The 72089-nt window shown below is 40.4% G+C and overlaps 1 long non-coding RNA gene across 1 annotated transcript; it reads left to right on the top strand.

Moving 5' to 3' along the window:
* Positions 1-33364: 33364 nt before the first annotated feature.
* Positions 33365-42169, top strand: LOC141275837 (uncharacterized). The gene is made up of 3 exons (XR_012324267.1): positions 33365-33464; positions 35862-36082; positions 41814-42169. It is a non-coding gene; the product is annotated as an uncharacterized lncRNA (long non-coding RNA).
* The last annotated feature ends 29920 nt before the right edge of the window (positions 42170-72089 follow it).

The following is a 72089-nucleotide window of genomic DNA, read 5'->3' as shown; positions in this document are numbered from 1 at the left end:
ATCAAAGATCACTGATCAGAGATCACCATAACAAATATAATAACGACGAAAAAGCTTGAAATATTGTGAGAATTACCAAAATGTGACCCAGAGACACAAAGTGAGCAAATCCTGTTGAAAAAACGGCGCCGATAGACTGCTTGATTCAGGGTTGCCACAAACCTTCCATTTGTGAAAAAAATGCAGTATCTTTGAAGTGCAATAAAGCAAAGCACAATAAAATGAGGAATGTCTGTATGTGTTCAGCCCGGCTCATCGGCTTTAAAAGATCCAGCTGCTCAAACCTCAACTAAAAATCCAGGTTTTGTCTCCCACTCTCCATTCTGAACCTGTTGGCTCTGGTCTGAGCACTTGGTCTAGTCCACGGCTTTTCACTTAGATTTCCTTCCCTCCCTACAACAAGCACCTAGATGTTTGACTTAGGTTAAACTTAGGTCTCTGACTTCACTTGGCTTCTGCTGACCCCTCTGCCCAACGTCGCCTGTGGCAGTGACCAGATTTGATTATGGATGTGGCATGTTTCGGTAGGCTCTGAACTTTCACTTCTGTTCCCGGTCATACTGAGCCCTTCAAACCCACAGCTATGTTTGACAGCTTACTTTAAACTAGATCAGCAAATGTCAGGGCCAAAGCAGTGATCTGCTCACCTCTCTAAAACCATAGCTCTTAAAATAATTCCTTACTATTCCATGTTAGAGTTTCAACACTTTTATGAAAGAGTTTTGTATCTTATCTAGTAATTTTAGTTGTTCTTGGCCTCCTCTTACTAGAAATGGACTTGTTCTGCATTATAATTTAACTTTTCAATTAAATGCATGTGTGTTGATTTCCTATCTAAATTATATGTCTCCTCAGTGCCAAATTATTCTTTGTACCTAATGCAGTGCTTAACCCATGGTAAACACTCAAATAATATTTGACAATAATTATGAAGACAGTACTGACTTCATAATTCAGCCAGAAGCTTCAGATTGAGAAATGCCCAAATAATTATAAAATATCTGAAACACTGACTCTTAAAAATGATATTTCTTACCATAGAATACTTTGAAGTAATTAGGATTGTAACATGATTGGAAAAAAAGATAAAATCTAGAGTCTGTCTATAACATGTCTCTGTTTAGTCAATTAAAAATATTTATGAGGCAAATGCAAAAGAAGTACAAACATGAAGGTCAGGGAGTGAGAAGAGGCACCATCATAAATATGTTTTTTCTATTCTCCAGCAAGAGTTTAGGAATAAATCGCTTTACACCTTTGATTTCATTAATAGTATGGAGGACTTAAAAAAAAATAGTATTGAGGACTTGTTGTTCCAAATGTTTGTGAAACCCACATAATTATGTTTTATTTACTACAGGTCCTTCTCCACTTACAATGAGGTTATGTCCTGATAAGGCCACCCTACGTTGAAAATATCATAAGTCAAAATTACATTTAATACATCTCACCTACTGAACTTCAGGGCTTAGCCTAGCCTACCTTAAATGTGCTCAGAACACTTACATGAGCCTTCAGTTGGGCAAAATCATCTAAAACAAAGTCTATTTTAGAATAAGGTATTGACTATCTCATGTAATTTATTGGATATTGTATGGTTAAGTGAAACACAGATTGGTGTCTGGGCCCAGGATGGTTGTCAGTGTATCAGTTGTTCACCCTTGTGATCGTGGGGCTGACTGGGAGCTGTGGACTGTTCCTGCCCATCTCTCATCATATGTGAGAGCCTCATACCACATATTGCTAGGCAGGGGAAAGATAAAATTCAAAGTACCATTTCTACTGAATGCATATTGCTTTCACATCATCTTAAAGTAAAAAAAAAAATCTTATGTTGAACCATCGTAAATCAGGGGAGCATAAGTCCACAGGGAAAAGTAAGGTTGTTTTGTTCATGACTATTCACAGTACTGAACTCATTGCTTAGCACAAAGCAGGTGCTAAATAAACTTTTATTAAATGAATGAGTGGATGCAGTACATCCAGAGGCACAAGACCTGGTTCTGCCTCAGGGAATTTAAATCTTACACAGGGGGAAAGGGTGAGGGGCTCCCATTTGTTTAGTATTTTCCACATGCCGGTTTCCATGCATTAAATCATTTACTGCTTGCAAGGACCTCACGAGATGGCTACTATTACCATAATTTGTATGCACTTCTATCTGCTTTTCAAGATGAGGAAATTCAGTCTTACAGAAGATATGGAGGTTGCCCAGAGTCACATCGTTTTTAAATGGAAAAGCCAGTATTTGTCTGAATTCAGTGTTCATACTCTTTCTTGTATTCTACAAAGTCTCTCTACGATTGAAACAAAAGTGATAAAATACAACACGTAATTAAATTTTAAAATGTCCAGGGGTGAGTATAAATGATTTATAAATTCAAAAAATGAGAAGAGTGAAAATAAAATAGTCAGAACAGACTCATGGGGCAGTGGGGATTTGAGGTAACTCCTAATGTCTCTAGACATAGAGTAGAGCAGAGATCACTTCAGGAAAAGCAATTTCAGAAGTCCCATCAGGACTCTTTAAAGTCAATAAATGTGTTTTTTTTAATGGTATTGTTTGATTAGCACTATAAATAATGTGGAGGCCGGAAATGGTTTACTCACAAACCACATAACATAGCTTAGGCATTATATGGGCATGCGAAGAATGAGACTGATACAGTCTTGGCTTTTGCCCTACATATACTGAAAAATAATTGAGTGGGAAATGCTTAGGATATTCACACAATACTTTACTAATCTAAATGATAATACTCAATATCTGAGTCCGTGTTATGCCTAGTGATGACTGCATAGAAAATCATGAAGAGCCAATAATACATTCTGATTTCTGCAAAGAGCTAACGTGGTAATTTCACCACTTGATGAGGAGGATGCTAACTGTCCAGTGCAAAATTGGCAATGACCTCTATGAAATGACTGGCTCTCCAGATTCAGACAAAATGTAGACAGGGTATCTTACTAGTTAAGCATTTCATTTTTCAAAGCAATGCTTACTGGCATTATGCTGATTTGAGAAACCCCATTTGACTGTTAATGAAAACTTAATGGAGCTGACATAAGTAAGATGATCTTAAGCCTGCCTCACTCTAAATTGCTTTTTTTTGTTGCCTTCTGGAAAATTGCTGGATCATTGAACACTGATGTCATGCCAGGGTATGGAAGAAGAACTGGTAAACAACATTGAGAAGGTGAAGGAGGTCCAGAATTCAGCCAGGCAGGTCTTAGGGTCGCGTAAGAGATGAAGAAGTAGCAAGCAGCAAATCAGAGCAAAGGCTACGAAATTAGTGATGTAGAAGGTGATCAAGACAGACCTAATTTTGCTTCCCAGTTGTGCTATTTAATAACTGTTAATTTGGGGAAGTTACATCACAAAGATAGATTATAAAAATAGTGTCTCCTGCAAATACTTATTGTGAGGGTCAGGCGGAAAAATTCAGGTAAAACACTTAGCATTGTGCTTGACACACATAATTTCTCAAAAAAGAATGACAGCTTTCTCTAATCATTATTATCATCATCATCAACACTAACAGGAACAAACAAGACAAATGTATAGAGATTAAGATATGTGAAAGAAGGGAATTCCCTGGCAGTCCACTGGTTAGGACTCAGTGTTTTCACTGCTGAGCATGTGGGTTCAGTACCTGGTGGGGGAACTAAGATCTCACAAGCTGGGCAGTACAGCCAAAAACCAACCAAATAAACAAAAAGGTATGTGAAAGAAAAAGAAGGAATAACAAATTCTAGTACCACAAGACAGGCAAAGGTCAAAATTCTAGCACAGCTGTTCCTAGAATCACAAAATGTTGGAAGGGCATTTAGAGATCGTCGAGTTTTACAAATGAGCAGCCCAACACTAAGAAACGTCTCAGCGGTACAACTACTTTTGAAAACATTCTGGCAGTTTTTTATAACATTCAACACGGACTTACCATGTTTACACGGACAACCTAGTAAGTCCATTCGTAAGTATCTACCCAAGAGAAATAAAAGCTTATGTTTACACAAAGACTTGCACGTAAATATTCACAGCAGCTTTATTCATAACAACCTAAATTGGAAACAATTAAATGTCCATCAGCAGGAGAATAAATAAATAAATTTCATACAATAGAACACATTCAGCAATAAAAAATGAACTACTGGTACACACAACAGCATGGATGAATCTAAAATCATCATGCTGAGTAGAAGCAGTACAAAGGCGTACATACTGCCTGATTCTATTTATCTGAAGTTCTAGAGAACACATACTAATCTCTAGAGATCCAAAGAATAGCATTAGTTGTCTGATGCCTTGCGGGGAGAGAGGTAGGAAGTGAGAATTTGACTGTGAAGGGGCACAAGGGAACTTTTTGGAGTGATGGAAAAATTTTATATCTTTCATAAAATGTTTTATATCTTGATTGTGCTGGTGGTTACAAAGTGCATAAATTTGTCAACACTCATTAAAACTGTGCGCTTAAAATGGGTATATTTTATTGTACGTTAATTATACCTGAATAAAGTTGATTTTAAAACCAGAGCGAGAGACAAAGAAAGATGGCTTGATGCCTTACTCTTTCCAGGGGCAGAGCCAGGATTCCAAGCCAGGTCCTTGCTGGCTAGTGAGCTAGACTAGCACTTAGCTATGCTCATGAGGCTGAGCTTTGCTCAGTAATCAGTGCATCTTTGCTCTGCTTGCTCTTCTTCTGAGAGCTAGTCTGGTGAAATGGCATCAGTCTTGGCTTTGGCACAAAGATATGGGTTGGTGTCATGGCTTCCCAAAGCCATGGTCTTGGCCAGGTTGTTAGACCTCTCTGAGCTACCTTTTACTCATTTGTCAATTGGGGATAAAATTACTATCATAGAATTCCTATAAAGACAAAATAATATAGGTACTACCTGATGCATGACTGACTAAAGTTTTAAAATGAAAGCTATGAAATCTCTGGTCATGTCTATCTGTAAGTATGTACGTATGTATGAGACAGACCTACAGTCATTTTGGAAAAGGACCGGGGAATGGCCCTGGGCAAAACAGGCCTTGCAAGCTAAAGAACAAAGGTCCTGGGGGCCTGAGTCCCAGAGACCAAAAAAAAAGACAAAATAATATAACACAAAAAGTGACCAGAAAATGACAGGCAATCAATAAATTGCAGCCAGCCATGACTACTATTAATTTCTTAAAAAGAACATCCCAGACCTGAAGCTGTGCCACAAATAAATCTTGTCTCGTGAGGTTGAGAGAGAAAGCCTCCAGACTGCCTGTATTCACTCATTCAACAAATAACACTCAGTGCCTATGATGTGCAAGGCTCTGTTCTAGACTCTTAGGATTCAACAAAGAACAAAAGAGGTACAAATCAATAAACCAATGTATGTACATGTCAGGTGGCAATCTGTGCCAGGAAGAAAAATAAGCCAAGTAAGAGGGAAAGAGAATGAATAGGGGTGATAGGAAGATGCCATTTTATATGGGGTGCTTAGAAGCAGCAGATCTATTGACATAATAGTTGAACAGAAACTTGAAAAAAAAGGAGAGAAGGAGTTATGCAGAAAAGTAGTTGGATGGAAAGTATTGCAGACAGAGGAAAGAGCAGGGAAGAAACTGACACAGAAGTCTGCTTGGCCCGTTCTGGGATCAGCAAGAAGACCTGTGGGCCTATGTGTGTTGTTTACACAATTTAGAGCAATGCCAGCTATTTGGGCAGCATGTGATGACAAGTAATTTACCAACTGTTCAGAACATTGAACTCTACCTCTGCACTATTTGTACTGGGATTTGCTCCATACACACAAATCTTCATATCAAATTCCTATTGTTATCATCATGCTTAGCTTTGGTGCCAGGAGGAAGTAGTTACTTATCTATGTACACTTTGTAAATGGTAACCATTTATTAAAATAAAATAAAAATTAGTAGATACTGGTCCAAATGAGTTGCCTCTTTGTCTAAGAGAGATGTGAATTCACACACTCAGCGTGAGTAGGAACAGCTGAACTCAAGGGTGCCATCTGTCATCATGGGAAATGATGTTCTCCATTCCCATCATCCACCTGGAAGCAGGGGAGACCATGAAGACGGGCATGGCAGATGGAAGTGCACAGTTCCACCACTTCTCATTCTGATTTTCTCCTGTGTCTTAAGAATGAAAAGTGCAAAATCCAGAACCATGCTCTAAAATAACGCTTCCTTTATTTGCGGCATTCTCTGTTCATGAAGCTCCACAGAGTGGGGTGCAGTGAAACAAGCCCAGCACCAGCACTGAAGCAGCAGGTGAACATCAGGGCTGGAGTCAGCCAGGACACTGGGTTCCTTTAAAAGTGACACTAAGACCCTGAACACAGACCTGATGGCAACCAGTGACTTCTTTCCTGGCTATTCCTAGTCATCCAAGGTTTCCTTCCAGGAGGAATCAACAGAGGAGGACAAAAGCCAGGGGTGCTTCCTTATCTTCTGCTATGAGCACGATCCACCTGAACGCTGAAATGCTCTCTGGCCACGTACTGGGACACAGTGGAATCCAACCCCTGGAATGAAGCCTCAGGGGTCATTCTGGGGAGCACCAAGCTAAAGCCAGGCAGATCATGGCCCAGGGTGGTTAAGAAGCGCAGGCAGGGTGCGAGCAGGCAAACCACAAGAGTCGCTAGAAACAAATGTCGGCATCAGTGATAAATGTAAGTAGAGTCAGGATCCATCAGGGGCAAAATGAAGACCCAGGTGGAGATCCAAGGGAGCAGTCCTCTTTAGTTCTCAGGGAAAGAATATTTTGGCGAGGACCCTTTTAAAAGGCTGAGAAAACTCTTTCTCAATTCTGTTGTTTTACATCTTAAAGTAACTACTCACAGCCGATCTCATTCACCTTGGTAATCTGCACCTAAACTCTGCTTTCATTAGCAGAGACAGTGAAAGCTGGTTGTGTTAACAAATGTTCTAAAGAAAAAATAATCGCAAAAGAGCGCAGTGAGAGACTCAGTTTTTCTGTGGGAAGATCTTGAGTGTTTAGTCAATTCAGCCCACTCGCATAGACTAAACATTAAATAAACTGATTGCAGTTTATTTGGCTATTGCTAAACCACAAAAGCACTGAGCTGAAATCCAAATTTAACTTTAGACAAGCATGAAGACAGGACACTGCTTAGTTTCCTGAATTCACTGAATGTTGCATAGAACTGTCCCACACGTAGGCCAACCAATGGTGCTTCACACACATGTGGATAAAGTTCTAACAAAAGCTGCTGTTGAATCTATGTTGATTTGTATATAAAGTTATCAAAAACCAGAAAATTAAAAGGAAGCAGAAATGTTATAAAGCATTACCTAAGTTCAATGATATTGCATATAAATGATATTGGCAATACATAGAAAGCTCTATATTTTAAAACTTTAATTCAAAATTGAAAATAAATGGTTATAATAATATTGATGAATAGATACTGACTGGGTGTTTTACATTTTTATAAGTACTCCACATACCACTTTTCAAAAATAGCTTATATTTCTCAGTACATGACAGTTTCAAAGTGTTGTCAGGAAAGTTCACTCGTTTAATGCTCGTAAAAACCCTGAAAGATAAATATTATTACTATGCCAGCCATTTTCCTGAAGAAACCAAAACTTTGATATGGTAAATTATTTTCCCAACTTTCTACAGGCAAGCACCAATGGCACACCAAGATTGGTTACAAAAAGATTTTTGATTCCAAAATCCTTTACAAGTTTCCCATTCTGCCTTTTCCAGTAAAACCTGAAAACAATTTGACACAAATAAAACTGATGAGTGAAGACTCTCCGCATATGCAAGGCATATTTCATGATCATAAATACTAAATATGACTTTTTTGTTTTTTTGTGTGTGTGTATGAAAGAGAGAGAGAGAGGGAAAGAGAGGCAGCCCTCGGGGAGGGAAAGAACTGTTTCATTTAGTCACTATGCCTTTCTCTGTACTCCACCCCCTCAACACACACTCTTTTTTTTTTTAACCATTTTTGTATCTTAAGAGTTACCCATTTCCCTTACCAAACTCTCCGAAGCTGGTTAGCTAGCATTTTCCAAAATCCGTAAAATGATAGCCCTCAATATTAAAGAGGTTTCGCTGATATCTATTCTAATACATAGGTCTCTGGTGTAAATTAAATGGTGCATTTTAAGACTGGTTCACCCAAGCAATGATAACTATGCAGTCTCACTGAACTTATTAACTTAATCAATGCTTCTATTAATTTTAAATATATAATTTTTAAGGTATATCATACACACAGGACAACATGTGAGAAGATCTTGCTGTTATATATATAGTGGCAAGGTAAAACAGAATGCCATGTAGTGCAAAGATGGTAAGGAGGTTTCCATTACAATCCTATTCCAACTGATTGGTAGCTGCTGCCTGAAGCTGTGTTTTGTAAAATAACCTGAGGCCAAGACCAGAACCCAAGAAAGGGAATACAGAGATTGATTAAGAATGTCTGTCATGGCTTCAGGAGTGGGGAGTTATACTTCTCATCCTGAAGGTATTCTATCTTGCCAGACTAAGAAATAAAATATTAAATGTCTTTCATTAAAAGGCAAATTCATAATTTACATGCCAGTCTATAAAGAGAATCACATACTTATTTCTAACTCCCTGAGGTTGACTTCTGGATGGACTCCAAGTGATGGTTTTAATCAATGGTACATTGGGTAATTTTAGAGCCTGAGAATAGTCCCAGTCTGGCATCTGACTGTGGGTACATTTCAGTATGTGGGGCAGTAAAGCAGAGAAGTTGGAAAAGAGAAAAAGGAAGGGAAAAGAGTGTACTTCAAGACCGATCGGGATATTTAGAAGTGCGTTCGCTAAATACTGGCAACGTCTGACGTGAGTGCTGCCACATCAAAGTTCAACACATGCAGTCAGTCCAAGTGTTTAGCTTGTCACTCTCCTTCCTACCTTCGGCCCCTGCTTTCAGCCCCTCGACTCTCTCCAATTCACTTGTGACCCTGTTTGAACCTACAGAGGCTCAGCATGAAGTTCATACATTAACAGTGAAATGCAAAACAGCTTAATTGAATAAAAATTGCAAATCACTCTTATTTTTCTCCTAGTGTCATTTCATTAGGTCTGTCTTTTCTGAAACTGCCTACATTTGCAGAGTTAACCTTTAACTTTCCTATTGGTTTGGACAGAGAGTTGGTTCTTTGTAGTATCTTAACATCTAGAAGACAAAGAATATAAATGAAAAGCTGAATGAATATCCAAGCCCTCCCTTCCCTTCCAATTGCCAAGAAAATGCAAGCCTCTGTTTCTCCTTTGTTTGCCATTCATAAATAAAAGCAGATCCCTTTCAGGAGTTGGTGTGAGGTGATAAAATCACTGAGGTGACCCTGACTTAAGTCTCAAATGTGCTACCTTGACAAGTAAAGTACAGTTTCAGAACTCAATCCCCTTTTGATCATTTCAGCTCTCAAGATCTTTGGTGCTGGAGGTAGTTACAGGAATATTCAGTAGACAGATACAATCATTCCTGTTTATAAAGTTCCTGTAAAAGAAGAAAGCAGACCAAGTCTCCCTACTGTGGATTGTGGATTGAAATATATTTAGCCAATGAAAACGCAAGCCACAGAAGACAGTGGAGAGAGGGTATAGTGTGTATTTCTTGGCCAGGAGGTCACTGGGCCTTGAAATGCAAGGAGTTAAAGAGGAAAATTTGCTCACTGCCGTCTCCTTCAATTAACCCCCCAGGAAAATGCTCTCATTAATCACTTGCTACTTCAGACATGACTTTCTAGCCCCTTGTTTCATGTGCATAATCATATTCCTCTTTTCATCATACAGTCATCTTTTGGGTACCATAAATCTGGAAGCATGTTGGGGAGACATAAATAAACCAAGCCCTGCCTTTAAAAAAGAGATCACATTTTTTGTGGTGCAGAAAATAATGTCATTTAGTCAGGTCTCTGCTCATATATCCCCTCCTCAGAGCAGCCTTCCATCACTCTGCCACTTAAAATAGCAACTCCCTGAAGTCCTCTACTTTCTTCTTCTGTGTATTTTTTTTTCATGGCACTTACAGCTTCCTGGAATTACATTACATTTGTTTATTGTCAGTCTCCTCCAATAGAATGCAAATTCCATGAAGGTAGAGATTTTGCGATTTTTATGTTTTGTTCTCTGCTGTATTTTCAGATCCAAGAGTTTTCTGGTATACAGGAAGCTCTCAATGAATATTTGCAAGATGGTTGAATTCATGGGTGCATGAGCTGCAGACAGCTTACATGGCGGTTAAAACTTGAGTTCTGAAGTCAGACATCTGGGTTTGAATTTTCTTTACACAGATTACCTTTGGAAAATTATTCACTTACCTAAAGTCTCAGTTTTCATTTTTCTGTTATATGAAGATAACAGTAATACTTAGCTCATAAATTGCTTGTGCCTGATGTATAATTAGTATTCAGTACATATCATATTATTACAATAGAGGCATGGACACAAAACAAGAAAGTACAAAGTCAGAGAACACTCCAGCTGTGTCTTAAAGACAGGGAGGGTACAACCTGTAGAAGGGACAGCACAGACAAAAGTACACGGAAACAATTCAAAGCTTTTTAAGGGTGATGGAATGCAGAAGCTAAGGCAGCAATACAGAATGCCAGATCATCCAAAGATGCCCAAGGACAATATCATAATCCTGGCTGGGCCAGAGCCTCATAACACGCTTTCATCAATCACAGAAAGAAAATCCTATCTTCTCTCTTCAATAATAGGACTCAGCAATATTTAATAAATTGAGAAACTCTAGAAGAGTCTTTTCTCTAGCTAAACACCATACGTGCTCCTAGGACTTAAGAAGATGAAGAGATGGAGGATGGTAAAAGACAAAAAATCTGAGCCTATCCCACTGGCCACAGGCCCTTTAAACTTGCTTGGACCTCCCCACCCCATGCACTACCCATCTGAAAAACGCAAGTTACAAAGAGCAATGATAATGGAAAAGGCCCCTGGAACTCCCTTTTGCCCATTCTTGACCTGCTTGCCCTCTGAACCATCTTCAGCTAACTCTGAGTTCTTCCTGAGTAACTCAGTCTCAATCCCTACCTCTGTCTCACTGACCATGAAGTCTTATAAGCCACCACTGGGGACTGGGGTTTGGGCTTCTTCTGTTGTAAGGGGGCCTTGACTTAGTCTTTTGGCAACCAGGATTCCTTTACTACATTGGGCAGAAGCATCTTTCTGGAACCTCAAGACTTAGATGCCAGGCTCTACCTCGATCCATGAAGTCTACACCCAAATAATTAACCCCAGCCATTGTCTCTCAACCTCACCTACAATGAAGAATGTGGAATCAGGAGACATGGATTCAATTCCAGTTATACCCCTTATAATTATACTCCAAGACCGATATAGGATTTCTCTGGTTAAGGATACCCAACAGGCAATACAAGGGAGACCAAGACCTTTGACCATCCCCACCTCGGAGGGCAGCAGAGGCAGGTACTGAGGCCCAAGAGAGGGGACCCTGATTGTCTGTATTTGAAGGAAGTCTAGTTGGGCAGGTAGAATATGGTACCTTGAGGAACTGCAGCAGGGAGCAGTGAAGACTTACACAGCAGTTGCTATTGAGGGACTTTGACACAGAGTTAGAGGAGCCTTAGCAGGTTGGGTAGCCTGAGATAAGGGGGACCAAACATCCAGTATTGCTCAGATAGTGTGATGAGCAAGCTGGAGAAACAGGGGCATGGATCAGTAGATAAGTCCAGCTTCCTGGTGACCTGAAAGATCTAGGTATTTCCTTGTGAGACTGAAAGAAGCATTGTAGGGCACTATTTTGAGTTACCGTGCTAAAGAAAGAACTTTTAGCACGTGGGGCAGTGTTGAAGTTTACTTGCAAGAATTGAACATGTAGGTAATACATAGAGATAAAAATCTTGATTCCCCCAGGTCACCTGTTCCACCTCTTTTTTGTGGTTTCTAACCTCTCTATCTCCATTTCCTTAACTATAAAATAGACTCAAAATGTTTTCCATCTGACTGAATTTTGGAAAGATAACATGATATTCAAGTTAAAGCCTTATAACAGTGCATGGATTATATAAGCAATTGATAAATGTTCATTCTGTTTATTAGTTTGTAAGATATATATAATTAATGAAGATTTAATTAGCAATTTTTTTGGCCAGCCATTCTAAGTCCTTTACATTAATTACTTCATTAAATCCTTAAACAACCCTAAGAAATCTGTACTATCACCTCCACTTTGCAGATAAGGAAACTGAGGCATATCCAGTGAAAGCCACTAGTCCCAGGTCACACTGTTAGCAAAAGGCAAGCTGAGGTGTAAGCCCAGGCAACCCAGTTTCAGATCCTGAATTCTAAACACTCTGCTTACTCTGCTGCCCCTCTAAATAAGGGGTATAGTATTGCCCTCTGAGAGTCAAGCTATGAAATAAACACGGCAACATGCAAAATCCCTCCAAGGAGTCAGAATCACCATCTGGCTAGAGTCAGCCTTCCCTGTAAACTCACTAGAGTTATTAATGTGGTGATCTTAAAAGGGGAGTTGGTCAACCATGGAACACGAAAAACTGAGGCTCCCAGAGACAAAGACTAGCAGTGCATGTACAACCCTAAGCAGGGGTGAGGGAGCCTTTGGTCACCAGACAAAAATATTAAGGCCAGTACTCCTACAGAAGAGAAAAAGTGCCCCAGATATCTTAGCTGAGGTATTCTTCTTAAGATCAACCAATTCTCTTTGCTGTGATGTCATGCTCGCCAAGCAAATGTCTGATTAGTTTGCCTATAGAAAAAACGAAAAATGTGTTGCTCTGGAGATTCAAGTATTTTGGGTAACTTTAAAAAATAAAAACAAAAACAGGATTCTCGCTTAAATACCAATCGTTGCTGTATTTATTGAGTGTACTCTTCCCCTGAAAGCTCTCTCTGCCATCAGTCAACATAAAATTAAGCCTTTGAAGTGGAAGGCCAGACACGTGCAATTATACAGAGAATCCGCTAAGGTAAAGACTGCCACACAAGGGCTCTTACAGCCAGATGGTCAACCTCCACTGGTGAAATGCATTCACCCCATCGAGCACCCTTGCAATGTCATCATGGCTCAAGATAGGGCTAGGCCAGCCCCAAGATCACTAATGCTGAATCCTGGTGTTAGACTAGGGAATTGTAAACCCTTCTAACAGTCTGTCCTAAGATTAGGGTTGGTGAGACTGAGCCTACACATGGGCGCTTGTGGCTTCAAAAATTAGCCATGATTGCAAATAGGGAGGAAGAAACTAAAAACAGGGAAGGACAAGTGTCCTGCTAACAGTGGCACCAGTCAAGTCATTTAACTGCTCTGAGTCTTAGTTTCCTCATAGAAAGCATTTTAGATGACATGTCTGCTTCACTTACCTCTATAAGCACCTCTATGAGAATCAAAATCTATATGAAATCATCCTGTGAACTGTATGTAACTACATCACACTAAAAAGTGCTAAGGTGGACCTCGAGTGTATGACGGCTGTCATTCACACAGCGCTTATCACACACCAGGTACTGTTCCAAGTCGTGTTTTTGTGTTAACTTATTTCATGCTCACAATCACCCTGTTGTAAATGCTTAATGTGTCACCTAGAAACTGCCTGCAGGACAGACAGGCAGCCAAGTCACTTCATTCCCCAGCTACCACGGCAGTGCTGGTGACTGACCACTCAGAGCCAAGTTACTCTCAAGAAATTGCTTTCAGCCAAAGGGCACTACCTCACCAAAGGTTATGACCCCTGGCTGGGGGTAGCCCACTTCCAGTAACTAGTTGGCATGGGTGACAGGGGACAAAGTCCCAGCCCCCTTGCCTTAATATGAGACCACTCTGAAGGGCCATCCAGCCCCACAGATCCCCGTGGGAAGGGCTGAGGCCCCAACGGTACCTGCATCACAGGTCAACTTCTCACTAGGCCCCTTCCTGCCCCTCTCACTCCCTTACAATGCTACTCCCGGGAACCTTCCCCAGTGCATCATCTCTCACAGATAGCTGCCTCAGAGCGTGTTTGAGGGGGTACGAAATTTAAGACAGACCCGGTGGATTATTATTATTATTATTCTCATTTTAGAGAGGTGAAGTAATTTGTTCAAGTTCACACATCTAGTAAGTAGCAGAGCCAAGATGTGAAACCTCGCCACCTAGAAACATCTAGAAAATGTTCTTACTGTAATATTTGGCTCAGGAATTCCTCTATGTGAATGGACTGCTTGTGTTTGACATGTACCTTGATTAATGGTTGGGCTAGAAGCTGAGCCCTAGGAGCTAGACGTTGGTTGCTGCCATAACTTCAGAGGCAGGGAAAAGCTGCTCCGAAAAAAATAGCAAGACAGATTTGTAGCCGAGTATTTAGAGATTAACCCAGAATGGGGGAGATGGGAGGAAAGAGAGTGCAGGGAGAGATGAGGCAATTTAATTGGGGGGATGCTGTAGGCTGTGTGATGTGATCCCTCCCTGTGACATGCCTCCCTCCAAATATCTTCAGTAAAATCTACCCAACTCAGGACATGTTTGGTAGTGTATTCATTTACTAGAGCTGCCATAACAAAGTACCACAAACTGACTAGATAAAGAACAGAAATTCACTGTCACAGTTCTGGAGGCTAGATGTCCAAGATCAAGGTGTCAGTAAGGTTTCCTTCTGGCTCTGCAGAAAGGATCTGTTCCATGCCTCTTCCCCGAGCTTCTGGCAAACATTGGTGTTTCTTGGTGTACAGAAGCCTCACCATGACCTGTGCCTTCATCTTCACAAAGAGTTCTCCTTGTGTCTGTATCTGTGTCCATATTTCCTCTCCTTATAAGGACGCCAGTTATACTGGATGAAGGGCTCACCCCATTCCTGTATGACTGCATCTTAACTTAACTGCATTTGTAACAGCTCGATTTCCAAATAACGCCACACTCTGAGGTACTGTGGGTTAGGACTTTAACATATGAATTTTTGCAGTATACAATTCAACCCATAACTGGTATGGATTGACTTTCTGGTGGAAATATTTTAAGAGTTTGACTTCTACATCTGGGTTGACATGGAAGTAAAAAGAAACCACAAGATGTGGTCAGTAGATCTGTGAGAAAAAATTCCGGCATGGCCTAGTGCTTTCTCAATTTGAGGAATTGGGGTTAGAGGCAAGCCTGCCCACGTTTGAAAGACTGGCAGACCGACCTAAAATCTGATGACAGTGTCTGGAAATGAAGTCATTTCAAGGACCTCTATCCATTGCCTCCCCACTATGACCTTCAGACCTTATACAACCAACTCTATCCTCCCAACGCTCCAAAACGATCATCTTCTCCCATAAATCCTCAGGTCCATCGGAGGGAGAATTTCTTCTACCTCTTTTACATCTTCTGCATGTCTAGCACACAGGGAAATGCCCTACTGGAGGTTGATTACTGGGAGATTTCTGCAAGGGAGTTCATAGTACCTAGATTGCTTGTGAACACATACAATTTGTGGTGATGTAGCACTGCAACGGCTAGACTGATACACATCATTTTTCTTGGTGTCTGATTTAAAGAAAATCTCATAGCACAAGAAATATAGCAGTATATGGTACGGGAATTTCCTACTCAAGTGGTCGGAGCTAAAAATCCAGCTCTATCAGCTATTAGCTGTGTGACTTTGGGCAATTTACTTAATCTTCCTGTGCTTCATTTCCCTTGTCTGTAAAATGGGGATAATAACACATCTCATCTCAATGGGCTGTTGTGGGAACTAGCTGAGTTAAACTAAGTAAAACAGTGTTGGCTCTCACATAGTAAGCTCTCAATAAAATTGCAGCTATTATAGTGTCACAATAGCCACTCTCCTTCATACTATCAAAACGTGGTACTGGAAACTTATACGAGATGGTCAAAATAAGTATAACACTTAAAATTAAGTAGAACAGAGGAAATAGCTCTGCCTTGTAAGACTCATAACCATGGGTGAAACTTAAATCATTGGTCAGGGGCCAGGCAATATTCACAAGATACTTAGGCCATTACACATATTTCAGATAGAAACTTCCTGAGCCCAGAACCTACATTATCAACCAACTCAACTACATAACCAAAAATAAAAATTCATGGCTCAAGCACTGATGATAATAATTTAACTATATGTGTAGTCTATCAACATCATTAAACAGACAATCTGATGGCTTAAGAATATAAATACTAGACCAAGATGCAATTTCAGAGTAACCATTACCTTTCTCCCATTTTAAAAATGTCTTGGGGGAAAAAACCAATGGCACCTCATAGACAAGAGCTGTTATGAAAAAAACTGGCAACAAGAAGTAAGGTATCTATTTGATAATAAAAGCCAGAGATCTGATCTACTCACCAGGTTTGGTTCTTTAAAAAAAAGCTCCAAAATGGTGGGGTTCTTGTCTTGGCAAGTCTGTCATGATCTCAGACATTTCTTAGAAATACCACCATTTAGAAGACAGCAGAGGTTCCTCATCTGTAAAATAAGAAAATAAAGGTCAGTATTTCAAGGCCTCATTGGAGAATCAAAGTGAGATCATTTACATAAAGACAATTTGAAAACTATAAAATGTATATATGGTAGTTATTATTATACTTATAGAGGGAATTATGACTTCTCAATAATTACTAGATACTATTATGTGAAAATAGAATAAAATAATTTGAGTAACACATGGCCACATTTGAAGGAAGGCAGGCAGCTATAGTTAGACCTGGTTACTACAAAGGAAACAGAAGTTCAAGATAACATACATACACACATGGCAAAAGCAGGATGGGAACAGTCCTTTCTGATTTCTGATCTTGTCTCTGTCCTTTAGGCTTCCTTCAGAAAAGGAATATGCATGTATGTTACCTTGAGCTTCAGTCTCTCAACTTAGCTTTTCCTGTCATCATCATGCACATTTTTCTTTTATCGGTAAATAAAACATAATTCAAGCTAAGTTCCTCCCTCTTTGTAAATGAAAGTCAGCTCAAAAATATGAAAGAGGTAGCAAAGTTCATACCTCTCCCATAATATCTTACCTAATGTCTTCCAGGAAGAACCCAAACTAGAACCATTTATCTGAATCAAAGCTCAGTGTCTAGAAGGCCATCACACCACTTAACTATGCTGCATAACAAAACACCCCCAAACTAAGTAGCTTTAATAAGTACTTCTTATTGCTCAGAAGTTTATGGATGAACTGGGCAGTCCTCCTGGCCTCAGCTGAGTTCACTTGTGCATCTGTGGTTAGCGGTGGACTCTGTGAGAAACTCTGTTGGCCCTGGTAGAGCTCTCACATGTATCTGTGGGATGACTTGCTGTAGACTGGTCTAGATTGGGCTCAGCTGGGACAATTAGTCACTCCTTGTGATGCTTAACCTTCCAGGAGGCTATCCCAGGCTTGTTCTTTATGGCAGCGGCAGGGGTCTGAGAAACAAAAGTGGGCATGGCCTCCTGAGGTCAGGACTTAGAACTAGAACTTTGTTCCTTCCACTGCATTCTGTTAGCCAAAGCAAGTCACAAAGACCAGCCTGAAATCAGGGACTAGGGAAAGAAATGCCACCTTTTGATACGATCAGCTGGAAATTACACAGTGAAGAAAGTGGATATGGGGAGAGTTGGAGAATTAGCCATCTTTGCAAGCATTCTACTGTATCCAGTAATATGTTATATCACAGAGGATGGGGAACTAGCATATTAGACATTTGCCTTGATTAGCTGGTCTTCACTTTGCAGGATGGAAAGCTCTCAGTTAATCAGGCAGGGGATTTGATAATAAAATAAGATAATTTACTCATCTTTATATTCCCAACACTTAGCATTGCATCAGGCAAATTGTAGGCATTCCACAAAAATGATTAATAATGATAAAAGAAATGATAGTGGAAAATTACTCTATTAGAAATCAGAAACCAGCTGAATCACAATTCAACTATGCCAAATCACCTGTGCGACTTTGGAAGGAAATAATTCAGCCTCCCCGGGATTTTTAGAGACAAACTGGGCATTCTCTAAATTATTCCTTCCTTCCTTCCCTCCTTCCCACCTTCCTTTTTTCCTTCCTTCCTTCCTTTTTCTTTCTTTCCCTTCCTTCCTTCCTTCCTTCCTTTCCTTTCTTTCTTTCTTCCTTTCATTTTAAAATATTAAGTCTGGGGGACTTCCGGGAAGATGGCGGAGATCACCTTCCTCCCCACAGATACACCAGAAATACATCTACACGTGGAACAACTCCTACAGAACACCTACTGAAAGCTGGCAGAAGACCTCAGACCTCCCAAAAGGCAAGAAACCCCCCACGTACCTGGGTAGGGCAAAAGAAAAAACAGAGACAAAGAATAGGGACGGGACCCGCACCAGTGGGAGGGAGCTGTGAAGGAGGAAAGGTTTCTACACACTAGGAAGCCCCTTCGCGGGCGGAGACGGCGGGTGGCGGAGGGGGAAAGCTTCGGAGCTGCGGAGGAGAGCGCAGCAACACGGGTGCGGAGGAAAAGGGGGGAGATTCCCGCACAGAGGATCGGTGCCGACCGGCACTCACCAGCCCAAGAGGCTTGTTTGCTCACCCGCCGGGGCGGGCGGGGCTGGGAGCTGAGGCTCGGCTTCGGTCGGAGCGCCGGGAGAGGACTGGGGTTGGCGGCGTGAACACAGCCTGAAGGGGGCTACAGCTAGCCGGGAGGGAGTCCAGGGAAAAGTCTGGACCTGCCGAAGAGGGAAGAGGCTTTTTCTTACCTCTTTGTTTCCTGGTACGCGAGGAGAGGGGATTAAGGGCGCTGCTTAAAGGAGCTCCAGAGACGGGCGCGAGCCGCGGCCTAAAGCGCGGACCCCAGAAACGGGCATGAGACGCTAAGGCTGCTGCTGCCGCCACCAAGAAGCCTGTGTGCGAGCACAGGTCACTATCCACACCCCCCTTCCGGGGAGCCTGTGCAGCTCGCCACTGCCAGCTTCCCGGGATCCAGGGTCAACTCCTCCTGCAGAACTCACGGCGCGCCTCAGGCTGGTGCAACGTCACGCCGGCCTCTGCCGCAGGCCCGCCCAGCACTCTGTGCCCCTCCCTCCCCCCCCCCGCCCCCCCCCCCCCCCCCCCCCCCCCCCCCCCCCGCCCCCGGCCTGAGTGAGCCAGAGCCTCCGAAGCAGCTGCTCCTTTAACCCCGTCCTGTCTCAGCAAAGAACAGATGCCCTCCGGAGACCTACACGCAGAGGCGGGGCCAAATCCAAAGCTGAGCCCCGGGAGCTGTGAGAACAAAGAAGAGAAAGGGAAATCTCTCCCAGCAGCCTCAGAAGCAGCGGATTAAAGCTCCACAATCAACTTGATGTACCCTGCGTCTCTGGAATACATGAACATACAACGAATCATCCCAAATTGAGGAGGTGGGCTGTGAGAGCAAGATTTATGATTTTTTCCCCTTTTCCTCTTTTTGTGAGTGTGTATGTGTATGTTTCTGTGTGAGATTTTGTCTGTATAGCTTTGCTTCCACCATTTGTCCTAGGGTTCTATCCGTCCGTTTTTTGTTGTTGTTGTTTGTTTTTTTTAATATTTTTTCTTTTTTTCTTAATAATTATTTTTTCATTTTAATAATTTATTACAGTTTATCTTACTTTATTTTATGTTACTTTATCTTCTTTCTTTCTTTCTTTTTTCTTCCTTCCCTCCTTCCTTCCTTCCTTCCTCCCTCATTTCTTTCTTTCTTTCTTTCTTTCTTTCTTCCTTCCTCTCTTTCTTTCTTTCTACTTCTACTAATTCTTTCTTTCTACTTTTTCTCCCTTTTATTCTGAGCCGTGTGGATGAAAGGCTCTTGGTGCTGCAGCCAGGAGTCAGTGCTGTGCCTCTGAGGTGGGAGAGCCAACTTCAGGACACTGGTCCACAAGAGACCTCCCAGCTCCACATAATATCAAACGGCAAAAATTTCCCAGAGATCTCCATCTCAACACCAGCACCCAGCTTCACTCAACGACCAGCAAGCTACAGTGCTGGACATCCTATGCCAAACAACTAGCAAGACAGGAACACAACCCAACCCATTAGCAGAGAGGCTACCTAAAATCATAATAAGTCCACACGCACCCCAAAACACACCACCAGACGTGGACCTGCCCACCAGAGAGACAAGATCCAGCCTCATCCACCAGAACACAGGCACTAGGCCCCTCCACCAGGAAGCCTACACAACCCACTGAACCAACCTTAGCCACTGGGGAGAGACACCAAAAATAACGGGAACTACGAACCTGCAGCCTGCAAAAAGGAGACCCCAAACACAGTAAGATAAGCAAAATGAGAAGACAGAAAAACATACAGAAGATGAAGGAGCAAGATAAAAACCCACTAGACCTAACAAATGAAGAGGAAATAGACAGTCTACCTGAAAAATAATTCAGAATAATGATAGTAAAGATGATTCAAAATCTTGGAAATAGAATAGACAAAATGCAAGAAACATTAACAAGGACCTAGAAAAACTAAAGATGAAACAAGCAATGATGAACAACACAATAAATGAAATTAAAAATACTCTAGATGGGATCAATAGCAGAATAACTGAGGCAGAAGAATGGATAAGTGACCTGGAAGATAAAATAGTGGAAATAACTACTGCAGAGCAGAATAAAGAAAAAAGAACTGAGGACAGTCTCAGAGACCTCTGGGACAACATTAAACGCACCAACATTCGAATTATAGGGGTTCCAGAAGAAGAAGAGAAAAAGAAAGGGACTGAGAAAATATTTGAAGAGATTATAGTTGAAAACTTCCCTAATAAGAGAAAGGAAATAATCAAGTCCAGGAAGCACAGAGAGTCCCATACAGGATAAATCCAAGGAGAAATATGCCAAGACACATATTAATCAAACTGTCAAAAATTAAATACAAAGAAAACATTAAAAGCAGCAAGGGAAAAACAACAAATAACACACAAGGGAATCCCCGTAAGGTTAACAGCTGATCTTTCAGCAGAAACTCTGAAAGCCAGAAGGGGCTGGCAGGACATATTTAAAGTGATGAAGGAGAAAAACCTGCAACCAAGATTACTCTACCCAGCAAGGATCTCATTCAGATTTCATGGAGAAATTAAAGGCTTTACAGACAAGCAAAATCTGAGAGAGTTCAGCACCACCAAACCAGCTTTACAACAACTGCTAAAGGAATTTCTCTACGCAAGAAACACAAGAAAAGGAAAAGACCTACAATAACGAACCCAAAACAATTAAGAAAATGGGAATAGGAACATACATATTGATAATTACCTTAAATGTAAATGGACTAAATGCTCCCACCAAAAGACACAGATTGGCTGAATGGATACAAAAACAAGACTCATATATTTGCTGTCTACAAGAGACCCACTTCAGACCTAGAGACACATACAGACTGAAAGTAAGGGGATGGAAAAAGATATTTCATGCAAAGGGAAACCAAAAGAAACTGGAGTAGCAATTTTCATATCAGACAAAATAGACTTTAAAATAAAGACTATTACAAGAGACAAAGAAGGACACTACATAATGATCAAGGGATCGATCCAAGAAGAAGATATAACAATTGTAAATATTTATGCTCCCAACATAGGAGCACCTCAATACATAAGGCAAATACTAACAGCCATAAAAGGGGAAATCGACAGTAACACATTCATAGTAGGGGACTTTAACACCCCACTTTCACCAATGGACAGATCATCCAAAATGAAACTAAATAATGAAACACAAACTTTAAATGATACATTAAACAAGATGGACTTAATTGATATTTATAGGACATTCCTCCAAAAACAACAGAATACACATTTTTCTCAAGTACTCATGGAACATTTTCCAGGATAGATCATATCTTGGGTCACAAGTCAAGCCTTGGTAAATTTAAGAGAATTGATTCAAGTATCTTTTCCGACCACAACACTATGAGACTAGATATCAATTACAGGAAAAGATCTGTAAAAAATACAAACACATGGAGGCTAAACAATACACTACTTAATAACGAAGTGATCACTGAAGAAATCAAAGAGGAAATAAAAAAATACCTAGAAACAAATGACAATGGACACACGACAACCCAAAATCTATGGGATGCAGCAAAAGCAGTACTAACAGGGAAGTTTATGGCAATACAATCCTACCTTAAGAAACAGGAAACATCTCTAATAAACAACCAAACCTTGCACCTAAAGCAATTAGAGAAAGAAGAACAAAAAAACTCCAAAGTTAGCAGAAGGAAAGAAATCATAAATATCAGATCAGAAATAAATGAAAAAGAAATGAAGAAAACGACAGCAAAGAGCAATAAAACTAAAAGCTAGTTCTTTGAGAAGATAAACAAAATTGATAAACTATTAGCCAGACTCATTAAGGGAAAAAAGGGAGAAGACTCAAATCAATAGAATTAGAAATGTAAAAGGAGAAGTAACTACTGACACTGTAGAAATACAAAAGATCATGAGAGATTACTTCAAGCAACTCTATGCCAATAAAATGGACAACCTGGAAGAAATGGACAAATTCTTAGAAATGCACAACCTGCCAAGACTGAATCAGGAAGAAATAGAAAATATGAACAGACCAATCACAAGCACTGAAATAGAAACTGTGATTAAAAATTTTCCAACAAAGAAAAGCCCAGGACCAGATGGCTTCACAGGCGAATTCTATCAAACATTTAGAGAAGAGCTAACACCTATCCTTCTCAAACTCTTCCAAAATATAGCAGAGGGAGGAACACTCCCAAACTCATTCTACGAGGCCACCATCACCTTGATACCAAAACCAGACAAGGATGTCACAAAGAAAGAAAACTACAGGCCAATATCATTGATGAACATAGATGCAAACATCCTCAACAAAATACTAGCAAACAGAATCCAACAGCACATTAAAAGGATCACACACCATGATCAAGTGGGGTATATTCCAGGAATGCAAGGATTCTTCAATATATGCAAAACAATCAATGTGATAAACAATATTAACAAATTGAAGGAGAAAAACCATATGATCATCTCAATAGAGGCAGAGAAAGCTTTTGACAAAATTCAATACCCATTTATGATAAAAACCCTGCAGAAAGTAGGCATAGAGGAAACATTCCTCAACATAATAAAGGCCATATATGACAAACCCACAGCCAACATCGTCCTCAATGGTGAGAAACTGAAAGCATTTCCACTAAGATCAGGAACAAGACAAGGTTGCCCACTCTCACCACTCTTATTCAACATAGTTTTGGAAGTTTTAGCCACAGCAATCAGAGAAGAAAAGGAAATAAAAGGAATCCAAATCGGAAAAGAAGAAGTAAAGCTGTCACTGTTTGCACATGACATGATACTATACATAGAGAATCCTAAAGATGCTACCAGAAAACTGCTAGAGCTAATCAATGAAATTGGTAAAGTAGCAGGATACAAAATTAATGCACAGAAATCTCTGGCATTCCTATACACTAATGATGAAAAATCTGAAAGTGAAATCAAGAAAACACTCCCATTTACCACTGCAACAAAAAGAATAAACTATCTAGGAATAAACCTACCTAAGGAGACAAAAGACCTGTATGCAGAAAATTATAAGACACTGATGAAAGAAATTAAAGATGATACAAATAGATGGAGAGATATACCATGTTCTTGGATTGGAAGAATCAACATTGTGAAAATGACTCTACTACCCAAAGCAATCTATAGATTCAATGCAATCCCTATCAAACTACCACTGGTATTTTTCACAGAACTAGAACAAAAATTTTCACAATTTGTATGGAAACACAAAAGACCCCGAATAGCCTAAGCAATCTTGAGAACGAAAAACAGAGCTGGAGGAATCAGGCTGCCTGACTTCAGACTATACTACAAAGCTACAGTAATCAAGACAGTATGGTACTGGCACAAAAACAGAAAGATAGATCAATGGAACAGGACAGAAAGCCCAGAGATAGACCCACACACATATGGTCACCTTATCTTTGATAAAGGAGGCAGGAATGTACAGTGGGGAAAGAACAGACTCTTCAATAAGTGGTGCTGGGAAAACTGGACAGGTACATGTAAAAGTATGAGATTAGATCACTCCCTAACACCATACACAAAAATAAGCTCAAAATGGATTAAAGACCTAAATGTAAGGCCAGAAACTATCAAATTCTTAGAGGAAAACATAGGCAGAACACTCTATGACATAAATCACAGCAAGATCCTTTTTGACCCACCTCCTAGAGAAATGGAAATAAAAAATAAATAAATAAACAAATGGGACCTAATGAAACTTCAAAGCTTTTGCACAGCAAAGGAAACCATAAAGAAGACCAAAAGACAACCCTCAGAATGGGAGAAAATATTTGCAAATGAAGCAACTGACAAAGGATTAATCTCCAAAATTTAGAAGCAGCACATGCAGCTCAATAACAAAGAACAAACAACCCAATCCAAAAATGGGCAGAAGACCTAAATAGACATTTCTCCAAAGAAAATATACAGACTGCCAAGAAACACATGAAAGAATGCTCAACTTCATTAATCATTAGAGAAATGCAAATCAAAACTACAATGAGATATCATCTCACACCAGTCAGAATGGCCATCATCAAAAAATCTAGAAACAATAAATGGTGGAGAGGGTGTGGAGAAAAGGGAACCCTCTTGTACTGTTGGTGGGAATGTAAATTGATACAGCCACTGTGGAGAACAGTATGGAGGTTCCTTAAAAAGCTACAAATAGAACTACCATATGACCCAGCAATCCCACTACTGGGCATATACCCTGAGAAAACCATAATTCAAAAAGGGTCATGTACAAAAATGTTCATTGCAGCTCTATTTACAATAGCCTGGAGATGGAAACAACCTAAGTGTCCATCATCAGATGAATGGATAAAGAAGATGTGGCACATATATACAATGGAATATTACTCAGCCATAAAAAGAAATTGAGCTATTTTTAATGAGCTGGATAGACCTAGAGTCTTTTATACATAGTGAAGTAAGTCAGAAAGAGAAAGACAAATACCATATGCTAACACATATATATAGAATTTAAGAAAAAAATGTCATGAAGAACCTAGGGGTAAGACAGGAATAAAGGCACAGACCTACTAGAGAATGGACTTGAGGATATGGGGAAGGGGAGTGTAAGCTGTGACAAAGCGAGAGAGAGGCATGGATATATATACACTACCAAACGTAAGGTAGATAGCTAGTGGGAAGCAGCCACATAGCACAGGGAGATCAGCTCAGTCCTTTGTGACTGCCTGGAGGGGTGGGATAGGGAGGGTGGGGAGGGAGGGAGACGCAAGAGGGAAGAGATATGGGAACATATGTATATGTATAACTGATTCACTTTGTTATAAAGCAGAAACTAACAATGTATATAAATGTCAAACCACTATTTTGTACACCTGAAACCAATATTGTACTATACTTCAATTATAAAAAGAAAAATATAAACTCTGCTATATACTAATAAAAAAATAAAATAAAGTATTAAGTCTGTAAGAACCCTAGAAATTACATAGCTGCAACCCTCTCATTATATAGATAGGGAAACCAAGGCTAAGAAATGAATCAATTGTCTTGAAAACATAGATAGTTAATATCAGAACTAGAACTCGAATTCATGACTCCCAGGCCAGCTCCCCCATGTATTACACCAGTACATTGTCACTCAGAGTGCATCTATGGACCAGTAGCATCAGCATCCCATGGGAGCTTGATAGAAATGGAGAATCTCAGACCCTCTCCTAGGCCTACTGGATCAGAATCTGGATTTTAACAAGATCCCCAGATAATTCATATGTGTATTAAAGCGGGAGATGCTTAGGCTTCCCTGGTGGGGCAGTGGTTGAGAGTCCGCCTGCCGATGCAGGGGACGCGGGTTCGTGACCCGGTCCGGGAGAATCCCACATGCCGTGGAGTGGCTGGGCCCGTGAGCCATGGCCGCTGAGCCTGCGTGTCCGGAGCCTGTGCTCCGCAACGGGAGGGGGCCACAGCAGTGAGGGGCCTGCGTACCGCAAAAAAAAAAAAAAAGCTGGAGATGCTCTAGGCTTCCTAATAAATGCTTAATGGCTAAAAAAAAAAATAAAGGAACTTGTCTAGTTAGGAGAATGTGCCTTTGGATACATTAACACTGAAACCATATTGTTACACACCTCTCACTAAACAAATACCTCCTGAGACTTACTCTGTCCGAGGTGTTGTAAAAACATCAAGAGCAGGTCTTGCCCTCCGGGAGTTCACACGCCCCAAGGGAGTCAGACCCCTTCCCTTCCTCCCACATCCCCCTTCCTTCCTCTGTAGCCTCTCTTTGCTCTTTACCTTCCCAACCCCTCCCACCCCTCATCTTTAACGATTCCACCGCTGAAATCTAATTTCAGAAGCTGTTGGTTTAAGAGCAAAGCATTTTATTCATTTGAAATTCCAATTTCAGAATAGTGATTTAAGATGTTGGAAAAATTTTCTTTGGCTCATTTCCAAGCAGCTTACATGATAATATCAGCATGACCCTAACACTGTGTATAAAGATGACGGAGGTACGCTGAACACTTTGGGAGGAAATTCTATATGAATATAGTACAGGTTAGTCATACACTTTAGTTGTTGCTTTTGTCTTTTTCTTTTTTTTTTTTTTAAGAAATTTATTTATTTATTTTTGGCCGCTTTGGGTCTTCGTTGCTGCACGCGGGCTCTCTCTAGTTGCGGTGAGCGGGGGCTACTCTGCGTCATGGTGCGCGGGCTTCTTATTGCAATGGCTTCTCTTGTTGCGGAGCACGGGCTCTAGGTGCGCGGGCTTCAGTAGTTGTAGCATGCAGGCTCAGTAGTTGTGACACGTGGGCTTAGTTGCTCTGTGGCATATGGGATCTTCCCGGATCAGGGCTTGAACCCGTGTTCCCTGCATTGGCAGGCGGGTTCTTAACCAGTGCACCACCAGGGAAGTCCCGCTTTTGTCTTTTTCTAATGCAGTCTTTTCTCTAGGAAGATAAAAATACAGTACTAAGATTGTATTTTTCCCTCAAATATTTAAAGCCAGCACATCTACTTCTACAATCAAACATTTATTTTTTTATTGAGAAGCAAAGGGAAATTTTCCAATATCAACAGATTAATTTCATTCAAGAACTTAATAGAAAACAGACAATTAAACAGAAATCCAGTAAATTAACTATTTTCTGGTGAGTAATATGCAGGATGGAGTCTTTACATTAAATAATTGGATCACAGGTAATGGTTATATGATGATATTCAATTCCTTTGAGGCTTTATATGCCTGGCATTTTAAGTTCCGGTGATTGAAAATATTATACTTCTCTCCCTCTCTCTCTTTTTTTTTTAATACTCCTTCATAGTCCTGAAAAGCCCTGAGCTCATTTTATTCTTTTTTCCTTCCTTTGTCTTCTCCCTCTTCAAAGATATTCCATGATGATGCTGCTTTTCAAAATCAAGACTGCTTGAACTTGAGCTGCGAGTAATGAAATTTCAATCTTTCATACAATGGCAGCTACATCCTCTTTCTGCTCTCTTGGTGTTGTCAGAATAGCAACCGCCTGGCGTGAACAATAGGACTACTTTCAGTTCTAAGGGACTGGCCATTGCTGAACAGCAGTGCATAGAAATAATCCTTGGCAATCCCCTGGGTGACATTTCTCATTCCTTATCACCCATGCTGCACACAGCCGGAACTTGATAAGACACCCAGAAAGAAGATAATGGCTGCTATCAAGCTGTCTAGGTAGAAATAATAATAATAATCTGTTTAAGGAAAAGCAGCTGTCCTATTGTTTTGGATTTCATGAAATCTCAGAGTCAGATCCTCTCTCCCATGCCAGCCCCATCCCCGGTCCCCATGCCAATCCAATCACTTTGGGGCTTTAATGATGGGCATTTTTTTCATGATCTTTTGATACAATAGACAAGAACGCATGTAAATATCCCATAATCATATTCAGTCACAGGATAAGGTTAAAGCCTAGAGAAGAAGCATTTTATAGGAAGATTTGGAGGCTGGGAGGGCTTGGCAATGAATATAGGAAAGCCCAGTAACCCTTTTAAAAATATGCACAAAACCCAGAATTATTACTGCAAATGAACAGTCTGGGGATCATTCCAGTCTGAAATCTTAACCCCCCAAATTTCAAAGTCTCAACTTCTCAAAGTGAAACCCCAGAGAATTGTGGTTGCCAACAGTGTGGGCTCCATCTATGTTGATTGCTTTTTATTTGTTCTAAACAGAACAGCCCAAAGCTCCGAAGCATCCTGGCTGTAACACCATTGTCCTCCTTTTCTTGGAGCTGGATTGCTCCCTTGGCTGGGACCGAATAGGTGATCACTTTATTTCCCAGTGTTCAGCTACACCCTTGCCTTTAACACAGTCTTCTTCACGTAGGGTTGGTGGTGGATGCTATTTCTGTTCTTTATCTGTCCCCGTATCTCTGGCAAAAGAGGTAGGCAGCCATGTCCTTCAGGGTCAAACATACAATTGAAAAGAACAACGTATATCCGCTCCTTTTTCCCTTCACTTGGTACTAAAACACAGCCAAAGCTTTCAGGTTCACTTCCAGGCTGGTTGATACCTTCATCCGTGAAACGGTCATCCTATAAGCGTCCCACCATTGCAGTGAGCAGAGAGACAGTTTACCTTTGTTTCTCTTTCCTGTGGTCACCATAACAGTGATCACCACCTCTAATTTACCCAGGCTGAACTTCTTTTCTCCCTGAGTCCCCTTTTAGTAAGACATGGCAATGCCATAAGAGCAAAGAGGACAGAGATCTGGACATGATAAGTAGAGAAGCAATCTTAAAGAATCTCCCACTGCTATTCCCACTATTCTGTGCACGGAATCACTCTGTAAGTCCAGGTCTCTTCCTACACAATGAAGCTCACCCAACTGAATCTCTCTCCCTCTTGAGTATCCCACTCCATAGAGGCATAACTCAAGTACTAGTTTCTTTCTGTGGCCTTCCTCTAACCCTCTCCCACCTTCTCCCGCTCTCCAACAGAATTAGTTACTCATGTACATAGCTGTGTGATAGCCTTTTCCATTCTGCATCACATGCCTTTCTTGCCAACCAGAATGTGAATTCCAAGAAATTGAGTAAATGCCTTTTGATATTTGTATTCATTTCTAGGAAGGCAACTTAGCTAAATGAATGAGGAAATAGGTTTTATATCAGACAGATCTAGATGTGAATCCTAGCTCTGTCATCAACTAGCCATGTGCCCTTGACTTTTCTGGAACTCATTTTACTAATATGTCAAATGGGGCTATTTTATAAAGATTTTTTAAAGAATTAAGTGAATTAAACTGCATGTATGTAAAATGTTTAACATAATATCGACATTGAGAGCAGTAAGCTCTCAATAAATGGTAGCTATTATTATGATTGTAATTAACTCAGTATCCCCAGCCATCCCATAGTAGACTATCAACAAATACATATTGAATAAAGTAAAGGAACAAATGAAATGCACACGTATATACACAGAACACATACAATCATCCTCCTACTATAAATTGCACTGCTTTCTGCTTATCCGAGCTCTCAAAATGGGATACAGCCCGTCAACCTATGGGGCATATGACAAGGGAAAGAAACCGATCACAAAAGAGTTTGCAGGAATTCTCTTTTCTAGCAGCTTTACTGTAAATGGTGGCCTCAAGGAATCCGCGTGTTTAGCTCTGAGAGTGCCGAACTGGCCCTGGCGACGTCCAGCTGAAAACACAGGTGAGGCACGGGGCAAGAGCACGGCGCTTCTCACCCATGACCAGCAGGCCTGCAAAGGGAACAGCAGAGGTGATCGAATCCATGTCCGTTTGCCAGAATGAGTTACGGCAGAATTCAGGAAACAAGGAGATGTGGCCTTGAACTTGTACTTCCTTCTCACAATAGCCCTTTTTTTTGCACACGTTATTATAAATCGCCTGGTCTCACACTATAAGTGACTGTTAAAATCCTGGAAGCATCTGGATTCAGACTTGTCATTTCTCCCCTAAGACACCAAAGGGGTTAATGTCTGGCCAGAAATCAAAGTCTGGCAGCTTCCACCCCACACATAATGGGCATTGTTGTTCCTGAGAGTTGGTCTGTTTTTTCTGGCAGACTTTACCGTTTGGAACCACTTCTAAAACAGAAAAGGAAAAAGTCAGTCTGCTTTTTTTAAGCGCACATGCAACAAAGCATAAGGCTGGTCATAGAACTGTTGTTTTGCTAGATTTCCAGGAAAGTTGTTGGCTTACTGTTCACAGAAGATGAATTATCAACTTAAAATCCGTTTACCTCAAAAGGAGTTCATTTATATACATGTATGAGACACACATAATATCCTGAGGTGGTCGCCTTCTCTCAGATATGAAGCAACACAGTACAACTGTATTAGCTGATAAGTGAACTGTGGCTGCCCATCCATCCACATGTGAAATCCATTTGCGTGACGTTGTTAATGGGCTCACTCATCAACGTTTCCAGGTCAGTTGCAATCTCAGGACCCCTTCGTCACTCCCACCTGATGGGACCCTAGATATTCTCATCTGAAACCACATGAATATATCTCACTACGTTAGCAATACAACAAAATCCTGTTACAAAACACCAGATTCCATTCCAATGGGAAGGGCCAAGGAATTTTTTTTTTAATTTCCTCTGTCATAAACCAAGACTTTTGTATAAACCAAAATCATACACTTGGATGTCAACAGCACATCAAATTGTTATAGACGTTTCTAAATACTTTACTCTTAGTTTCCGTACTTAGTATGTCCCGGATCAGTAACAAATAGTTTGTGAATCACGCTGGTCCGTGGACCACATTTTGCTGGACTGTGGGCTTAGTTATATTGCTGATCTACCATCTTTTAGATCAGGTTCACAAACTTTTTCTGTAAAGGGCCAGAGAGTAAAAATTTAGGCTTTGCAGACCATACAGTCTCTTGTAACTCCTCAGTTCTGCTGTTACAGTGAGAAGGCAGCCACAGACAATAAGAAAATGAATGGGCATGGCTATATTCCAAGAAAATTGTATTTACAAAAGCCGGTCACAGGCTGGGTTTGGCCCACATGCTATAGTCTGCCAACCCCCAGGATGATGATGACAACAATGATAGCAAACATTTACTAGCCAACTCTTATGCATCAGGCCCTTTCTATCCTCCCACTATAGCCATGGATTAGGTAACACTGCTTTAATTTTACAAACAATGAAAATGTGACAGCAAGAAATGAAGAAATTATTTCGGCTTATCTGAAAATAGATGGATGGTCCAGGATCCAAACCACAGTCCCTAGGCTCATACTATACCACATATACATAATGGGTGGGATGTCTTTTTCACTATGAATGGAAAATTTTAAATGTCAGGGTCACCTTGGTCGTCTTTTTCCCTGTCTGATCTCTCTACCCACCATCCACCTCAGAAGTATCAAGGTCTTGGTGTTCAATCACTCTGTAGAGTCCCTACAGCACCTGGGCCAGGCCTGGATGGTCTCCATCACTCATCCACACACTCACTTACTCACCAAGTAAGTGTTGAGGGCTTACTCTGTGCCAGACACTGTTCTAAGCAATGGGGCCATAGCAGTGAATGAAATACACAAAGTTCCTTCCCTTCAAATGCTTACATTCTAGTGAGAGGTGGTAGGCAATAAGCAGAGAAATATATATCATGTTGGAGTGTCAGGGAGTCACGCTTGGAAGAAAAATAAAGCGAAATAAGAAGATAGAGAGTGACAAGGAGATGTTTCTCTTTTATCCATCTCTTGTATCTTTTCTTTACCAACTAAGATACATAAACTCCAAACAGAGGTATACTTTCAAATACACCTACCAGGTATAAACATATTATATTTATAGGATTTTTATATCCTATTTTTACCAGTTATTTTCCGCATAATTGTATGGGAAAGGACACCGAGGAAGAAATGAGTACATTCACTTATACTGCAAATATTTATTGAGTGCCTACTTTGTGCCAGGCACTGTTTTTAGAACAAAGAATCCAACAATGGCAAAATACACAGATCCTTGCTATCATGGGTTTCCATTATGGCCAGAGGAGTCAGAGAATAAACAAAACACATAATAAACACATGTTAGAAGGTGATAAGTACAATGGAGAGAAGAAAAGGCACAGTGGGAGAAGGAGACAAGGAGTACCTGTGGGCAGGGGCCAGGTTGTAATTTTAAGTAGCAAGCAACATTCCTTGATCTGGTAGAATGCCACAAAAACAACGTCTATGCCAACGGCAAGCCCTAGGTTTTAGTTCACCCATTACTACAGTCAGAGTGTCATCAATTAAAAGAAAACACAGGATGTTTTGTGTTGAGTGTTCTATTTAAGTCCATAGAAAGAAATGTTATTCTTTCAAAGTCATTTTTGCCCTTCCCTTTCCCTTGCTTCAGAGAAAAATTAGGGGTTGGCAGCTGAAACAATGTAGGGATGGGAGAGCAGAAAGGAAGGAAAAACTAAGGGCCTGCATTCACGCTGGCTGACTGTTTTAACAAGGATGTAGCTGTGACCCAGCCCTCCTGGGTCCCCAGACAGCCTTGTTAAGGAACCCACAAAAACAGAGCTGGCAGACACCAAGCATTTTCCATTAAGCATAGAGATCACTTTTTTCAAAACATAATGAGATGTTAATATAGATTTGAATTTTAATCAGATCCAACTTGGGAACAGAGTGTTTTTCTGTAAATGTGAAATACTTCTAGGCTTTTAGGAAAATGTCATCCTTATAAAGGATAACTACTGTTTTACATATAAAACTGCCATTCTTCATTGGTTTTTCAGGAAAGAGAAAAATACGATAATAAAACAAAACATTGCCACAAAGACTTCTTACTTTCTTGTGAACGTTAATTGTTTCTGAGGATACTTTTTTAAAATAATTCTTACCTACTAGGAAGAATGCTTGTAGGCTTAAGGCAAGAATTAGGGAATTTCAGTTAATAAATTATGAAAACAGACATAACTTAAATCTATTTCTTGATAATAATAGTATTAATTTAAGAAGGGTATACAATCAGTAAGAGTGGATTCTAATCCACATCTCTATTTCTAAAATCACACCTTAGCCTAAACTTTTCCCCTTTTTACTTTTTTCATTTTCCTCTGTTTTTCCCCAAAGTCTTCCATGGCTGTGTACTTCTTTTACAGTTAAAAAAAAAAATTCTCTTTTGGAAAATAATTGTTATATATGCATTACACTTAGTTTAATAACTAATCACCAATCAGTTTATTCTTGTAAACCTCAGAATAAAGTCCTCTGGGATGTGATGGGGCAGGCTGGGTCCTGGGGGGTCACTATCACCTCCCTTGGATAAATCAAGCTTTTTTCCGCATGACAAGTCTATCCTGCAATCCATTGGTCAAACAAGGAATAGGAACTCCCTGCCCCCAATCCACTTCCTACCTACTCCCCTTGAGATCAAAAAGACAATGTCAGAGCCAGCAGCTGGTGGAAGTCAGGAGGCTAGGGACAAGAATTTCCTAAACGCCCTGCATTCAAGCCGACATTCATATTCCATAGCGAAAAGAGAGGTGAGTTCCACTGAACCCCTGTGTTCGGAGGAGGGGCCTTTCCTGCAAGCTTGATATTTTCCATCTGTGCATATATTTGGACGTCTAAATGTGTGTTTATAACACACAATCCTATTCTTAAACATCCAGAGTCATAAGACAAATGCATTGGAGGGAGGGGCATTTATTTACTCTATTAAAGGATTTTTCACATTAAAATATAAATCCTTATTGCATTCTTTGCAAAGTAAAACTCTGAGATGCCATTTTATTTTCCTAACCCAGACAGAACACACAGACTGAGAATATAAACAAGGGTAACTAGGGCAAAGGGGAAGGGGAGTGTACACAGACAGGTGTTCTGAGAAGCCCCTCTAAAAACGACCAGCCCCAAACATCCTAAATAGATTTCCATTTATAGAAATTAAATGTATCCATTTTTTAAACCGCACATATCATCTATAGGAAGATCGACCCAGTTAGTAAACTTGAGTATTTGTATCGGTGAAAGACAACATGGGCCCGTGGGTGCCAGGTTTGGGGTGCATTAGAAGCACTTGGAGTGGTTTTCAACTTGAGCGATTTCAGCCCCACAGCTGAAAATTTTGATTCCGTGGATCTGAAGGGGTCCAGACATCAGCATCTTAACAAGTCTTCCCTGCAGACCCGTCTACCAGGTTACACAGCTCTTTAACATAACGTTTTTGGTTTATAATATGTATTTGGTTTAAAATTAAAAGGGGCTCTGGTACTCCTCTGTTGAAAGCTTCTCTCATAAGCCTTGGCCCTATTTTTGTACTACCTTACCCATTCTCTGTATTTCTAGTACTGCAATTTATGATACAGGATTTCAGGTGAAGATCAAGAGATACCTCTAAGAAAAACAAGAAAATGAAAACCATTATCCCTTCTTAATGCTCATTAAAAAATGACTCCTATGCACTGTCAGTCAGCTGGGTCTACAGTAACAAAATAGTGCAGTGTGGGTGGCTTAAGAAACAGTCATTCATTTCTCACAGTTCTGGAGGCTGGGCAGTTCAAGATCAAGGTACCAGCCCATTTGGTTCCCGGTCTCTCTTCCTGGCTTGCAGATAGCCAGCTTCTTGTTGTGTCCATACATGGCAGAGAGGGAGAGAGACAGAGACAGAGAGACATGGAGGGGGAAGAGCACTCTAGTATCTCTTCCTCTTCTTATAAGGTCAGTAATCCTATCATGGGGGCCCCAACCTCAAGACTGCTTCTAAACCTACTTACCTCCCAAAGGCTTCACCTCCAAATATCAGAACATTGGGGGTTAGGACTTCAACATATAAATTTTGGAGGAACACAAACATTCAGTCCCTAACATACGCAAGGATAAACTTTATACTCTTCAGAGGAGAGGCCATGAGCACCAGTCTACACATTAATACATCAAAGTCATTGCTCCCCTCAAATGAGTCCTTGGAGGTGAGAAAGTTAACTTATTTGAGAGAATGTAAATCAATCTATCCCCCCCAAAAAAGATGCTGATGTCAGTTTCTACCACATTGATAGTCAAGCATTTGTAGAAACATAACAATGACAAAGAATGAAATTCAAGAATCTAGCACTCAAGTTGTTGTTTACTTGGTAGTAATTGCTTGGTTAGTGGCATTGCCGGTTCAAAGTGAAGTAGTAAAGAGTGAATGAAATTATCCAATCACTATTTAATTCTGTAATTCTGTCTATAAATTATCCACTCTACTTCATGTAACTGTCTTTCCTATTTCGTTTTTTTCTCTTACTTCAGACAGACACTCTATACTACCTATTTTATAAAAGTGCTATACAGACTGGTAAACTTGAAAAGTATTTCTATTTAGACATGCCAAAGACAGAACAGTTTTCTTTGTTTTTTTTTTAATTAATTATTTTGGGGCTGTGTTGGGTCTTTGTTGCTGTGCACAGGCTTTCTCTAGTTGCGGCAAGGAGGGGCTACTCTTAGTTGTGGTGCGCAGGCTTCTCATTACGGTGGCTTCTCTTGTTGTGGAGCAAGGGCCCTAGAGCATGCGGGCTTCAGTATTTGTGGTGCGTGGGCTCCGTAGTTGTGGCACACGGGCTTAGTTGCTCCGCGGCATGTGGGGTCTTCCCGGAGCAGGGATCAAACCCGTGTCCCCTGCATTGGCAAGCGGATTCTTAACCACTGTGCCACCAGGGAAGTCCCAGGACAGTTTTCTTCTTCTCCTATATTTCCGTTAGTTAGTCAAAGAGGCTAATGAAAGAGGGTATATTCTGTCATTTTATTATCTGCTTGCTCCCCTGCAGCCATCACTGGAAAGATTCTGAGCACAGATGTGCTATCGGATCTGTACTCCTAGAAATGAGGAGTTTGTGCAGTGAATAGCAGTTACATTCTAATTATATTAATTCAGACTGCAATTTCTTTGAAATATAAAGGACCTGCTGTCATGATGGTGTGGACAATGGAGGCTGAACATGTCAACGACATGACAAATTCCTCGAATGGAGTGCCAGATGTATTGTTGCCCAGGATTCTTTTCTGAGAGCAAATTCAGCAAGCACTATCAGTGTCAACTCTGGAGCAAGGAATTGGTTCATTTGTTATCTTTCCAAGTTGCAGGTACATCTGCCAGAAGAGCCTGCCAACAGATGAAATGGTAATTAAAATCATTTCCGTGGTTGGAGGAGTGATTCAGAAATTGTTCCTCTTTCCTTTCTTTCTTTTCCTGTGCAAGGAAAGAATTTTGGTGAATACTGATATCAATTTGCCAAGGACAATACTAGAATTATGTGATTCACTAGGGCCTTGCTGCCCACTTTAGCGCTTGAACATCTTTACTGGGATTGGTCGTTAAGATTTTCTAACAGAGTTTTAAAGTTCTGTTCTTTGCTAGTATCATACCATCCCTGTCTTGTAAAAGTTCTTTGCAGATGTTCACAAAATCAAAAATGGGTCAAATACACCTAACAGTATCACTCAGTTCACACACACACACACACACACACACACACACACACACACACACAAAAGGTATACTGTATCTCTTCCCTATGCCAGTTACTGTGCTAGAATAAATAGTGGGTAATGGTGACAGATTAAAAAAATATTAAAGTTGCTAAATCATATAATATAATACAGAGGCTAGTTTGGTACCTGCCTCTAGTAGTTACTCAACAAATATCAGTTTTACTTTCTCTTTCTCTTCTGTGTCCAGAAAGAGACACTACTTTGTAAATATCCCCATATTTACACGTCATCATCACAACGACAACAAAACCAACTAGCATTTATTTTATCCTTACACACTTGTGCTGTTTTATTCCTATTACACTGAGGAAGCTGAAGCACAGAGAAGTAACGTGGCCAAGCTGACAAAACTAGGAAGGACCAGAACTGGAGATTTGACCCAAGCATCTGAATCTCAAGGCCTTGAGCTTAACCATGTTACAGTAATGTCACATGACCCCATGTAAATAATTGAACTGCAATAATTTTCCCAGACTATGCAGTAGCCTACTAATTAATCAGCTTGTATTTTAATACTCACTTGCTGGCTCTGTTTTTCAATTCTTCCTCCTTTCCTCCTCCCTCCTTCCTTCTTTCTTTCCTGCTCTTATGTCTATATAAACAGCTGCTTCTGTTTTTCTAGCAACAAAGCAAGGTTTTCTACCATCCTCAGAGACTCAGGGGAATCTTTATAACCGTCAGTAAGTGGAAAAGTGTTTTAAGATAAAATGTTAAACCACGACAAGAATTACTTTCTTCAAATCAAAACAGCAAAATAGTGTAGATTTACAGACATTGGTAACCTAGAAATTTACCAATGAGTTATTAGCATATATATGTATATTCATACATATACAATAGAGCATTGAAACATATCAAATATGCTTAAATTCATGAGGTCTTAGTGATATTAACAATAAAAGCAAAAACAACAGCTTCTGTTCACTTTAGACGATACCAGAGAGAAACAACTCATTACTCTGCAAACTGGTAGATAAAAGAACAAAGCATTTGTCCTGGGTTTTTTAGATGAACTTTACTTCACATAACCAAATAGGTTATGAGGGGGAAGTTTCTCCTTGTAGAAGGACCCCTGTCAATAAAATAAAAAGAAATCACTGATGGATACAGGCCATTATATATTTGTCAAAACCTATAGAACGTACAACATGAAGAGTGAACCCTAATGTACACTATGGACTTTGAGTGACAATGACGTGTCAGTTTAGGTTCACTCATTGTCAAAATGTACTGCTTTGGTGCTGGATGTTGATAGGGAAAGAGGCTGAGGCTGGTGGGGGAGACAGGGGAGAAGGAATAGATGTGTATTTTCCACTCAATTTTGCATGAATCTAAACCTGCTCTAAAAAATAAAGTCTATTCTTTTTAAATTGTAAACTCAGGATATCGCGACTTTGCAATAGCTAATGAAATAATGGATCTAAGCAAAACTCCTCAATAATTGATAACATGACACACGCACAAATACATTTCTACTGATGGAAATATATACTACAATTTATGACATAGTCTTGCTAAAAACATGGAACCAGAATCTAATAAAACCTCTACCTTTACCTATAAATGTATAGGAAGTGCAAAGTATAAGACAGTAAATGTACTTGAGAACACCTCAAGGAACAGAATCAGGACAATTCGGACTGTTATCAGACTGTTAGAAAATTTCAGGGAAAACAGTCTCTTTTCTTCAACCAAAAATCCTAAGAAAAAAATTGGAGTTGAAGGAGGACCCAGAAGATTTAAAGAGACTTTAGCTACTCACAAGCAATCGCAAGGCATGAACCTTGTTTGGATCTGAATTCAAACAAACTTTTAAAAAACAGATTATAAGACAGTTGGGGATAGGTGAATGCTGACTGCATATTTCTTTTTTTTTTTTTTTAATGAATTAATTTATTTATTTTTGGCCACGTTGGGTCTTCGTTGCTGTGCACGGGCTTTCTCTAGTTCCGGCGAGTGGGGGCTACTCTTCGTTGCGGTGCAAAGGCTTCTCATTGCGGTGGCTTCTCTTGTTGTAGAGCACAGGTTCTAGGCGCGCGGGCTTCAGTAGTTGTGGCACGCAGGCTTAGCAGTTGTGGTTCGCAGGCTTTGTTGCTCCATGGCATGTGGGATCTTCCCAGACCAGGGCTCGAACCCGTGTCCCTTCGCTGGCAGGCAGATTCTTAACCACTGTGCCACCAGGGAAGACCCCCATATTTCTTGATATTAGGAATTATCATTAATGTGTTAGGTGTGATAGAGGCATTGCAGTTATTTTATTTTAAAGAATCCTTATCTCTTCGAGACTCACATTGGACGATATACAGATGAAATGACCTGATGTCTGGGATTTGTTTCAGAATACATAATGGGGTGGGGTAGATGTCAGTGAAGCAGACTGATCCTGAGTGAGTGACGTCAAATAAGCATAGAGGTCCATTTTACTATTTTTTCATGTTCTTTTTGCATGCATTTGAGATGTTTTATAATACAAGTTTGTATAACTTATAAATTTACTTAACCTGCCCAAGCCTGTTTTCATTTGTAAAACAGAAATAACATTATCAAGGGCAAGAGTAACATCTCCTTACAGGTTTTTTGGAAATTTTAAATTATGGATTAAACACGTGGCTCACTGTAGATATTAGAGAAATATTTTAGGGACTCAGGTTGACACACTTATTATTGAATTGACTGGCCTAAGCTTACTGGAGTTTCCACACTGTCCCTGGAATGTAGTAAGACTAGGAAGGCTTAGGAAGGGACAAGAAGAGCTTACGTCCTCAGCTGCCATCCTTTAGGGCACCACAAACATGCTGGTTGGAGTTGTTCATTTTTTTTTCAACTTCAGTCTTGTACCCAGTTACAGTTATTAGATTTGCTGATACTGGAGCACATGTAGATACCCTGGTTTTGCTAAATATTTATTCAATTCTAGGCAATCGCAGGTGCAAGGAGAGAGTGCAGATATACCACATCTCCCTAAGCCATTTACTCTGGCTCCACCCACACTTGGACAGGCAGTTTTCTTTGATGAAATACCGAAAGTATCAGATGACCTTCAAAACTAAGTAACGCTAAACCCACCAATTTCCCCAACTCGTTCCAATTCTTCGTGATCATTCTCTTTTTGCTTTGCATCCCCGTTCTACTTATCCTCACAAACCTCTGAGAGACCAAAGTTTAAAGGAAAAAATTTACAAAAGTGAAGAACAGGGGTTCAGAAGCCAGAAAAGATTAGATTGCACCCAAAAACAAATGGTTTGCTTTCAGAGATGACATGCCCCGGGTAGGAATTCTTCGGGTTAGTTTTTGAATAGCTGAATTTTTTGGCTCTCTGGGTCCTGCTGGAGACTTGAGTTTGTCAAGAGCTGAATCTGGACTTTCTCCAGCTCATGGCTGCATGTCAATGCATGTGATTTCTAATAAAGCCAATTTTTATTTTTCTAACTCGCTTCCAATTCTCAAATGTAGCTCCAAAGAAAACAGAAAGTAATTAAAATGTCAACACTTCCCTGAAAAGGAACATAAACTCTCTTTGGATTTTCTTCCCACTGGAAACATTGCTTTTCTCCAAGGCACCAGCCCCATGCGTGGTAACCAGCAATCACTCATAGCAGAGCCGGTTGATGGGCAACACACATAAACCCCCCTCTTTCCATTACCTTGTTTGCATTTCTTCTTCTCCCTTGCCATTTTCCTAATGGAGAGATCCTGTAAATGAAGTACTTAAGTCTGTCTCTCATAACAGACTAATATCTACTCCATTGTAATATATCCGAATTTTATGCGATGAAATAAGCTCCAGCAGCAATAAGCTATTGGATCTAGCGTGAATAAAGTAATGTGGAGCCTAACAGCTTATTATTCAGTGCAGTGCAATAAATTAACTGAGCATCATTTTGCATAATGGGAGCCTGATTATTTCTTTTACCTTCATTTGGATTGGTTCAGATGGATTATGACTCTCTACAGGTTTACGTGAAACAACTTCTCTTTTCAATGTATTATATTAAAGGATGAAATAAGGGGGGTGGGAAACATGGGTCATGATTTTGTGTTTTGTAAGGTTAGTCCTTCAAAAGAGATTTCCCCACTGAGAGGAAAATTTTGTGACAGTTGGCCCAAGAACTGCGATGTTCAATTGGGGAGAAAAATGTTCATCTTGCACCCCAGCCCCTTTCCCACTTTCTTCCCATAGATTCCTGCCGATTCCTTGACTCAATTTTGAAAAGTACTTTTAGTGGAACTCTTGATTCCTTCTTTCCAGTACCTCCCGACCCTAGCATCTCTCCTCCCCACACCCAATTACTTAGCACTTTGGTGCACATGTCGGGCTGACTGTCACCATCAACAGTGAGTCCAGAGGCTCCATCTAGGACCACAGCCCCACTTACCACCAAAGGTCTTCAAAACACATCAAAGTGTATGAAAACACATGCCAGCGTTAAAGGCTGCTGCAAGTGGTCACAACCATCATGTTTGAGAACTGAGCACGAATCAAGCAACTGTCTAATCTTTATAGCAACTCTATCATGGGTACCATCTTCCCAATTTAACAAGTGGAAACTAAGTCTCATAGAGATAACTTCAAAGTCTGTGTGACGTTACATTATTTGCTGGAAAAAAAAATGTTAGCAAAATAGTATCTCTATGTTTCTGCATCACTGTCAAGGAAAAAGCAACTCAAAGTGGGTATTCCATTGGCAGTGAGGCTGAACCTTCATAATCATGTAGGTGGAGTTATTTTTACAGTACTTAAAATAGGATAAATATGTGGTCTGCTGATTTTGCTTTTTACAGAGACATTTGCAGTCTTTCCTGGATTATAAACCGCTTGAGGCCAGGACATTTATTTCTATATTTATAACAGGACATCAGTGTGGTATGGTGTTTGAGGCAGAAAACCCCAGGTTTCAATTTGGACTGTACTTACTACTAACTGTAGAGTGAGTTCCAGTTGGTTTAATTCAAAAGTAGGTAAATATACTACATAGAGTTATTGGAAAGGTTAAATGAAACAAATTACATAAACAAATAGCCCAGGAAATGTAATCAATGCGTTCTATTTCTCTATATCCATCCCACCCCTAGTATCTAAGCATCAGTTTTCCATGCACGGAGATATTCCATGGAAACGTCAATGGGACATGAAAGTGTTATGACTGAAAGACACCCTGATTGAAACACTTCTTCCATTATTTTCTCTTACAAGTATTCATTTCACACACATTTAGCCATCTCACCAAAATGAGATTTTTAAAAGATGATTTTAATTCTAAAACTAGGAGTAATAAAGTGAATAAAGATACTTGGCATTCGTACCTACAGTTCTTTTCTTCTAATTCCTCCTTTCTTACTGCTTCACTTCTTTTCCCCAGGTTGTGACAGTAAATGCTGCTGATAATATAAGAAAGCTCCAGATCAAGATCAAGGACATATAACTTTAAACTTTTATCTCCTCACTTCTTTGACATGAAACTCTCCTTTTGTTTGAGGGGAAAAAGACCTAAGTAAAATGGCAAAAGGTGAATCTTGAGTTTTTCAAAAATTTAAGGAAATTGGAGAAAAAATGAATGACAATCTTGTGAACAAGAAAAAAAAAATGCATGGCAAAGCCTTGTTTTATTATAAGTGGCTTCAAGCTTTAAAGACACATAAGGAGGGGGACCCTGTTCGCTGGAAATAGTTTCACTTTGTTGGGGTCTGAATGAAATGTTTGATAAAAATTATTATTTTAATAAATGACAGTTTATTTCATCTTTGGCTTATGATATCCTTTCCTCTGGAGAACTCAGAGAATTCGGTACATTTCTTTGAGTTATAACAAGAGCATTATTTGACAGAATTTGAGTTGATAAAATGACAGCTCAGAGAGGTTAAGTGAAATATACAGGATCACACAGCAAATTAGTGACAGAAATTCAATAATTTGGAATTAAGAGAATGCAGAAGCTTTACAATGAGAAAACAGAGGTAAGTTGCCGGGTAGAACAGTTTGCTTGAAGACAGAAACTTTGTCCTTGAATCTTCCTCTCCATACACTAAAGGAATACATAATCTCATTGGAGGTGGGGAGCAACGGGGCATATGTGAGATAGTACTTTGCCTAGAAAGCTGGCAAGGAGTACAAAAGTAATGCATAAGATGAGCTTTGACAAGTGGGTAGGACTTCCCACGGACCACACTGTGGACTGGGAGTGGGGAGGGACGGCATTCCAACCAGATGGGAGAGCTGTGCAGCAGCATGAAAACATGAGTGTAGACGACCTGTGTTGTGAAAGCTGAAGGGGGGCTGTAGACAGAGCCTTTATAGCCCCTAAATTCATATATTGATACCTAATCCCCAATATGATGGGGTTTGGAGGTGGGGACTTTGGGAGTGATTAGGTCATTACTGCCCTTACAGGAGATGTGGTATATATGACTACTACCCAGCCACACAAATGAATGAAATCTTGTCATTTGTGGCAACGTAATGGACCAAGAGGGCGTATGCTAAGTAAAATAAGTCAAACAGGAAAAGACAAACACTGTATGACTTCACTTATATAGAGAATCTAAAAACCAAAAGAATAAACAAAACAAAATAGAGAGACTCATGTACACAAACTAGTGTGGCCAGAGGGGCGGGGGCTACTAGGGAGTGGGCAAAATAAGTGAAGGGGATTAAGAGGTACAAACTTCCAGTTATAAAAGAAATAAGTCACTCGCCCTCCCCACCGTGTGAGGACACAGTGAGAAGACAGCCAGACAACGATGAGTCAGCAAAAGGGCCCTCATCTGACCATGCTGGTGCCTCGATCTTGTATTTCCCAGCCTCCAGACCATGAGAAATAAACATCTGCTGTTTATAAGCCACCCAGTCTATGGTATTTTGTTACAGCAGCCTGAACAGACTGATACACGGGGATAGTAAGTAGATCCCGATCAGGTTTGCATTTTGGAAAGATGAATATGGTGAGAGTAAAGGATAGAGCTAAAGTTGCGAATAAAGAGGCCAGCCAGGGAGCCCTTACAATCATCAGGGGGTTTGAGCCATCTCTGTGATGCTCACTTAGTTTAGCTCAGCAGTGTGGATTCTGGGTGGCTGGCCAGGATCATTCATCAGAGGTGGTCCTTATTCTTGCATATCACCCGCTTGTCCCATTAAACCACGTTCACATCTCAGCAAATTCCAGAGTGTGTTATATACCTTTGGGATTACTCAAAGCAACAAATCAGTAGAAGCCATAGTTGAAAAGAAAGTAAAACTAAGAACAGGATACAAAAGCACACCAATTTATGAACGGGTGAAAGAGAAGAGGAACCCATGAAGACTACCTAGAAGGAAAAGCCAAAGAGGAAGAAGGAATTTCTAGAGCTAAAAGATGGAAGTCAAGAGAGGAGAAGTTGGGCTTCCCTGGTGGCGCAGTGGTTGAGAGTCCGCCTGCCGATGCAGGGGACGCGGGTTCGTGCCCCGGTCCGGGAAAATCCCACATGCTGTGGAGCGGCTAGGCCCGTGAGCCATGGCCGCTGAGCCTGCGAGTCCAGAGCCTGTGCTCCGCAACGGGAGAGGCCGCAACAGTGACAGGCCCGCGTACCGCAAAAAAAAAAAAAAAAAAAAAAGAGAGGAGAAGTACATCAGACACAGGGGAAAAAAAGGTGATGAGCACCAAGTGCTGGGAGGAGGCCACGTGAGCAGACAAACGGGGGGAAAGTCCCTGTCTACCTAAATGGAGACTGTGGGGTCATTGCTGGACCTTGACAAAAGCACTTTGTGTGGAATAAGAGTACAGAGGTCCTTTTACAGGTAAATTGGGGAAGTATAAAGGGAGACAGACAACATAAATGAGTATCTTTTTAAGACATTTAAGTTATGAAAAAGGAGAGGGAGGGGCTGTAGATGGAAGGGCTTGTAGAACTAAGGTAGGGACTTTTTCCATTTTATTTTTAAACAACATAGAGCTTTGAACCTGTTTAAGTCACGAGGGTAAGAAGTCTGGGAAAAGGATATAGTCAGAGAATGTTCTAACCGACAGAAATATAATTGCTAGAAATGAACACTTTGGGTGGGCCAGGAGATGGATATCAGTAAGTTAAAAAGGGAGAATTAAAAAGGGGAATTTCATCAAAAGAAGCAAGGAGACCCCTAGTTTCTGGTGATGATATATAGCAGAGCACACGTGGAAATAACCCTTTAGACTCTAAAGTATTGGGAGCATCCACCATCAAACCTCAGCTACATCTCTTGGGAGCAATGTCACCCTTGACCAAGTAAATGCTTCACCTCTCTAAGACTCAGTTTCCTTATCCATAAATAGTGACAAATACCCCTACCTCAATGGGTCATATGAGCGTGTCCATCTTACCACTTCCTATATTTTCCCAGCTTTATTTTTTCTCCCTAATGCTTACAACTTTTTATTTATCTTGTTTATCATCTATCTCTCCTATTAGAATGCAAAACCAGACAAGAGTGGGGATTTTTGTTCACTGCTGTATCTTCAGCAGCGCAGCACCTGTACATAGAAGGTGCTCAATAAATAACTGTTGAATGAATAAATAAATGAATGGTTATGACGTTGCAGAGCAGTTTCTCAACTTTGACACTGTGGACACTTGGAATCAGATAATTTATTTGTTTGGGGGCCTGTCCAGTGCTCTGTGGCATGTTCAGCAGCAGCATCGACCTCTAACCATCACATGCCAATCGCACTCCATCCCCAGTTGTGCAAGCAAAAATGTATCCCAACATTGCCAGATACCCCCTGACGGACAAAATTTCTGAGGTGAAAACTTCTGCTTTGGGAGTCAGTGCTTTAAAATGCTTGTTTTTAATATTGTTAGAATTATTGTTAAAATTGTTAGAATGGAGGAATAAAAAACGAAGTAACACTTGGTCTCCAGATTCTCCCACAGCCTACTTAATTTGAGGTGGAGAAAAATACTGCTGCTGAGATGAGTATTGGCTTCACAGCACAGTGACATTTTAGTTATTTTACCAAGAAGCATGTTTAGAAGAAAACAGTTCATAAATCAAGAAAGTGCTTCCTTAGTCTCTCACCTCTTAGTTGCATGTGACATATTTTCTTCCTTGTCACCTCTCTGGACAAACAATAACAACACAAATAATTATCCCTACCCACTTCGTCTGTTATCATCAAAGTTAATAATGTATGAGACAGAATTTAAGAGCCAACATTTTAAAGAGAAAGATGTCTCCACCTCCACATTCTAATTAAGAAAGGATTATAAAAAGCCAGAAGATACAGCTCAAGTTTTCCTTTTCGGGATTATCTCTCCCTTCAGATTTTCCTTTTACCACCCCATTCCTTTGCTTTGAACAGAGATCAACTGTCTTGTACTCAAATGGCTAATAGTGACCTTACAGAAACATGAGGATTTCATAAAATGGGGAATGTTCCAAAAATTGCTTTTGGAAGCATAAAAAAATAATGCCATAAAAAGACCCAGAAATGACTTGGCCGCAGGTTCTCCCCCTACGTACAGACTCCACAAACTGGGGAGCAGTGTCAGACCGACAGAGAACCCATGGTTAGGGCAACCCTACGTCTGAGTCTGCCTGAAACAGTCCCGGTTTATGCCTGCTATCCCAGGACGGTCATTAATTACTAGCAGCCTCTTGCATTTTCAAAATGTCTGCGTCTGGATGTGACGTATAAAGTCACCTTCACACGGAGTTAATGAGCATTTGATTTGCGCACAAAAGAAAGGCAACATCGAGAACTGGCTGGCTGTTTCCTTTGTCTGGACCCCGAGCACACCTCAGACTTTTCTCGGCACTCTGGCAGCCTAGCTGCTGGGAGAGAACTTTCTGTAGCACAAGCTCAAAGATGAACTATCTATGAGTCAATAAATGAATCAGTCCACCCAGCTTATTGATCTGTGTATCACTTATCTCCCCAGTCCCAGGAAAAGTGAAATGGCAATTAGATGGTCATGTCCCAGAGTCTGGCAAGTAGATGATCACGTCCCAGATCCTAACTGCTCAGGATTTCCAGAAGGCACTTAGATTCAAGGCCAAGTGGGGTGAGAGTTAACTCTCACCAGCCTGGCCTCAGATTCCTGAGCCTGTTAAAAGGGCCCCAGACTGCAAGGTGCCAGCCAGAAGAGCCCCTTGATAAGAACCTCCTTGCCCTGTAGCCCAATCCCCCTCAGATTAGGGGAGGGCTGATATTTAGAGATAGCCAACTGACCAAGAATGTCCCGCCATGTTGCTAGTAAGATAAGCCTTTGTTTTTCAGGACCAAGAACACAGCTTAAAAGATTACACTAGAATCAGGGGTTAGCCCCATAACAGTACACCCACTCAGATCAGGCGTCCCGGGTCCACAGTAGAGCTGGCCCTCGTTCCAAAGCCAAGCTGAGGAGGAGAGGAACTGAGAACTCAAGAACAGCTAAAAGGTAGCCTGGGATTAGACGATATCTGCTAGGTGGCCACCAAGCCTTTCCATGGCCTAGCAGCCCTGCTACCCCCGGCTGCAACTCTCATCGTTCATCCCCTCAAACTCCCGAATGAACTGCTTTCCATTTCTCAGATATGTTATAGTGCCTCTCCTCTTAGTGCCTTTGCACTTAGAGTTCTTTAGAACACACCACAGCCTCTAATCTGCATTTTACTCATCCCTCAAGTCTCAGCATAGACATGATGTCCTCCAAGGAACCCTCACTGAACCCCCCAAATTGGAATTATGGAGTCCCTCCTAAAACATCCGTTTTGTATTTCCTGCTATCAACGGACTCATCACTCTTGGTTTTAACTGTCTATTTATCTATAACCTCTACTCAATTATAACCCCTTTGAAGTTAGGAACTGTGTCTTGTTCCTTGCTCTCTATTTTTCCCCAAGTAACACATGCAATACCTGGTATGTAGCAGATACTCAAAGAACATATTTTGAATGAATGAATGATCAGTTTTACTTGGTGGCAGGGACTGTGGAGCCTAATGGCATGAATAATGACACCTGACAAGTAAGTAAGCACTTAAAAAACATGGTATAGAGAACACACAATATTTCCATTACCTTGTTATTTATGTGTCACCTACCATGTACCAGACATTTTACTTGCAAAGTTATTGTGTTAAATTAGATAATGCACATATTTGATGTTTAATAAACAGCAGCTGATGTCGTTATCTTACTTAGCTTCACTGCAACCCTGTGATATAAGTATTTATGATCTGCCTTTTAACACTTGAGGGAACTGAGCCTCGGAATGGCAATGTCAAGATGTTAATAATATCTAACTAAATAATAACTTCCTGACTCTAAAATCCAAGATCTTTAACTATAGAATTCAGCCTCTCTGTGAAATGAAAGGGTGAGAGGGAGGGAGGAAGGAAGGAGGGAAAGGAAGGAGGGAGGAAAGAAGACAGGGAGGGAAGAAATAAAGAAGGAAGAAAGAAAAGAGGATTGAGATAATTTTTCTTTTAACTCTACCTAACTTTTATCCTTGCAGAATTCTTCAAACAATATCATTGCATTTCTTTCCATATAGCACCCAAGCTCCACCTGTCACAGTTATGATTTATGAAGAAATATTATAAAGATGATCAAAATCCCTGATTTAACTGAGCTGTGACATCGCTTGGACATCATAACCAGCGTGAAGCTCTGTCCACACTGACTCTTCTGGCCAATGTCCTTGCTGGGCACATTCTGCATCTGTTGGCTTTGCCCTGACTCTGGTCTCTCTGGCTTGCTGGTGTGAGTCCCCTCATCCTTGTGGAAGATGCTGAGTCAGAATGCTCATCCAAGTACTTTGACAAATTGAGGTTAAGCATCTATATGAAGAGTCATAAACGTTTGCAGGGCGGTAGGGGAGGAGGGGTCATCAATTAGCTGCTTAAACCCAGTTTACAAACAGCCTTTCTCCATAGATGACAAACAGGAAAAACAGATAAGACCTAAACACTCTCTAACATCTAGTGGCTGTCAGAAATTTATCAGGCCAGATCAACGCCATCTCTATTCGCCTCCAAAAAGAGAAAACCGCTAACTAAGAAAATGCTTCCCCATCAACAATATAATCCAGAGAACTCAGAAAGTCTGTATGTGAGACTATATGTGGAAATGTTCTTGGATGATTCAAGAATAACATACGGCATCTGATGTAACCATCCTGGTCAGCCTATACAAGCATATTTCTTCCTTCATTGAACATGTACTAGGTGCCAGGCACTACATTAAACTCTAGGATTAAATTATAAACTATACAGAAATGATATATGCCCTCATGGACCATATAGTCTGGTATGAAAACAGATAATTGGATAATCACAGAAATATATAAATGAGTATAAACTATAATATTCCTCTCAAAGAAAATCAGTTTTTTTAAAAAAATTATTCTATAATGAATACATTTTAGGAAAGAGGTGTAATTAAAATTTTGGGTATAATAACCAAAAAGTTACCAATAAGTCCCCAAAAGATAAAGCTTGCTGGGTTGATGAAAATAAAGTTATGTCTAAATGTAGGCTTGTCCAGTAAGAAAGGCTACTTTCTCATGTATTTCTTTCCAAGAAGAAAGTGATGTAACAAATCATTGACATTTATGGCTACTAAATGTTATGTATTTATTTTGTGAGGATCAGTGAAGTACGAATACTCATTTTATTTCAGAGAATTATGAAACTTTAGAGTTGGGAGAAGGTTTTGAAATTAAATCCTATTCCCCCTTATAGTTTCACAGATGAGGAAACGAAGATCCAGAAAAAGCAAGTGACTTACTCAACATCACAAGTATATGTGTAAGAGCTAGAAGTGAAACTTGGGTTTCCTCATTCAGGGTTCTTTCCTCCAAACCAAGTTGCAATAAACCCTTTACTTTTTTGTAAGGATGCTAATTACCAAAGAGGTCATGGTTTACTTTTTTAAAAAAAATTCCCTCTCTCTCTCTCTCTCTCATACACACACACACACGGAGCAATAAAAGAATATGCTTAAGGCAAAAGCTATCAACTAAATAGTAATCTAGTGTTACACTACTACTGTTACATAGCAGACAGAAAAAAATATGTGTTCTTTGTTAATTCAGTCCCTGAAAGAAGCTTTCAGACAAAGCCCAGTTGATTACTCCAGATTCTTTGCTGTCTACTTGTGGGTTTGTTTGATTTTATACAGAAAATGGTTTAGTGTTTAAACATAAAAGCCTGAGTTGAACAGACCGGAACTTTTTCAAGGACTCGAAAAAAATATTACAGTATTACACTTAGTCTTTGACAAGAAATATTTTTTCCAAGGTGGCATTCATGTACATTCCATACTGTGGCTATTCAGAGCTTGCCTTGGCAACTTGATTTATTTTACATACTCACTTATCATAAGCTCAGACAATTAAGAAAAAAAGACAAGGCAAAAACACAAACTTTAAGTGTTTATTTCTTCAAAATCAAGGTACAAGTTTAATATGTATTATCCACATTCTACAGCTAAAAACATTTTTAGATCTCCTAAAATTTGGCATCATCTTAGCTTGAATCATCTGCTCAAAGCAGGGGCAGGAGTGAGAGATGCCAGAAGACCTAATCTGCCTGCCAAGGATGTACACCCTTTCTCGTTAAGTGCGAGCCAGTCATGAAAATTTAACCAGGCATTCTCTTTCTAGGCCTAAGTTTTCTCATGGAAACAATGAAAAGTCTGGATAAATTACCTTGTTAGTCCCTTATAGCATCAGAATATCCTGTTCCTTTTAGTTCTCACTTTTATTATTTGCTCCAAAATCTAAATAAGACTCAACATATGTCCCAGGGACAGAGAGAGCTGGCATAAGAATAAGACACATAGCAAACAAGGCTCCAGGTAAAATCTAAAGGTACACATGAATTATACGTGTTAAGAGAAAAATGGTCTAAGTGAGCACCCAGAGGTTAGATATATCTCGAGATGTTGGTACAACTGTACTCTCAAAATACAGACTTCAAGGTGTTAAAAAACATTTGACACGCACAGACCTTTTTTTTTTTTTTTTTTTTACAAACTACTGTTAATTATATACTGATCAGGTGGAATTTCAAATATGTTTGGCAGTTTGAAAGAAGAATCATCATTCCTTCAATCTAAGAGAACTGCATTAATTTAGGTAAACCACACTTTCTAGTATACACTTATTACATACAATATAATAACACTAACACTAAACACTAATGCTGAATGTGCCTTAGATGAAATGTTGTAAGTTAACTTCTATTCTAAGGTTTTACATTATAATTTCAGCGATGGAATTCCATGGCAAAAGCAATAACTGGCACCCATAAATGAGAACAATTTCTCTTAAAGAGAACATTTTACCTTAAAGAGCACAGAAATATCTCTTTAGTAATCATAGTTTTTAGAGAAAACAGGAACTTTCTGGTAAAATATTAATATTCTTTGCACTGATTCCAGTAGCAAACAAGAAAAGTTGATAACGCTGTTCCAGAAAATGGGGTGATTGCCAATTGAAAATGTGGGAAGAGAAAGTATCCATTTCCCTGAAGGAACATACGGAGTCCTTTTAAGAGAAGTACATTTAAAGAAAACTGTTTTGGACAACACTAATTCCATCGTTCGTTTTTGGCTTTCTTTCACATGACTATGTCTCTACAGATGCTCTGAGTACCAGTGGGGAATCTCTACTGGAAATTCTTTCTTTGCCGTTTGGCAGAGTCTACATCATAAATAAGTGTCAGAGTTAAGATTTTATTGTTGGTTTTTATGTGTGGCCGGTTAAAAAGACAGACTTTTACCATCACGTTGGATTATACTAAACAAAAATAGGGATGAATGGGTTAAAAAAAAGAAAAGAAAGAACAAATGAAATTTTCTTTTTGAAACAACATCGCAATAATAGCCTAGCTGATGTTTTAACATTTAACAATGTCCCCTAGCAGGGACATTGTTAAATATGTTATAGATGTTATCCAGAAATAGGAGCAAAATGGTAGTGTGAACACACAGTCTCTCCCACTCTAATTTCTCTGATATGATCAAATAAAGAAATATATTCATAACAGCACTGGAAAACAAGAAAGAGTAATGTCAACATCAAAGAGGTAAGATCATCGTAAGAGATATAGAGCAGATAGGATTGAATTCTTGGTGAAACAAGACCAGAGAGCAACATACAGGAGAGAACTAGCGTGGAATGAGAGTGATTACAGGGAACTTCAGGCAGAAGGAGGTCAGGCAGTGATTGTCACAGTGATTAATTGGGGCAGTGCATTTGGAGGAACTAGGTCTGTCAGCCAGCCCCCCACCTCCTGAATACGTGGAGCAAGAGAGAGCAGCAATTGCCCACAGGCGAAACAGATGAATGTGGGCTCTGAGACCAAAGAGCTGGGGCGGTTCATGTCACAGGTGGCTAGTGATACTCACATTGCCTCCTTGAAGGATGCCTTCTTCTGCCTCCACAATCAATGAGACAAGCTCTATCATCTAAACCAACTTCTACTAAAATGTAAACAAGATATTCAAACTTGTATGCCAACAAAACTAAGAAGCCGAGATAAGGAAAGATATGGGATATGAGAAAGCATGGTACAAAGGACAAAAGAAACAGTAAAAAGTGTATTACTAACTTTAAATTCTTTTATGCATAATATGCAAAATATTTTTATTGTAATTTCAAATTAAAATTTCAGATGATTCTAAATTGGGAGGTAACGAAGCACAAAGAAATGAAAAAATATTAATGTTCTTATTTGGTTTTCTGGGAGCATATAAATGCTGATGAGTTCTAGTTATTGTCCAAAACTAATTATGTTTAAAGATACCTCTTAAGAATTTAAAGGTAAATCTTCTGGTTAAACATAGTGAATTAAATACGCATATTCACTGTACTTCCTTTGAAATGCTTCTAAAAACTTAAAAGGAAATTAAGCTCACATACACACACACATACACACTTTAAACCAATAATAGCAAAGAGAATTGGAGAGGAAATGATAACAAATGAAGTATGTAAAACAAAGAGAAGAAAAGAAAACAGTTGGGTAAGTGGTAACTGATTTAATTGATTAGAGAAAGCTAAACTTTATGCCTGAGAGAAGAATGTTAACAGGAAATAATGACAATGTGTGCAGAAAAAAACCCAGAATACTTTAAGAATTGGAGGTTCCAAGTATCTCTGAAGATGAAGGTGAGGGGTGAAACTGAAGAAAGGAATCTTTGAAAAAAGTCTGAATAAGGAGCAGTTAGACCCCCAAAGTCCTCCCCTATACCAACAGCTAGGTGAGTACCTCTAACACATCTAAAAAAGGAGAGTAAAAGATTCTGAAGAGATTGAATCTGAGAAGCTCTACACTTCATACACATGAAGTACAGTGGAGAGATTGTCTACTTGAAGAACTCTGGGACCCTTCCAGCCCTGGAAGCAGCATTATTATCCCCATCCCACTCCAGACAGGACACTGGAGAAGTCCTCCCTGCGGGAACCATCCCATCCAAGGGAAGACCCACTGACAAGGCTGAATCCAGTTTGTACAGACAGTATTCTTAAAGGAGTTGTTGATGACAAGTGCATTCTGAGTGTCTGGACACCTTCTCTGATTGAATGATACCCATGCCATAGCAGTTGTCAAATACTTTTAATATTACACTTGGGGTTTCCCAGTAAATAACCAGTTCCACACTTAGTTGCTAGGAAGACCAGGCATCAATAAAGACCCAGCCTCATGCACAGAACATTCCATCAGCTATTTGGAGCCTCACTCTTAAGTGTGAATAGCCGGCCAATGGTCACCAGATATTTGAAGAAAAACTCCAATATGGAAAGCAAAGATTAAAATAATAATAATAATAATAAATTAACAGAATTTGTAGGTAGCAGAGGTAATTCAGGAAGCAGGAGAAAACTTCAAAAGTGTTACATTTTCAGGGCTTCCCTGGTGGTGCAGTGGTTGAGAGTCCGCCTGCCAATGCAGGGGACACGGGTTCGCGCCCCAGTTCTGGAAGATCCCACATGCCGCGGAGCGGCTAGGCCCATGAGCCATGGCCGCTGAGCCTGTGCGTCCGGAGCCTGTGCTCCGTAATGGGAGAGGCCACAACAGTGAGAGGCCCGTGTACCGCAAAAAAAAAAAAAAAGTGTTACATTTTCAGAGAAATATAAAAAGATATTTATCCATGAAACAAACAATAGAATGCTATTTAAAAGAAAAAAAAAGAAACCATCAGAAATATAACAAAGGATCCTTTCTGCATGAACAGAAATTTTTTAAGCAAATAAAAAGGTTAGGAGCATAAAGTAGAAATTGCCCAGAAATTAGATCAGAATAATAGAGATGGAAAGTAGGACAGAAGGGTAAAGAAAAACGAATCACGGGATCAATCCAGAGAGTCAGAGATCTGAATTATTGTTTCAGAAAAAATAAACTGAAAGGGAAAAATATCAATGAATTAATACAAGAAAATATATCACCACTGAAAAATATGCAGATTAAAACCTTCAGAATAACAGCAAGGTATTGAAACACGGGTCTTGCTGGTAAAGAACTACACTTACTGAACAAAGATAGTCATGAGCTCATCTGCTTTAAGGTAAAATAATTAGTGATGAGTCTTCCTGCAGTTGAGGATTTAATCCATCATGAGACCACAACATGTCAATTTTTCATGAGCAGTTGAGTTGGAAAACTATTTTCTTGTGGTTCAAGGAAGTATTGCTCCTCCATAAGAGAGCCAGTATCTTTCACTTTAAGACCAAAGTACTCCAAACATCAGATGTTTAAGTCTGAAAACTCATGATTGCCTAAAAGGATTTATCCACTAACTGGCCTGAATAATGCCTGGAATTCACTTTTCTATCTGTCCAAATATCATCCAGAATGAGAATCATGAACAATCCTAGACAGACACCTTCACCAACAGCAGCAGCATGACCGTCGCCATTTATTGAGTACCGGCCCTATGAGCATAAAAATACTTTGGGAAGCAGGATTATCAGGTGACGGGAAAAGAGAGATGAGCAAAGCAACTGATGTTTTAAATAACTTTTTATATGGGAAATTTCAAATACATACCAAAGAAAAAGAATAATATAATAAGCCCCCATGCACATGCCCTCAGCTTCAACCATTTTTCGACTCCTAGTCAACCTTATTTTATTTATACCCCCATCCGATCTCACCCCCACATGCACTGTATTATTTAGAAACAAAACTAAAACATCGCAACATTTTACCTGTAAATATATATGTGTATAATATATAATTATATATGCATACATATGAAATAGATACACATATATATTTCAGAGATAAAAACTTTTTCTTAAATGTAATGACAATTTATTATCATAACTAAAGATAATTAACAGTAAGTCAATAATATTACTAACTTTCCAGTCAGTGCTCACATTCCCCCAATAGTCTAATAATTTTGTTTTCATTTCATTGATTTGAATCAGAAGCTATTTTCTAGTTGGTTACCCGGTGGTATAGTATACAGAAAAAACAGGATATGTGCTGAATTATTTCTCTTCATTTTTTAGCATTCAAATTTATGAGTTAGTTACCTAGTATCCTCCAAAGAGGGCCCATTGTTTTGGGGGTTTGAGGGGATGTGTTTTGGCTGTGTGTGTGTGTTTTGGAATCACTATAAGTTTAAATATAATGGATGTGTTTCAATCATCACAGTTATTATTTTATTGATGCTCAAATTGTCCCATCTTTGACTGCAGAAAGCCTTTCCTAGTTGGTTCCAGAGTATTTTAGACATAACCCCAAAAGTCATTGATAGCTTCCCTGCTCTTTGGTTTGGCAAATTATTCCAGGCTCATTGTTACACATTTCCTGCCCCAGATCTGGAATCAGTTCTCTACCAGGGAGCCCTAGTTCTTTTTAAGGAGGAACAGTATTGAGAGACCGCAACAGTACAGTATTGAGAGACCACAATCTGAGTTTTGAACCTAGTTAATGAACACAGGGGTGTTCATTTTTACTGAGCTGGTCGTTGTTTCTAGGTCTTTTCTGTGAGTATAGCTAGGGAATCTGTACTTTTTGTATTAAAATACATCACAAGTTCAACTGACAATTACAGTACAAATTCAAGACCACATGGTTTTTACTTAACCTCTTTGATCTTACATTTGAATTACCTTCTTCCCTGCCAAAAATCTAATTCCCAACCCCAACATAATACCTCATTTGTTTTATTCTATAGTACACACAACGAGAGAGAGAGAGAGAGAGAGAGAGAGAGAGAGAGAGAGAGAGAATCTAGAACAGTAACAATACTATCATAAACAATACAATTAGAAAAAACAGTTTAAAATTTTAACAATTTTTTTCTTAGGGTATTTCTACAGATAAATTAGTCACTTGAAATAATCTCTCTGCATTTATGCCACTAATTTGAGACTCGGACTCATCTGTGCCATTTTGCTTTCAATTTTTAGATTGCTTTGTCTTGCAATTAACTTTGTTTTATAATCATGTAAAATACTTACATGTTTTTTAATTCAAAACAGAAACAAAATATATTTGGAGACATTTAACTTCTAATTCTGTCCCCTCCACTTGTTTCCTCCCTCCCTCCCTCATAAATAACTTCTTCCTGAGATTTAAGCAAATTTATATTCAGATTACCCTCTTTGATAAAGAGCAGTACACCATAAACATGATTTTTTCAACTTCATAATAAATCATAGAGATCATTCCATAAACTTATTAATTTTTAAAAAGTATGTTATTTTGTAGCCCAGGTGAAAAAATTGGCTATAAAATAGGAGCATTAATAGGCAGCTGCTGGGAAAAAGATTTAATCCAAATGTTTTACCAAAAAAATATGCAGATTGGAGCTTTGTAGTAAACCTTCAAAAAATGACTCACCAGATTCACAGCATCGTGCTGGGAAAAATTAGCGTAGGTGGCTTTGCTTCTGAGAGACATACACAGTGTACAATTTCACCATGCAAAATGCTTTTGCTACTACAATTTTCCTTTGCTTTGCTTTTTTGAAAAGTAACGGTTCCTTCCATTTTAGCAGCACCATTTGCATTCCTATTATTCACACTTAACTAGGATTTCCATTTTTATCTTCCTTTTGTTACTTGTTTTCATTCCAGCACTTTCTCTGCTTGCTCTTTGCCTTTCCTTTATCTTGCCCTTAAATGGAGGCCTCATGCTATGGGAACAGTGCCATATATTTTTTCTCCATCATGCCAGGCCTTGTCCCAATTTAATAATATAAGTTCCCTTGAACCAGTGGCAACAAAGCTAGGACATCCCACACACGTTTGCTATGGAAACACCTTCATGACTAATGGTCTCACAAATTGAGGCATTTTAAAATTGAAGCTAGAAGTGGTGTTCTTTTTTTTTTTTTTAACATATTCTGCAGCTAAGGAAAAAATATACCAATTCTCTAAAAATTGTGAGTTGCTATACTAATATATCCAGCTTCTCTGAGAGGTAGATTCTTACAGCCCCAATCCCAAGGTTTGTACATAATGAAAGCAAGAGTTCATGCATACTCATCCATGTCTTTGAGCAGCCTCTGCTCTCTTCTGCTATGTTTATAAGGTCATGTGGTTAAGTTGTATCAAGTTCTTTCCTTAGAAGATAAGCGTGGACGTTGAAGACCCTGCATGACTTGGGTGCTGCCAAATCACCAGATCATGTCCCACTACTTTCCCTCTCACACTATAATAGCAAATTACACAGACTTCTATAGACCCACCAGGCCCTTTTGCCTTTGGTTAAGCTATTGCCTTTGCCTGAGAAGACTGGGTCCATTTTCCAGGTGAATCTCCCTTTCATTCATAAACGCCTTGGTCAGGCATCTCCTTCTCTAAGATTTCCCTGCTATGCCTTTTTCTCCTGCCCAGGGACAGCTGATCGTTCCCTCTTCTGTATGATTTCTTACATGCCCTTGGAACTGTGACCATTTAGAGGGCAGAGACCATGTTTTATTTATTCATTTCCCCAACCCCTGCCACCATGCCTGACAAGCATGGGTTTTGCTCAATAAATGATGGTGAAGTAAATCACTGAATGAGTAAACAGGTATGTGAATGTGCTCTCCCCGGTGGAAAAGGGAGACTAACCTACCACCTACATGCCTGTTGCATTGAAATGTCTGTATTTAGATTTTCTCTGTTTCATGTCTCTGTTAGAAAGGAATGAGGTTTTCATACACATCTCTGGTTTCTGACCATGAAGAATAGCATAAAAATGGTGGCCACTACAGCCAGACACAAAGAAGATTTTTGTTTTTACTTGAAAGAGGACAAGTGGGTTTTGTCATTCTCTGTTCTTTTAACAAACCAATCTTCAAAACCCATGCAGACAGCCAACCATCCCAAGAATCCTCTATACCCCATTTGGGGCCTTCATATATGATGTCTCCATGCTGCCCAGTCTTGCTTCTGCCATATCCCTCTAATATTCACTATCTACTCCCTACCCTCTGCCCCTAATTGAAGGCTGGCCCCTGTCGGGTAGGTCATGTCTACAGGTCTCAGATGGCAAGTTGCTCATCTGATTAATTTATCTCTCCCAATGAGGGAAGACTAGAGTGGTGGCTCCCTGGTTGGTTATAATAATCACCCAGATAAAATTATAGATGGCTTTGTTCTTATGTGTTTCCATTCAGTAGGTCTCAGTTTAACAAAGGATCTCTCTATCCTTTTTAAAGCATCTTCATGATTCCAGTGATGAGGCAAGTTTTGGAACTACCCAATGAGGAGCACAACCACGGGATGGGTGCACATCATGCTCGCTAACAAAAGCCATTCAAAACACACCCCACTGTGTTGTCCATCTCCTGGATGGCAAAACAGTGACTCTGCAACACAGTGAAGACAGAAGGGAAACAATTTCCTTTGTAATTGACCAGCAGAAGTCATTCTATTGTAGTTATGCCTTCAGAATCTCCAAATGCAAAGAACTAATTTGGGGTCAGCTCCCTGACCACAGAAGTGAGATTTTAATCCTTATTCCATTATATCTTTGCAATAGATGCGATTTTCAGCCACAAGGTCAATTGGAAGCTGATAAATACATTGTATAAAAAGTCAGCTCTCAGCCCTCCTGTGCCCTACTGAAGGGTTGGATCAGAAGTCAGAAATCCCTGTCCCTAGGATGATTCCACTTACACTGCTTTTTCTCCATATCAGGTGTCATCACACCTTTCCCAACAGCCACTCTTCCTTTCCTGACTCTGTAGCTGCAGAATTCAACAGAGCACATTTCTCCTATGCTAAACAAGTGACTTTTTTTTTTGAGACCTATTTCCCACTCACTAATACTCTCTGGGCTTCCAGTAAAATTTTAAGTTTGCCACATATCCCAAAGGAATTAATTTTAGAGAAGATGGAAAGGGCATTCTCAAGGTAACTAGGAAGACCCATCCTTAACCGTAAGAGTAACAAAGGCGGAGGCGGCAGTGGCCCATTTCCTCGGTCTCACAGAGCAGCATCTTTATGAAAAATGAGCTCAGCTGTTAACAGCCCAGGGAGGGACCGCTATCTACCACATCACAGCCGGCAGAGAAGAACAGGATGTTATGAGTACAGCGTGAACCTCAGAGCCAGAGTCAAAACCATACTCAGCGTTTCCCAGGCGCATGTTTACCTTGTTTTCTTCAAACTTCAAGAGAGAACTCTTCTGTTCTGAAGTGTAAGAAAACTCTACCCGAGAATGGAGCAGTGCAGAACTGATCAATCTCCTTACTTTCATTTCATTATTGAAAAGAAAGCCCCCTCGGGTTTATAACAACATATCACCAAAGTGGCCTGGAGCTCCTCCTTGATTCTTAAAGGACCCACGCTTTATCTCCAAGTCTGCTTGTCTGTAGCCCAAGGAGCCCCAAAGCACTTGTAGGATATGCACCTGCAGGTCAATTAGTTTCCACAAGACTCTTTGACTATAAAATGAAGACAGCTGAGATTCTTCTGTTAACCATTGCCTGGTAGTCAGAAAACAAAACAACGTAATAACAAGGGGGCACTGACCGCTTCACTGAAGATGAAGACATTTTAATCCCTAAAACTGACCATGCTGACTAAATACTCGTTTATTATCCTCAGTACTCCCTTTGTAAAAACAAACAACCCACCAGCTGTCAGGCCTAACTTTCATCCAGTATCACTGCTAAGTTGATAGCAGGCTGGTTAAGAATGCAGGGCTTTAGACAAATCCGGGTTTGAATCTGATTCTACTACTTGCTGAGGCACCTTGTGTTCGTTACTTAAACTTTCTGAGCCTCAGTTTCCTTTCTTCAAAAGATAAGAAGGTCTACTGTAAGAGTTAAATAAGTGTAAATCCATATAAAGGATTTACACAGGGTCTGCTATTTGAGGAGTGCTCAATAAGTATTATTATTATTATACCAGTATATAAATCAGGACTGGTTGCAAATGAAATAGCTCTAATACAAACTGACTTAAAGCAAAAAAAGAAATTATTGCCACACACAATTGAAAACTCCAGTGGCCAGTTTGGTTCAGGAACACTCGGATCAAATGAAGCCCCAGGACTTGAGGTCCAACCCCGACGCCTTCCTGCCTTTTTCCACCTTGTGACTCTGCAGTGCTGTTTGCCCCTCAATCTCCTGCAGAATCCTTCCACACTTTCAGACTTCCATTCTCCCAACTAAGAAACCTCAGGCATAGAAATCTCTATCAAGAGCTCCTTCTCTGTAATCTCATTGATGGGATCGGATCATTTGCGCAGCCCTGGAGCCACGCCGTGCCCTGAGAGAGAGAACGCGCCAATTGGCCCGGCCTGGTCACATGTTCGTCCTGGAGCAGAGGGGTCATGCCAGCCCGCCCGCCCACCTCAAGGAAGCTGCAGCGATTGAGGGTGGGAGAAGGCGCTTCCCGGAAGGGAGATGAGGGTGCCCTGCCACCCAAGAAAGGGGGCGTGGATGGCGAGTAGCTAGCCCTGCAGCCCCCAAACTAACTTCTCTTTCCTTAAAGATACTTGCCGGTGAATAGGGTATATGCAAACTTCACCTTCAAGTTGCCACAGCAAGGTCAGCAGAGTTGGAACAAGTTCTCCCAGATGCCTCCTAAGACACAAGAAATAGGAATGTCAGACTCCTAATCTCTTGAGGTACTGAGTTGTCATATATCCCCAAAGGCCATTCCCAGGGTGGAAATGCTGTTGGTGTCAAGCTAGAGGTTACCTATAGACTGGCTTTTCTTCCTCACCGTGAGATTGGCATTTTTGAATTGGTTGATTCATTTGGATCTTTTAAATATGTTTTATCTGTGTATTTCACATTGAAAAGAAGTTTGTCAATCTGGTATCTTCTTATTTGGCCCTAATTAAATGTCACTTAGAAATGGTGTCCCTGCATCCTAATGTGTCTTCATTTCATCATTTGCTGAATAAAGAGCAGTGCTAAAAATGTACCCAGGTTTCCAACACACTTGCCAAAAAAGATTACAGCTTTTTAAAAAATTTAAACAAACTTGTGTGGCATATTTCTTCTTGTGAAAGCAATTCTGTGGATAGTTCTAGAAAGGAAGAAGCTACAAATAAGCACACGGAGACTGTATTATCATCCTCCAGAGAAGCTGTGGTTAAGCATCTTTGTGTTGTGTTCAGCCTTTCAAAGCCTTTCCAATGGCACCTTGGCTTCCTGAATATTTTGAGCTGAAGGAGTTTGAAAAAACAGCAGAAGCTGGAAAGTTACCCTGATCTCTTGCTCCTTCCCCTTTCTTCCACAAACAGCCCATAAAACCCTCCAGTGAAAGGCATCCTCCCCACACCCAGAGGAAAGAAGCATCCTTATCTCTGAAGACAAAGGGACACCAGAAGAATCTTAGCAAACAGACTTTGCTAAGTTTCCCCCAGTTTAGCACACTTACTTCCTACTCTTTTACTTATCCAGTCCTCTTCACTGAAGCTAGCATAAAATATTCAAGTTTGTTTGCTTGGGTGTTCATTTCCTTATGAAGGCTCCCGTGTCATGTAAAACTTATATTAAATAAACGTGTATGCTTCTCTCCTGTTAATCTTTGTCAGCTGAATTTTCAGGCCCAGCAAGGGATCCTAAGAGGGATGAGAAAAACTTTTTCCTCCCAATACATATATAGGTGAGGGTTTTTTGTTTTGTTTTGTTTTTTAATGAGCTTTTTACTCTTTTATAAGCTGCTTGTTCCACTACTCCATATATGGAAATTATTCACTATTATTTCTACTAAGCTCTTTATATTGACTGCTCTTAACCTCTGAGTGATAGACAAGTTTATGTTGAAATCCCCTGATATCCTATGAAAATGGTGAGCACGTAAGCGTTTTTCTGGGAAGGTGGCTAATCACTTTTATCAAGCTCTCCAAGGTCATCAACAATCTAAAATTAGAAACCCACTGTTTTACACCCTCATTTTAAATGGTAGAAATAGATAGATCTGCAGGGAAATATACAGATAAACATCATGGCCTATTTAACCAAATTCTTCTTGTAAGACATTTAGGTCCATTCCAGTTTTGGGCTGATATGAACAATACACAGTGAATACAACTGTCGCTTTAAAGTTTAACTACATAACTGTATTTTCCCCCATGATACTGCAAGATATGAAATGGCCGATAATTTTTTAAGTGTGGAGTAACACAGATTGACAAATCATCGCAGCTCTTAGAAGATGGCTGTTTACCCCAGAGACCCCTCATTGTTCGAACACCACCACCTGATGCCCTAGAACTCTTACAGAGAAAACCCATCCTCCTGCAAGTATCAGCTATTCAGGGGAAGGAGCAACATTTCCTGCCTTTGTCTGGCTTTGTTACTTGGTTTGAAGTCCTGCCCATCGCTCCGGGGCAGAGTTGCAGCACCTATGTTTACATTTCTGCAAGGACACACGGGCAAGCCCAGGCAAAGCCGAATAGCACATTGCTCATTGATCACAGACTTGAGCATCTGGTGATCCCCTTTGGGGAAAATAGAATGATTCTGAGAGTTCCAGCGCTGCCAATGGGAAATTCACACAGACGAAAGCCCCAGGTCTCTCCTGGTAGTTTCAGGGGGTTGGAGGAGGGAGAAGGCAGAGAGCAGGTAAGCAAGAAGGTGACAGAATATCAGGGGTTCTGCTGAGTTTGACTCATAAGCATGAAAAAGTCCCCCCAAAGCAACAAAACAAAACTGCCAAGATGTTACTGGTGATTTATAATCTGAAGCTGAACACATAAGAATTTGCCCTTTCTCATTGTGGGTAGGTTTCATTTGGCCTCTCAAATGGTATTCTCCCAACGAAACAACAGCACGAACAAGCAAGGCCATGTCAAAGGTCATCTCCAAATTCATGAAGTACCAGGAATGGCCCTCCCTTCCTTCAGATCTGATATTTCCTTGGCAAGGACTTTGGCTCAAACTAACTTGCCGTAAAGCTACTGTACCACCTCAAGATTACAATCTCTCTTGTAAACAGTGATCCAGAGGTTTTGCAAAAGCCTCTCAAGTGACACACCTTCTATATCCTTCCTAAGACCACTTTCCTTAGAAGCCCACTGTGTGTTATCATGCTTCCACAGATGGAGAAACGAAAACACAAAAAGATTAAACGGCCTATCTAAGATGACCTAGCAAGTCATTCACCAAACACATGACCCCTGGTGACTTGTGACACACAAATGCTTCCACCGACAACTCCACCTCACCCTCGTGTCTGTGCAGAAAAAGAAGGGAAATCGTTTATGGGTCCAAAAGACCTCACAATGTTCTAAAATGGCAAATTCAATCAGACCCTTATTAACTAGATCCAAATTAGGCCTGACAGAGAGTCTTCATTAGATCTAAAAATCCTGCCTGTTTTAGCCCTGAGTCCCCTGACTTGTTCGTGTTACTGTAAATTGGCTGTTCTAGCGTCTGGGAGGGCTCTCCACAAAGTGCTTACAGATGACGGTCATCCGGTATGAAATAAAAAGCCTAAGTTCTATTGGCGGGCGGGGGAGCGTGGGGGTGGGTAGACAGTGTAGCAGCAACAAGGCCTGACCAAGGAAACAGCCTCTCACATGGCACAGAAACGGGCAGAAGGAAAACTCAGTTATTTAAACAAACTAACCACAACAAAACTTATAAAGACATTATCCCAATCCCAGCACAGAAACTAAACTTCTCTTTCGAAGCTGCATTTCACGTCAGCCAAGTTCTCTTTCGTATATTTTATGTCCCGGGTCAGAAAAATGGTGCCTCCTACATCGGAAAGAGTTTATCTAGCCCCAGACGAGCCGTGTTCTTCTCTTCTTTACAATAGAATCAAACTCTGTCACTTTTTTCTCAGTGAGACCAGCCCTTCAGATAAGCAGGGTCATTGGCCATTGAGTTAATGTGACTTGAGAGAAGCCAAAAAGCCTGGCTGCGAAGGTGCCTAAGGCTTCCACCATGAAAGTCGCTGCATTTCCAAAATGCTCCCGTCACGAATACTAACGTAGGCCTCGCACAGTACCCAGGCCCTCTCAGTCACTCACTGTTTACTGAACGAATAAAAGAATGATTGTGGCCTGCAAAGGGTAATAAACTGTGATTATATTGGTTAGATTCTATGCCAGATATATGTTACTATCTGGAACATATTAGCTTATTTGCTCCCACTACTGTCGTCTCCCCTTATTCACAGGGCGTATGTTCCAGGACGCCCAGTGGATGCGTAAAACCATGGGTAGTACCAAATCCTCCCTATATTATGCTTTTTCTTGTACGTACATACCCATGATAAAGTTTAATTTATAAATCAAGCACAGTAAGAGGTTAACAACAATAACTAATAATAAACAGAACAATTATAACAATATACTGTAATAAAGTTTTTGTCAATGTGGTCTCTCCCTCTCAAAATAGCTTATGGAACAAGCTTAATGCCTTTTCCACCCTAACTAAGCACTTATCACACACTGTGGCCATAGCTTTTGCAGTTTGAGGTCCTACAGCAAAACTAGCACAAATTTTTTCTTCTTCATGAATTTGCAGATAGAAGATTCATTTTTACCACAGAGCTTAGCAACCTCAGCACAGGATTTCTTTTCTTTCCTTACTGAGTGGAGAACTTTCACCTTTTCACTTAGTGGAAGCACTGGACCCGCTTCTCTTTGGCATAGCTGAATAGCATCACATCTCTTGTGCTTTGGGTCCATTATTAAGTAAAATAAGAGTGACTTGAACACAGCAGTAGATCTGATAACCAACATGCCTACTAAGTGACCAACCTGTGGGATGGGCTGGACAAAGGGACGATTCTCATCTTGGGCAGGATGAAACAGGCCGGTGTGAGATTGCATGATGTCACTGAGAATGGCAGCATGCAATTTAAAACTTACGAATTGTTTATTTCTGGAAATTTCCAGTTAATATGTTCAAACTGAAGTTGATCACAGGTAACCCAAACTGCAGAAAGTGAAACCGTGGATAAGGGGGGACCACCATATATGTCGTTGTGAAGTAGGTTCTCAGATCAGACATATGCTAACAAGCCTGGGCTAGCTCTTGAAGAAATGGAACATTGGAGAGGAAGGTGGGTGACTGTGACAGTGAGATATGAGAATGAGGGGCTAGGAAGATTCTGAGGTTTGGTACAGGGAGAAGAAACACAGCCACAGCCACCAGGCCCCCACTGTTCTCCCAGCCACCGTGCTGAAGAGTTTTTCCATTTAGAGACACTACTGATCCATGGTTTTCACATAAGCTCGGGAATTCAAACCCCTGCTCTCCTGCTCCCTAGATTTAGGACAAGGTCTTTAACTTCTGTTGCTCTGAAATGAACATAATGAACTCCCTCCTTGGGCTGTTGGAGGAATTAAATAAGATAATACATCTTAGAAGAGTGCCTCGCCTGACCTAGGAAACACTGGATTCATGTTTATTATTATTATTTTCATTAATATCTCCACCCTCTACTCTCAGTATAGTAAGATATTGGGAGCAGCAGTTTATTTCCTACCATTACAACTTCTACAGTTACATGGTAGAGAAGTTGACTAACCACCTTGGCAGCTGTGGCCTCCAGGTCAGTATCTGTATGTCACATGAAAGTGATAGATGTGTGCATTCCACCTTTATACACCTGCCATGGGTGAAGCACCAGACCTCTCCCTGCCTCAGCTGCTCAACGGAATACACAGGTAATAATAGTATATGTCACACTGTGTTGCTGAGGAAAGGAGTTAGATGAGTTAGTTCTCAAATAGAGTCTAGAACGGTGTCAAGCAGATAATAAGTATGATTATTTTATTTCACGTGTGTGTGTGTCTCACATTTTTCTAGAGATGAGGATGATACGGATAACCAATTTCCAATTCAAAAAACTCCACTATCACATGGATATTTCCCACACTTGATTCTTTCACTGTACAAAGCACAGCTACGACTAGAATGATAATGTTAGGGGGAGTCTGTATCCTCAGCTTGGCACTCTCACTGAACTTGTCTCAGTAATAAGTCCTTGTTCAAATTGTGTCTCTGATTTGAAACTGCTGTTTAATGCTGCTGTGGTGATTAAGGTCACCTAAAAAATTATTAAAAGCATTATGCTAGGGCTTGTCAAAGAGGGCTAGAGGGGCTTCCCTGGTGGCGCAGTGGTTGAGAGTCCGCCTGCCGATGCAGGGGACATGGGTTCGAGCCCTGGTCTGGGAGGATCCCCCGTGCCGTGGAGTGGCTGGGCCCGTGGGCCATGGCCGCTGAGCCTGTGCATCCGGAGCCTATGCTCCACAACGGGAGAGGCCACAACAGTGAGAGGCCCGTGTACCGCAAAAAAAATAAATAAATAAATAAGAGGGCTAGAGATGATCACTGAATTAGCAGGCCTCGCCTTTTGTGCCACCCTGGACATCACAAAACTCTGCAGCCAACCTCAACACCCCTGGTGACCCTTGGGCGACAGACTGAACATGCCTGTTTATTTCCAAATGGGTAAAATGGAAGGATTCTTTCCAACTCGGGGAAAATGCTTAGGCAGGAATGAGGTGATAAGCAGAGGAAACAAGTTTGGAGTTGTTTTCCCCACTGAATTTTAAAGTTGAAGAGTTTCCTGTGTAAGCAATGTTTTGTTTTTTGTTTTTTAATTCTTATTTAAACCTACCTCATCTAATGCAAACAACTTTAAAAACCCAAAATGATTATTCCTGGCATACTTCTGTAAAAGAAATGTACACACGTCGGTCCATAAGATATTGGGGATAGATGATCTATTTCTAACCCTTACAACTTTTACACATACACAGTAGGTTAGCTGTGTAACTGCCTCAGCAGCAGCTGCCTATGCTTAGTGTATTTGTGTCTGTATGAAAGAGACAGACGTGTGCATTTCACATTTCAACCCTTCAGTAAGGTTCCCAAGTTAGGGAAATGGCAGTGCTGTGTAATAGCAACAGCAGAGAGATGTCTGCTCATTGATATGCAAATGACAATAGCAGGCCTTCTGCTGTGTTTAAGGAATCCCATGACTGGTTAGACCACAAGCAGGTTATTAAAGTGAAACAAGGCTATTTTGTCCATTATGAAAAGCACTGTCCTATCCCAGTGAGTGGCACATTCAGGGCTATTTACATTTCCACAGACAACCAACAATAAATCAGTATGAATACTCCTTCAAATCCATTTTCTTTTTTGAACAACAATGGCTGTTCAAAATCACGGGGTTAAACAAGAATCTGAATCAAGCAGAAATAATAAAAAATCCAGCATTTGGTCAATCCTATGTATGTTAAATCATTCATAAGTAAAGCCCCTCAAAGCTCTGGAGTAGAGTTCAGAGAAATCTCATTTTGAGGCCCTAGAAATTGAGGACCAACTCTAAATAACGACAATAATAACAAGTAGCTACAGATATCATGTAATATGTTTGTAAGTATTTACTATGTGAGGGATAATACTGTATGCAAGTACTTATTCTTTTTTATTGAATTTTATTTTATTTATTTTATTTTATTTTATTTTATTTTTTTGCAGTACGCGGGCCTCTCACTGCTGTGGCCTCTCCCGTTGCAGAGCACAGGCTCCGGACGCGCAGGCTCAGCGGCCATGGCTCACGGGCCCAGCCGCTCCGCGGCATGTGGGATCTTCCTGGACCGGGGCACGAACCCGTGTCCCCTGCATCGGCAGGCGGACTCTCAACCACTGTGCCACCAGGGAAGCCCTTTATTTATTTTTTTTATACAGCAGGTCCTTATTAGTTATCCATTTTATACACAAGTACTTATTCTTGAGATAGGTGCATTACATACACTATACCACTGAATCCTCACCTGCAAGGCAGATACCATTATAACCCTCACTTTTTAAAATTTATTTATTTCTGGCTGCACCAGGCCCTCGTTGCTGTGAGCAGGCCCCCTCCAGCTGTGGCGAGCAGGGACCACTCCCCGCCACAGCACGTGGTCCCTCACCACAGCGGCCCCTCCCACTGTGGAGCACGGGCTCCAGGGACACGGGTCTCAACAGCTGTGGCACACGGGCCCAGTAGTTGAGGTTCGCAGGCTCAGCAGTTGTGGTGCAAGGGCCCAGTTGCTCCATGGCATGTGGGATCCTCCTGGACCAGGGCTCGAATCTGTGTCCCCCGCACCCGCAGGCAGACTCTCAACCACTGCGCCACCAGAGAAGTCCCCTATAATCCTCCTTTTAAAGTTAGACTGAGGCTTAAAGTCCAGTAATTTGCCCAAGACCAGAAACCCAGTATATGAAAGACCCAGGTTTCTAATCCAGGATTCCTATCTGCATTGGAATGGGACTCTTAACTATCACCCACACATCCTCTCCACAGAGATTCAGTGATGGGAATCGAATTACAGCTAGTAAAATATCCTGAAGACTCGGGATATTTTGCCTGAGTTTGACCAAAGATAAAAAACTACAGTTCCGTTTATGGAATATTATTAATTTTAATTTCAAAATCATTGTGAATTGATCAAGTTGTCTATAATAAATTTTATCATTCATTCACTCTTTTTTTTTTTTTTTTTGTGGTACATGGGCCTCTCACTCTTGTGGCCTCTCCCGTTGTGGAGCACAGGCTCCAGACGCGCAGGCTCAGTAGCCATGGCTCACGGGCCCAGCTGCTCCGCGGCATGTGGGATCTTCCTGGACCAGGGCACGAACCCATGTCCCCTGCATCGGCAGGCAGACTCCCAACCACTGCGCCACCAGGGAAGCCCCATTCATTCACTTTTGCATCCAACAAATATTTATTGAACAGTTAATAAGGGTCAGGTGCATGCCAGAGCCTGGAGCTGGAGCAGTAACCAGACAGACATAGCCCAGATTTTACTTAATTTACAATCCTACAGGGGAGAGGGACATTAAAAAATCATCTTTCATTACAATTGTGACAAGTACACAGGAGGAAAAGACTTCATTGTAAGGAAAACAGATGAAAGGAAGAACAAACTTAGTCTGGCAAAGTCAGAAAAAGCCTCTCTGAGGTAACATTCAAGAGGCGTGGAGACTGGGTAAGAGTTAGTTAGATATAAGAAGATCAGTGTGAGGAAGGAGGGATATGTCAGGATGTTTTAAATTGTCTGCAAGTCAAATAAAGCTCAATGCAAATATGCTTTAAATACTAGAAGCTATATTTATAAGTATTAAATAAATACTTATATTAAGTATTTAGTATTAAATAAATACTTAAATAAATATTTAAGTATTTATTTAAATATTTATTTAAATAAATATTTAATAAATATTTAAATATTTATAAGTATTTATTTAAATACTAGAAGGTATTTATTAAGGCTGCTTCAGGCACAGTTTGATCAAGGCTCTGGTTCTGTTTCTCTGAGATTGTAACTCTCCTGTCAAATTTTATATGTTGGTTTCAGTCTCTTGGTTTCTATCATGATATTGTCTACCAAGAACAACCAGAGTTTATTTGTTTATAGTCACAGAGAGAAAGAGAAAGTTCCCCCTTTATGCTGATTAGGCTACCCCAAACTAACCCTTTTAACCAGTGGATGCCTCCTGGTTGACTTAAGTCTTGGCTACCTGAACCAATCATTTTGGTCAGCAGAATGGGATTTGGGGACCCATGGACCCTAGGGTGAATCTCTTCCATCCAAACCATATGGCTGCCGAGCACAGATGGGATATACGTTGAGGGCATAATTTTCATTCCAGACAGAAAGCTATTCTGATCAAAGATAGAAGCATGCAAAGAACCTTAGGTGGTTACATTAGATGTTTGAGGGCCTAAGTCCCACGTGAAAAACAGAAAATGAAGACGAGAATGGCATGAGAAAAGACCACATGGTCAAGAAGGGGCCAGATCATGTAGGGATTGAAGACCACATTAAAAATTTTGGATGGGGCTTCCCTGGTGGCGCAGTGGTTGAGAGTCCGCATGCCGATGCAGGGGACACGGGCTCATGCCCCGGTCCGGGAAGATCCCACATGCCGCGGAGCGGCTGGGCCCGTGAGCCATGGCCGCTGAGCCTGCGCGTCCGGAGCCTGTGCTCCGCAACGGGAGAGGCCACAACAGTGAGAGGCCCGCGTGCCGCAAAAAAAAAAAAAAAAAAAAAAAATTTTGGATCTTTTCCTAAGGTTAATGGAGAGTTTCTGTTGTCTGTTATAATCAAATTTACATATTAAAAACATTCACATATGAAAGAAAAAAATCATCAAACATATACACATATATATCTTATACATATGTGTATATACATAGACTATCTCTGAAAAATATACAGTAACCTGGTGAATGTGGTTGCTTCTAGGAAGAGGTCCCTGGGGACTAGAGGTCTGACTGAGTAGAGAGACTTTTCATCACATGCAATTTTGAACTTGTCTCTCTGTTCTTTTTAACTATATTCTTACATTGTTTTAAATTTTTTTTAAAAAAAGCAAATTGTTTTGAGTGATTAATCTGTCCACTGTATGTAGAGAAAAATTGGAGGTGGGAAAGAGTACAAGGAGACAAGTTAGAAGGCTACTGCAACTGGCCAGGCAGGAGACAGTGATCACTAGGGTCTGATGGTACAGAAACAGGATTTGAATCCCATCTCCTAAGACTGAGGCTCCTGCCCTTCTCCACCAGCATAGCTAAGCCTTGTATTTTAATGGAAGGCACACAGACGTGGGGCAGAGTGAAATGGCTGCAGAGCCCAAGTTATTTCTGAACATAGGATGCAATGTGGGGAGGTTTGAGAAAGAGCCAGAACCCAAGGAATTGTTATAAGAGGATGATGGGGGCCTGAGGAAAGGAAGCTAGTTTTTATTTGTGCAAAGGCACAAACTTATTTGATTTGCCTGAGCTACCGATATCCCCAGCTGTAAAATTATGCAAATGTAACACCTTTGAAAATGAGACTCTGCCTCTGAGTTGAATTCTCGAGACCCCAGATTGTGGTGTGGAAAGGTTTCAAAGCCTTGAAACCTTTCTGGCAGGCAACCCACACACAGCAGGAAAATGGGAACCTGCAGCCTACTCTTCCTTTGCAGGCTGACTTCACATTGGTGCTGGGTGGGGTTGAACTGAATACTAAACAATGTGTCCACATCACTGGCACAAGTAAAGAAAGAAATGATAAGCAAAAGAATGAATGAATGTCAGCGGCAATTTTAGCAATAACTATACATACATGAATGCAGCAATTTTAGCAATAACTATATACAATTAACAAAATATACAGTGAATTTTAGGAGAACACAAACATTCCATCCATTGCAACAGGGAACTCTGTTTATGTCATGCTTCTGTCTCACTCTACTTAATCTTCTCCATCTCACAATTCACTTCCTCCATAAACTCCTGTTCTTATCCCTCAAATTGGATGTAATCACGCCTTTTGAACCTTTTATCATTTCATGATAATCCTCTTCTCATTTATGGTGAATGAGCTTAGTGGTAACAAGTAAGTTATCTGGAAATTGGGTTTGAATTTTTGGTCTACGGATTCCTACCTTTACAAGCTGGGTGACCTTGGGTAATTTACATCACCTTTCTGTGAATCCATTTCTTCATCTGTAAAATGGGGATAGTCATGTCAAGTACTTCATAGTGTTGTTGTAAGGAATTAATGGGTTAATGTATATTTATACATGTATGTATATTCGTATGTGTGTATATGTTAACATATATGTGTGCATATATTTTATATAAATATGTGTGTATATATATTAGTTTGGGGCACAAAGTAAGCGCTATGTGGGAATTGGTTACTGTTAAATTATAATTGCAGATAATAGTTATTGGTGTATTTGTCATATCTCTTATTTAGATTACATGCACTTTAAAGGATCTGTCTGATTGAGGTTCTTTTTACAACATAGTATATTAGTCATCAATTGCTGTGTAACAAAGGACGTCAGAACTTATCAATTTAAAGTAACAAACATTTATGATCTCAGTTTCTGTGAATCAGCAATTTAGGCATGGCTCAGCGTGTCTGGTGAGGCTACAATCAAGGCATCCGCCAGGGCTGCCATCAGTTTTAGGGCTCAATTAGGGAAGGATCCACTTCCAAACTTATGCATGTGACTCTTGGCAGCCCCAGGTCTGCTGGATGTTATCTGGAGACACCAATTCTCTGCCATGTGGGCCTCTCCAAAGGGCAGCTCACAACATGGCAGCTGGCTTCCCCCAGAGCAAAGACTCTGAGAGAGAGAGAGAGAAAAAACAAAACAGAAGTGACAGTTTTTTGGTAACCTAATTTCAGAAGTGACAAGCCATCACTTCTGCCATATTCTACTTGTTAGAAGTGAGTGAGTATGTCTAGCCTACACTGGAGGAAGGCATGAC

This window comes from Tursiops truncatus, chromosome 11, assembly GCF_011762595.2.
Source record: "Tursiops truncatus isolate mTurTru1 chromosome 11, mTurTru1.mat.Y, whole genome shotgun sequence".
In the NCBI taxonomy this organism is placed as follows: Eukaryota; Metazoa; Chordata; class Mammalia; order Artiodactyla; family Delphinidae; genus Tursiops; species Tursiops truncatus.
The sequence above is the reverse complement of the archived record's forward strand: the minus strand, read 5'-3'. Positions and strand labels throughout refer to the sequence as shown.